The following is a 72089-nucleotide window of genomic DNA, read 5'->3' on the forward strand; positions in this document are numbered from 1 at the left end:
TGTTTCTAAGCTGAAAAGCAGAAAATTGCGCTTCATTTCAGATCTGTTTTCCACTCCGGACATGAGAGCAGATAGTCCGTCACACAGCAAGCGTTCTCCTTTCTAATGTGTTTTAACTGTATAATGGAAATTTTAACTTTATACCTCCACTATTACCCAGTCTCTAATGTAGTGTCGGTGTCCCCAAATCACAGAATGTACCGTTGCCGACATCATCACGTTCACGTTCTGGCGACCCGACCTCTGGACGTGATGACGTGACGCAAAGTAATCGGTTTAGTGTTTACATGGCAGGATTTTAATTTTGTTCGGTTTATAGAAAGGTTTATCCCACCCCTCTCAAACCGATTACAATTTCATTCGGTTTGGGCATTTTTATTCCGATTGAGGTGTTTATATGGAGCATTTTCATTCGGATTGGACTTTTAAACCGATTACAATGCTCCATGTAAACGCACCTAATGACTGCTACAGTGTGAAAACCATGTCCCATGATGTTTTTGCACAATTTTGGATACAAAAGGCCACCAAATGGGAATTAAATATTCAATGGAGGGATTTATAAAATATTTAAAAATAAATACGGTGGGTAACTCGAAGGAGGGTTTACGTTAGCTAGTTTTAGCCAGAGATACCTTGCTAAAGCACAAGATAACATTAACGTTCTGCTTGAGCATATGAAAATTGTAACTTAATGAGTGTATGACAACCAGAAAATGAACGTTTTTGTCTTCATTTATTTAAAAAAAATAAATAAATAAAAAATAAATACTTTGTGAATTACAGTAATTTCCTAAGAATAATTATATACTGTATGTACAGTGAGGAAGATGTTGGCAAAATTTCAACTGTAATAAGTCAGTCTGGTCACTAGTAACATTTTGTTGAATTAATGTAATTTTTTTTCTTAAAAATATTTGTGTAGTGTACATACTTAGGGAAATTATTGTCTAAGGCAAGTTATTGGCAATATATATTTAGGCAGTTTGAGTAAATTATTAATTTACTGTAAACATTAATTTGAATAAATTATTGGAATTTAATAATTCAATTTAAATAATTTAATAAATTATTACTTCGTTTTGTATTGTGAGATAAATTTGCAGACGGTCCCTAAAGCAGCCTACGCGAATATCAAACCTAAACCTATAGCGCTTGGTTTTCTATGGGAGAAAAATGATTGGTGAAACTTGTAGGTTGGCTCATATTCTGGGCTCATCTGATTAAATGTACATAATATACAGTAATATACTTTATTAATTATATGCTGAAGTTTACACCTTAAGTGTTTTCTTTATGGGAAATGTTTAACGTGCGCGTTCCTTAACTTGCATTCATATCCTCATCTGTTTGCATCATCAGTAAGATCTGAGTTTGGTGTTTTAATAGGCTTGTTGGAGATGAGCAAAATCTGTGCAGAACCGATCATCGCGAGATGCATGCCTGATTTCCTGATGCCAATCTGATTTCATGTGATTGTGTATTTAAATTATGCTTGAAGATTCCCAAACACTATAACTGTGCGATCTCTGTGTGAGATATGTGATTGTTGTCATATTTCTATAAAAATCTAAAATACATGTTTATATTAAAGTAGAAATAGATGATAAATATGCCTTTCGTATTAAATAGCAAGCAGTTTGAGTTTCTATTTATATTTATATAAAAGCAACAGAACTGAAATTCTATCACATTTATTAGCAGCACAGCACATGAGTGAGAATAACACGATATCCGCCTTTGATCTCGTTGGTATGTTCTACTTTGAGAAGGCAGAACTGTCCGTCTTGACTGCGCTTATTTCACTCCTCCCCTCACTGCAGATGCCTACATTTCAGGCGAGGCGCATCTCAAACAAGTCTAATAGCTGTTATTGTGTTAGTGCACTACTGAGCCTCGAAATGTGTTTTCTTTAACCGATTTCTGAGGGAAACAGCGTGAAACCTTGCACGTTCGTTCATATTCTACATCTGCTTAACTGTCCATATAGTTTGCATTTCTTTCAATAAAGTATATTCTGAGATCTGAGGTCTTATATCACTGTATTAGTTCACTGAGGCTAGTTAAGCGTCATTGGGGAATCCTGGAGTGTGACGTATGAGGGGAACCCCAGTATTACAGCACAGCGTCACACAAGCCATGATACAGGGTTACAGAAACTAAACAACCGAAAGCAATATATGTCTTCCTCAGATGTAATGTTAGTTCTGTACTTCAGCATTGGGTAAAAGAGCATTATAATCTAATTTGTGGTAAAGAAAGCTGCTTGCGTGTAGGCTACGGGAAACAGCAAAGATGTTGAATTAAACATACACACAATCAGCATTTCTACATGTCTATACTGGCCCCGATAATCAAAACTTCTAGCGCTTGCTCCATTTCTGCAAATCAGTTTTTGTAAATGAGTGACTTGAGCCACATATGGCCACCTGCTGGTGAGCGGCTGACAGCAGCTGGAGATCATGCATCGGTGCTCTACTGCTATTCCTGCGGTTCCCGGATGTGCAACACTGAATTTAACCACTGAATTAAATAAACAACTGTGTTAAATTTCAGGACCTAAAGAGGCAAGCCCTGAAAATACAAGGCATTAAAATGCAAGCACTGTTAATTGCAATGCATCTTTTTTTCGATTTGTGGAATTCAGCATGCTTTATGTTTCAAAAACTATTGTCATTATTCTGCTTCCATATACCTGCCTTTCATACATATCTGATCAAGATCATTTGTGACCCTGGACCACAAAACCAGTCATAAGTAGTAGGTATATTTGTAGCAATAACCAAAAATACATTGTATGGGTCAAAATTATTGATTTTCTTTTTTATGTCAAAAATCATTAGGATATCAAGTAAAGATCATGTCCAATGAAGATATTTAGTAAATTTCCTACTGTAAATATATCAAACCTTAATTTTTAATTAGTAATATACATTGCTAAGAACTTAATTTGGACAACTTTAAAGGCGATTTGATCAATATTTAAATTTTTTTTTTGCACCCTCAGATTCCAGATTTTCAAATAGGCCTAGTTGTATCTCAGCCAAATATTGTCCGATCCTAACAAACCATACATCAATGGAAAGCATTGAAACATCAGCTTTCAGAAAAATTGACCCTTGCAACAAAGGGCTATTGTTTTACATAAGATTCCCTACACGAAAACTTTAAGTCTGGAGCAAATTCTAACAGTCTTCATAGCTTTCTTAGTAGATACTGAAATCAAATTAATATTACCAATATATCCATGTCTCTTAAAAAAGCCTCAAAGACAGGTTTACAGTTTGAGAATTTGCATTTGTGAATGTAAAATTTGCTTAAGAAAATAAGTAAATTTATATAAAAAAAATATATATATATTTTCTTTTGTCTGAGTCAAAATACCCAAATATAATATTTCTCATTTATATAGAAAATTCTGGCAAAATCTTCAATTTAACAAAAGCACCAATATCATACCAAGTGTAGTGGCATGACCAAAATAAGTGTTCCACTGTTTCATCAGCATTCAAACAAAAAGAACATGTCAGCTCTAAACTTTTGTATAAATTTCTTGACAGAATACAACCTGTGGATCAGTTTAAAAGACACGTTTTCACTTTATTTCTGAGAAAGAATTTTTGCTGTAGTGACCGGACTTTTTTCCAGTTAAGATTATCAAATTATTTTTAAAAAACAAACAAAACAAAAACAAAGGGGTACATGTGGAGCAGAAATTAAATTCTCAAGAAATAATGATCTTATTTTATAGTTTTTGTCACAGTTACAGTGTTGTCAACACCGGAGATTTTGAGTTCACCGCTTTTTTCAGGCATCTGGCCATGGCTTTACGGTTTGTGTTATATCGCCACCTGTTGGTTTGGCGTGCTCTTGGCAGCGCTTAATAGCTTGTTTTTGCGTTTTCATGTGGAAGAGATTTTTTTTTTTTTTAAACGAAGGAGGGAGAACTCCGTTTATAAAAATACCTATGTACCTGTAGACTAGGCCTTTATTATACAGATCAGCCGTTTCTTACCTGCCTAGGTGCAGAGAGACTGAGCAAGGGGTGATCCATATTTCATTAAAGGGGAGGGGTTGGAGTGTATATTAAATTTATGCAGTGTGGAAATTGTGTTTTACATCGTATTTAATCTTGGTGCTCAAACATTAAAACTGTACTACGGCCTTATACTGCATGTGTTTGTTTAGAAGGATGTTTTATGTGCTTTTGTGTTGCCAAAATGGTACACCCCTCTCTTCGATCAATGGTATATTCCCCAGGTGTTGCGCAATTTGCGGTCGCTGGTTAGTCTGCGAGGAAGTATCCTGGACCTGGAAAGAGGTAACGTTATGTCTATATTCATGGAAACTCAAACAAGCTCCTAGAGCGGGGTTCCTCAAATCTTTCCCTGGAGGGCTAATCTGCTGATCAAACTCACCTACCTGTGATTTTCTAATGATCTTGAAGACACTAATTAGCATGCTCAGGTGTGTTTGATTAGGGTTAGAGCTAAACTGCAGGAAAGTGGATCTCGTGGGCCAGATTTGAGTAACGTTATCCCTGTCCTAGAGCATATTAAATAGGTCACTGTGAAATCAGAACAAAATTTGGTGGCAATACTGTTGTTGAATTAAAGGTTGTTCACGTTCAGTACAACGTATAAACTGTATGGCTTTAAACACGAACTTGTGCCGTATTTTACGCACGGTATAACATCTGAAGTGTCAGTTCATGTCCTGTTTTCATTTTTATATATGTACAGAGAGTCTTGTTAATGTTTATCTGAGTCTTATGCTGCCTTCAAGTGCTATCGAAAATTTGAATCATAACAACATTCACCGCGCGAGATAGCGTACGATTCTGGAATTTCGGTCAAAAAAGTTACTTATCAATTATCTCCGAGTTTCTCAGTAGTAAAGACGACTTGAGAGGCCGTTCATATCAAATTTCCGATTAGGAAACTCTTATTTATGATAATTCCACTCTGTTTTGACATTGATTCCGATTCCTTGCTACACAGAGTGAAATGCGCGCCAAAAACCTGCTGTGCATTTTGGGTAATGTAGTGCATTTTGGGTAATGTAGTTCATGATTTAAAGCATGTTAAATGGGTTAAGGAAGAAAAAAAATCATTTGTTTTATTATATTATTTTATTAATTACCAGAATTCATTAATCACATTAGTTCTGTATAAAATATGCTTTTGCTGAAATGCTGTACACATTTTATTAAGCGGAACAATTTAAGAAATTGGAAAGAAAACCCATCTTGTAATATGAGTTTGCAGGAAACATCCTGAAGAGAGATTGTGAAACGAACAGAGATGATTGTTGTAACACTGTCCCATTTTATTGTTGCGGTAAACACCCAGGGAAAGGCATTGCAGTCCGCTACATGAAAGTACACAAACAGTTAAATGATGCTAAAATAGATGTAGTATGCTGTCTTATCTGAGTGCCTGTAAAGTTTAGTTCACAAGGTTGTACAGTATCCATTTAGTCAGTGGTGCTCATGAGAGTCACTTTGTGGCATATGATTTTTTTGCGGGCATTGAATCCTAACTTAAGTTTCATATAATTAAACAGAATCCTGTATGGACAGAAGTCTTCTTTAGGCCGAGTTCACACTGCACGATTTTAGCCTGATTTTTCACTCGCCGACAGGTTTTGATAAATCGCCGACAAATGCCGGAAATCGGAGGCAAATCGGAGCTCGTTCACGGGAGTGACAATCATGCAGTGTGAATTATCAAAGACTCGATCTCAGGGAATCGCCGACACGTCGCCGATTCACAATCCTGCTGTGTGCAATGATTTCAGACTGAAAACTACATCGGTGATGACCTTCAGCCAATGAGAGACAATTACAGGGCAGAGGGAAGTTCGGTGAGGGGTTATAGACCATATCAGTATTTTAATATGTACAATTATATCATACAGAAACAAGCACAAACGCTTGACCAGCCGCAACATCAGTATAACAGTTACTGCAAAATTATTATTTACCACTCGTTAAAAGAACACAATCCCTGTTCCCTGCATCTCCGTCCTGCATAATCTGTTTTTCTTTTTGTAGCTGGAAATCAGCGCACAGACCATTTGCGGGCTATATTATTTTAATACTTCCAGTCTTGCTCGAGAACAACGGGCTGACGCACGCAGGTTCTCGCGTTATTTCCTTATCACTTCTCGCGTGTGTTTTGTTGTGAAACGTAGTTTGCGGATCAGACAGAGTTGTCGGCGATTCTTCCTATTGTGAAATCGTGCAATTTGAAAGCCCCTGTCGCCGATCCATCGTGCAATGTGAACACAGCAGCGACTGAATGCTACCCCTGATAGTCACGCAGTGTGAAAACAACAGCGATCCGACGAGTTTGAAAATCCTGCAGTGTGAACTCGGCATTAGCCATGCTACATGATACCTCACAATCTGAATTTTCCCATTTCGTATACAGGTGCTGGTCATATAATTAGAATATCATCCAAAAGTTTATTTATTTCACTAATTCCATTCAAAAAGTGAAACTTGTATATTATATTCATTCATTACACACAGACTGATATATTTCAAATGTTTATTTCTTTTAATTTTGATGATTAGAGCTTACAGCTCATGAAAGTCAAAAATCAGTATCTCAAAATATTAGAATATTTACATTTGAGTTTGAATAAATGACCATCCCTACAGTATAAATTCTGGGTATCTCTTGTTCTTTGAAACCACAATAATGGAGAAGACTGCTGACTTGGCAATGATCCAGAAGAGGAACTTTGACACCCTCCACAAAGAGGGTAAGTCACAGAGGGTCATTACTGAAAGGTGTGGCTGTTTACAGAGTGCTGTATCAAAGCATATTAAATGCAAAGTTGACTGGAAGGAAGAATTTGGGTAGGAAAAGGTGCACAAGCAACAGTGATGACCGCAAGCTTGAGAGTACAGTCAAGCAAAGCCGATTCAAACACTTGGGAGAGCTTCACAAGGAGAGAACTGAAGCTGGATTCAGTGCATCAAGAGTCACCGAGCTCAGACGTCTTCAGGAAAAGGGCTACCAAGCCACTTCTGAACCAGAGACAACATCAGAAGCATCTTAACTGGGCTGTGGAGAAAAAGAACTGGACTGTTTCTCAGTGGTCCAAAGTCCTCTTTTCAGATGAAAGTAAATTTTACATTTCATTTGGAAATCAAGGTCCCAGAGTCTGAAGGAAGAGTGGAGAGGCACAGAATCCATGTTGCTTGAAGTCCAGTGTGAAGTTTCCACAGTCAGTGATGATTTGGGCTGCCATGTCATCTGCTGGTGTTGGTTCACTGTGTTTTCTGAAGTCCACAGTCAACGCAGCCATCTACCAGGAAATTTTAGAGCACTTCATGCTTCCTTCTGTTGACAAGCTTTATGGAGATGCTGATTTAATTTTCCAGCAGGACTTGGCACCTGCCCACACTGCCAAAGGTACCAAAAGCTGGTTCAATGACCATAGTGTTACTGTTCTTAATTGGCCAGCAAACTCGCCTGACCTGAACCCCACAGAGAATCTATGGGGTATTGTCAAGAGGAAGATGAGAGACACCAGACCCAACAATGCAGATGAGCTGAAGGCCACTATCAGAGCAACCTGGGCTCTCATAACACCTGAGCAGTGCCACAGACTGATCGACTCCATGCCACGCTGCATCGCTGCAGTAATTCAGGCAAAAGGAGCCCCAACTAAGTATTGAGAGCTGTACATGCTCATACTTTTCATTTTCATACTTTTCAGTTGGCCAAGATTTCTAAAAATCCTTTCTTTGTATTGGTCTTTAGTAATATTCTAATATTTTGAGATACTGATTTTTGACTTTCATGAGCTGTAAGCTCTAATCATCAAAATTAAAAGAAATAAACATTTGAAATATATCAGTCTGTGTGTAATGAATGAATATAATATACAAGTTTCACTTTTTTAATGGAATTAGTGAAATAAATCAACTTTTTGATGATATTCTAATTATATGACCAGCACCTGTATTAATAGATCATGGTTTGGTATTCCAAGGCAAAATGAGTGTGTGAATCCAGTGTAGTAAGTTCATCTTATCACCAGAGGTCTCTGTCACCCACTCATTGAAATGAACTTAATATGCACACAACTCAACATTCACATAAGACTAATTTAATTTATTCAATAAATGAAAACTTAATAAAAAAAATATATATATATATATATATATATATATATATATATATATATATATATATATATATATATATATATATATATATATATATATATATATTTCAGCTATGCGCTGAATTATTCAGTTAATAAGTATACTAACATAGAGCATGCTTTTTAAATAGTACTTTGCAATTTTAAAGAGATCTAATTTTTTTCAGCTAGAGGTCTGAAATATAGATAGATAGATAGATAGATATATTATAGATAAATAATACTTTGAAAAATAAGAGAAGTTTTAAAATTGTAGGGTGAATTTAACTGATGATTTTCACACTTGGCTTGTATCCCCACTTTATGGTTCCCAGAATGTTCTTGTCCTCACCACCCATTCATAAAACTTATTGTAAAATATTTGTAATCCATTTCAAAATAAGGGCAATATTTTTGATATCTGGAGCTAAAAGAATAACACATCAGATTCTCTTTTGTCCTTATGACAGATATCTATACATTTTATTTATTTGTTTTTAATATTTTACAATTAATTATGTACTGGTGCATAGTTGTAGGTTGAGCAATATAATATAAGAATGTATTGCAACCCTGTCAGTCATCCTTTCTGTAGTTACTTCGTTCGGTCAGTAGGTGGCAACATGATGAGTGAGTCATTGAATCAGTCAACTGATTCAACCGATTCATTCAGCCGTTTTTGTTGGTTCATGAACCAAACAATAAAATAATGCTTCGTGTGGAGCAAAAACAGACTAAGTAGCCATTGATATTGTCTAAAATGTTAGTCAATAGTAATATCTTGTTTACTGTACTGTTGCAAAAAAGCAGTTTCACAATAGTGCTGTTTGTCCATCAACTGCAGCAGAGAAAGTGAAGGGAGATATAAACATTTATTTAGCAGGCTTCTGAAATACTTTGACAAATATAATATTGAATTCCTGCTTCCTGTTGAAATCCTTGAAGTAGTTTATATCGAAAGTTTAACATTGCTTTCCTAAGTCAGTTTTGGTTTTAGGCCAACTTTGATGAAAGGTTTTGATCCACTTCAAATGTTGACTACTGTATTTCCCGCATTTTATGAAAGGAAGAACGTGAAAAACACCAGGAGAGAAAAGCTGTGAATGTGTTAATGTGAATAAGTTTGAGAACAGATCAGTTTAATGCTGCTATCTAGAGACAGAATGGATTTATGAACTGAATGAAGTTTGTGTTTGTTGTTCTTTATTGTTCATAGAGAGGTAGGTTTGAACAAACACATTTCTGGATTTATTGTCATGCATAATTTATTCTGTAAGAGCACATGTAAATATCTGTCATAATATGTTGTGATGCAGTCTGTTCATTTTTTTTTTTGTAGTTTTTTGGCTTCTGACTTTCATAGTCACACAGAAACGGAGCTGGTCTAAAATGTTTAGCAACTTCTTTGTCCTGACAGTAATAAATGGATTCATACACTCAGGTTTCCTGTTTTATTTGCAGTTTCTTAACCCTTCAAACTTTGTTTTGGATTGACGAAAGCATCTTTGTTTGTTGTCTTTCAAATGATACCTTCTGTTAACTGTTGTAGTATTGTGTGGATCAGTGTATGTAGTGCAAAGTTTACAGGATATAGCATAATGAAGACAGTCATATTTTTATGAAATGTTTCATTCTGTACATTTAAAGATGTATATTATTTTCCTGTTTTGTGTATTTCAGTAGTATCATATTTAAAATGACTCTTTATGAGAAGAAAGAGGAGGATGAAGATATTCACACACACAAATCAGCATCTGCAGAACTCGGCTGTGTGTCTATGAAGAGTGACGCATCCGCGGGGATACGACCTAATCTCAGTGATGGAGCAGAGACCTCTGACTCTGAGTGAGTGCCATGCGATTTCAAACATTCAAGGAGACATTTAGACTTCAGTACTATGAAAAACATTGGTAAAGCATGTAATTTGAGTTAATATTGTGCTTTTTCCATATGAACCTTTTCAGCAAAGTTCTAAAAAAATGCTATTGCAACTCCCAGTGACAAACCAAAGAGAACAGTGGCAAAGAAATATCCATTGTTGGGACAGGCAGAAGTCTTGCCTGTGATGATTAGATATGTCATATGTCAGGTCTCAGGGCTCCAGACTGTGACTAAAACAGTCACATTTAATTTGCGAATTGTATTTTTGCTGCGTAAATTTACATGTTATGACTTAAAAATCTGCAGGAAATGCCTTTTTTCCTGCTAGTTTTGCGATCACATCTTTTGTTATGTTGACGTAATAAACCGAGACGATGTGCATGAAAGTTTTAGTGAAAAAAACAAACAAAAAGACTTTCAAACAGTCCTCATCTCTGCCGAACACCAGGGTTGACGGCACACCTGCTAATGAAAAAGCAGGCTCCCGTGGCAGCGTAAGAGAGATTGAAGATGACGGAGACGTGCGAAGTAAAGTGCAGAAAAGGTACAGCTGTTAGCTGTGTGGACATTAACAATATCGTTGATAATTCTCGTTTAGAATCAATACTTGTAGGACTTCTTGTTATCAAGCTCTATAGTGTATATATGCTGTGTTCTGTTAATGTGTAAAAATCATATTATTTGTAGCACACTGAGCAATAAGATTTGTGCTCTGTTACAAACTATCAGCTTTAAAATTCTGCCAAATTTGTCACTCCTTAATAGTGCTGTCAAACGATTAATCGTGATTTAATTGCATCCAAAATAAAAGTTTTTGTTTATACAATATGGATGTGTGTATGCTGGTGTGTGTATTATGTAAATACAAACGCATGCATGTGTATATATTTAAGAAAAATGTTATCTTCATATTAAAATCAGTGGGGCAAAAAAGTATTTAGTCAGCCACCAATTGTGCAAGTTCTCCCACTTAAAAAGATGAGAGAGGCCTGTAATTTTCATCATAGGTATACCTCAACTATGAGAGACAAATGAGAGAAAAAAAAATCCAGAAAATCACATTGTAGGATTTTTAAAGAATTTATTTGCAAATTATGGTGGAAAATAAGTATTTGGTCAATAACAAAATTTCATCTCAATACTTTGTTATATACCCTTTGTTGGCAATGACAGAGGTCAAACGTTTTCTGTAAGTCTTCACACACTGTTGCTGGTATTTTGGCCCATTCCTCCATGCAGATCTCCTCTAGAGCAGTAATGTTTTGGGGCTGTCGCTGGGCAACACGGACTTTCAACTCCTCCAAAGATTTTCGATGGGGTTGAGATCTGGAGACTGGCTAGGCCACTCCAGGACCTTGAAATGCTTCTTCTGAAGCCACTCCTTTGTTGCCCGGGCGGTGTGTTTGGGATCATTGTCATGCTGAAAGACCCAGCCACGTTTCATCTTCAATGCCCTTGCTGATGGAAGGAGGTTTTCACTCAAAATCTCACGATACATGGCCCCATTCATTCTTTCGTTTACACGGATCAGTCGTCCTGGTCCCTTTGCAGAAAAACAGCCCCAAAGCATGATGTTTCCACCCCCATGCTTCACAGTAGGTATGGTGTTCTTTGGATGCAACTCAGCATTCTTTCTCCTCCAAACACGACAAGTTGAGTTTTTACCAAAAAGTTCTATTTTGGTTTCATCTGACCATATGACATTCTCCCAATCCTCTTCTGCACATGTACTGGCTTATGCAGGGGGACACGTCTGGCACTGCAGGATTTGAGTCCCTGGCGGCGCAGTGTGTTACTGATGGTAGCCTTTGTTACTTTGGTCCCAGCTCTCTGCAGGTCATTCACTAGGTCCCCCGTGTGGTTCTGGGAGTTTTGCTCACAGTTCTTGTGATCATTTTGACCCCACGGGGTGAGATCTTGCGTGGAGCCCCAGATCGAGGGAGATTATCAGTGGTCTTGTATGTCTTCCATTTTCTAATAATTGCTCCCACAGTTGATTTCTTCACACCAAGCTGCTTACCTATTGCAGATTCAGTCTTCCCAGCCTGGTGCAGGTCTACAATTTTGTTTCTGGTGTCCTTTGACAGCTCTTTGGTCTTGGCCATGGTGGAGTTTGGAGTTGGACTGTTTGAGGTTGTGGACAGGTGTCTTTTATACTGATAACGAGTTCAAACAGATGCCATTAATACAGGTAACGAGTGGAGGACAGAGGAGCCTCTTAAAGAAGAAGTTACAGGTCTGTGAGAGCCAGAAATCTTGCTTGTTTGTAGGTGACCAAATACTTATTTTACCGAGGAATTTACCAATTAATTCTTTAAAAATCCTACAATGTGATTTTCTGGATTTTTTTTTTTTCTCATTTTGTCTCTCATAGTTGAGGTATACCTATGATGAAAATTACAGGCCTCTCTCATCTTTTTAAGTGGGAGAACTTGCACAATTGGTGGCTGACTAAATACTTTTTTGCCCCACTGTATATGTGACCCTGGACCCTGGTCTTAAGTGTCAGTTTTTCGAAATTGAGATTTGTACATCTTCTGAAAGCTGAATGAATACGCTTTCCGTTGATATATGGTTTGTTAGGATCGGACAATATTTGGCCGAGATATTACTATTTGAAAATCTGGAATCTGAGGGTGCAAAAAAATCTAAATATTGAAAAAATCGCCTTTAAAGTTGTCCAAATGAATTCTTAGCAATGCATATATTACTAATCAAAACAAAGTTTTTATATATTTACAGTAGTAAATTTACAAAATATCATCATGGAATATGATCTTTACTTAATATACTAATGATTTTTGGCATAAAATAAAAATCAATAATTTTGACCCATACAGTGTATTTTTGGCTATTGCTACAAATATACCCCAGTGACTTAGGACTGGTTTTGTGGTCCAGGGTCTCATATTTATAAATAATATAAATTATCTGAATATAAGTATATACATCATGGAAATATTTTCAAAATACATACTATATGTGAGTGTATTAATAAATACATAATAAATATACACAATGCACATTATGTAAACAAAAACTTTTATTTTTGGATGTGATTAATCGCAATTAATTGTTTGTCAGTTCCACTTGTCCCTGCAGAGTTTAGTTCCAACCCTGCTCCAACACACAAACCATGTAGTTTTCAATTGAGCCTGAAGGACTTGATTAGTTGGATCAGGTGTGTTTAATTATGGTCGGAGCTAAACTCTCCAGTAATTGAGTTTGACACCCCTGCTTTACCGCCTCTAGCGTTCAAGCGGCACGTGAACCCATCGTATCTTTTTCTTAACTACTATAGTACGAAATAAACATGAATGGACATCGAAAGGTATATTATAAGATAAAGTACAACTTACTAAAATATCTCATGTAATCGCTCATTCAGTGTTTCAATCCATTTGGCATCCATAAGCTCATTAATCAGCTTGAAAAATAACTATAAACAGGAGCATTTTGCTAAATATATGCACTATATTTCATTTTAATATTTTCACTTAACCTGTTGTCTACATGATAACAGAGAATGCAAGAAGATAAAAATAATATTCAACACCTCCTATATAACTGTTACTAACAAAGAAAAACAGACTGGATGTGTGCAAGACGTGTAACAACTTTTTGAGGAGGATGCTTTGAGGAGGAGCCCTAACGACACTCAATGGCCAAAACTATGCAATATTTACAGGCTGTAGAACTTGTATCAATAATCATCATAATAATTAATAATTTAATAATTGTTTCAATAAATTTGTATTAGAAATAGACTTTATTACCAATTTTTAATGCTTAAGTTACTTTTCACCCACCCTGTAGTTATGGTCTGTGATATTGGTACAGATTCTGTGTAATAAATTTTTTTGTGACTGTATATAGTTCTCAAGTTGGGAAAGACCTTTAGTTCCCAGGACATCTACAAGTTGGTTTAAAATGCTGATAATAGGGGAGTAATGCTGTAAAAGGAGGGGAGACATAAACATGACAGTATAACAGAAATGTTAAGGTGTTTAAAAAGAAAACATGTTTATTCTTTGGTCTGAAGCCCTGCAGTCTGATCAATTTCGATATTTTTATTTATTTTAAATCATCATCTGATAGTTTGCTGTGCTAGGAAGACTTAAATCATGCATGACCATCGCCAGAAACACTAATGCAAATTGAACAGTTTGAACCATGTCATAATGCGTTTCTGCTGGATCAGTTTGGTTGCTCCTGGTGGATTTTTGCTCTTTAAACTCTGTCCAGTATTTTGCATGTTCTGTGTGTTTCAGTAGTACTGCCCCTAAAATGGGTCTTTGTGAAAAGATTGAGGAGGAGGATGTCCACACACACAAAACAGCATCTCCAGAACCCAGCTGTGTGTCTATGAAGAGTGATGTGTCCATGGGGATACCACCTGATCTCAGTGATGGAGCAGAGACCTCTGACCCTCAGTGAGTACAATGTGATTTTACAGCTAAATTAAGATGTTTCAAGGAAACATTAAGATGAGGAATTTTGAATTTGAAATTTGTGAATTTTCATTTAGTAATTGGTAAAGCAAGTCTAATAAAGTTTTCTTTGTGTAGTGCATTTCCAAATATGCTTGAATGTGATATTATGTTTGGTAATACTTTATCAATTCTCTCTTTACACTAATTTACACAATATAAATATTTAATTATTTGTATACACTGCCATTCAAATGTTTGGGAGCAGTAAGATTTTTAATGGGGTTTTTTTTTTAAAGATGTCTCTTATGCTAGTCAAGGCTGCATTTATTTTATCAAAAAGTAGAGAAAAGAAAACAGTAATATTGTGAAATATTATTACATTTAAAACAATGGTGTTCTATTTCAGGAAACGTTAAAATATAATTTATTGCTGTGATCAAAGCTGAATTATCAGCACTCATTACTCCAGTCTTCAGTATCACATGATCCTTCAGAAACCACTCTAATATGCTGATTTATTATCAATGTGGAAAACAGTTTTTGCTGCTTAATTTTTTTTTTATTTTTTTTTTGGAACTTTAATATTTTGAATAAATGCTATTCTTTTTAACTTTTTATTCAAATAATCCTGAAAAAAGTATCACAGGTTCTAAAAACTATTAAGCAGCGCAACTATTTCCAACATTGATGATAACAAAGTATCAAATCAGCATATTAGAATGATTTCTGAAGGATCATGTGACACTGAATGGAGTAATGCAGCTTTGCTTGAAAGGAACAAATTATAATTTAAAGAGTGTTAAAATAGAAAACCGTAACAATTTCACTATATTACTGTTTTTTTTTTTTTGTTGTTTGTTTGTTTTTTCTCCCCTGCATTTTTAATCAAATAAATGCCTTGTGAGCATAAGAGACTTCCTTTAAAAAAAAAAAAGAAAACTTTAAAAATCTCACTGATCCCAAACTTTTAAATGGCAGTGTACATTACCACCAGTGGAGGAGGAAAGAATTATACCTGCTCCTGTCACATTGTACAGAGTTGCAGCGTGGACTTATTTTGGGTTCCACTATAAAGAATGCCAAAGGAGATCAACAAGAGTCATGTTGTTTGCAAAATAAGCCATGCCCAAATTAAATACTCATAGAATCTAAGAGCACACTTAACATCCCAGCATTGCCCAAACTAATGAATATAGAAATCTAAGCTGTGCTCTTTCCTCTAAATAATAAAATAAACACAACAACAAAAAAACAGCAGTTAAGAAAACATCTGATCATAGTCATATGTAAATAGTGGGTATTTTTTCAGCATGACTACACTATACAATGATGACCGATGTGCAGTGGCACCCCTGTCTGAATGACTGAGTAACTGAAAAACATGGCACAATGGGTCAAGACGACAGTCTACTCTAGCGCATGTTGATGTATAAAAAGCAAATGTAGCAAAAGATTTTCAAAAGTATGTGAAATATGTAAAGTTTGCAGCATTAACTACTTAAAATACGTCCAAGACTTTTACACACCGGTCTGTTATTTTGGGGACATTGGATTCTTCCTCGTAGAACCTTCGTTGATGCTTTCATTTCTGGCCGGTAGACATCTGTCACTCTGCAGACAAATGCCATTGATTCAAAGCACTGATGAGGTTAAGAAAAAAAAGCTGTTCAGCAAAACCAAGACCTTCTATACTTTATAACTTGGCCAGTTTACTGTAACAAAGTAAAATTCATTTTTTTTGTTTACTATGAATGAGAATCCTGCACCACGTGTCAGGGTGTCATTGTATCTTTTTTTTTTTCTCAGTTTACAACTGTTAATTATTCTGTTGTATTGAGCGTTGACTAATGCATGCTATATGCAAATGGAACAGTTTGTTATTCTGCTGGATCAGTTTTTTTTGTCCTGGTGGTTGGTAGATTTCTGTTCCACACTCTGTCCAGCATTATAACATTGTGTGTGTCACTGCTGGTCAATCTCAACAGCACTAGAGAAGGTGAGCACAACTGCAGGCTGGTAAAAGACACAGATTAAATGACAACATACTCTTGAATTATAAACTTTAATTTGCGTTAATCAACTGCAAATACGCTTCAAAACCGACTTATGCCAATGAAAACCACATTACCAACACTGACAGAACTGCATCAGATTTTCAGTGAGACATTTATGTGTGACAGTAGCGGTGATAAATGCAATATGCTTCTGTTCTGTTTGTTTCACTAGTACTGCCTGTAAAATCAATCTGTCTGAGCAGAGAAAGGAGTTTTCTGCTCGGAAACGTAAAGCAGCATCTCCAGAAGCCAGGTGTGTGTCTATGAAGAAATGCAGATCCATGCATCATCTCCCTGAAGTCAGTGGTGGAGCATTGACTTCTGACCCCGAGTAAGTATCGTTGTGTTTCTGATGGAAACATTTGTTCATTTTTCTGGATTTTAATCCCTTCTCAAGCTCTCCCTAGTTTGGCTGGAGGTGCATAAATTACATGCATGTCTGAAATAAAAAGGTTGGTGCTCTTGAGGCTCCAGATCATCAAATCACATAATTCGGTGGAAAATTAATAGAAATGATGATTCTGACTAAAGAAATTTGAAGTAAATGTGAAAACAGCAATGTTTTGTCTAAATATGCACATTTTTGGACTAAACGTCCTCATGGATGTTGTTCAGTGAACTTCTGTGAACTAGAGCAGACGTGATTGAATACGGATTTGTCTCATTATTCAAAATATCAATAATTACAGATAAATTAATTTGTACTCCTGACATAAATTATGAAAATACTGTCACTGAAACTGTTTTATCATACACAGCGGTCTCATATCGATGCTGGAGTCTTAAATCTTTATAATGATACACACTTTGTGAAGTTCAAATAAAAATGTCATGTACAGCATGCAATGAATTTATGTGCCTGTAATCTTAGGTCGCTGGTGGCATTATACTGTTTAGAGTCGCAGCCTCTGCCCTATTTCATCTCTCTGTTTCTGCAGATTGAAGAGAGATGATATGATTAGATCAGTGATGCGACGTCAGACCCTCATCAGGCAAAGAGTCAAAGACCAACACAAATCCAGCATGAAGAGGAGGTATGAGAGCTTATTTGAGGGAATCAAACCAGAAGGGAATCAAACCCTCCTGAACAGGATCTACACGCAGCTCTACATCATAGAGGGAGAGAGTGAAGGAGTGAACGAAGAACATGAGGTTTTACAGATGGAGAAAAGACCCAGAACACCAGACACTCCAATCTACTGCAATGACATCTTTAAACCTATACATGAACCAGGACCTGAGGAGCAAAGAAAACAGAAGAAAGACCAAATCAAGTCTGTTCTGACTAAAGGCATCGCTGGAATTGGAAAAACCGTCTCTGTGCAGAAGTTCATTCTGGACTGGACCGAGGGAAAAGCCAATCAGGATGTAGATTTTATGTTTGTGCTTCCATTTCGAGAACTGAACTTGATTAAAGATCATCAGTACAGTCTTCACAGACTTCTGCTGGACTTTCATCCTGAACTTCAAGATCTGGACTCAAAGATTTATGAGGAGTGTAAAGTTGTGTTCATCTTTGATGGTCTGGATGAAAGCAGAATCACACTGATGTTTACAGACAGACAGAAAGTCTGTGATGTGAATGAGTCTTCATCAGTGGGTGTGTTGATGTCAAACCTCATCAGAGGAGAGCTGCTTCCCTCTGCTCTCATCTGGATCACCTCCAGACCAGCAGCAGCCAATCAGATCCCCTCAGAATACATCAACCGTGTGACAGAAATTCAGGGATTCAATGAGCATCAGAAGGAGGAATATTTCAGGAAGAGAATCCGTGACGAGCATCAAGCCAGCAGAATCATCTCACACATTAGAAGATCAAGAAGCCTCCACATCATGTGTCACATCCCCGTCTTCTGCTGGATCTCAGCCACTGTGCTTCAGAACCTCCTGAAACAAGATAGCAGTGCAGAAATCCCTCAAACTCTGACTGAAATGTACATCCACTTCCTGCTGACTCAGATCAACATGAGGAATCAGAAGTATGATAGGAGAAAACCAAAGAAACTTCTGAAGTCTAACAGAGATGTGATTTTGAAACTTGCTGAGTTGGCTTTCAAACAGCTGATGAAGGGCAATGTGATGTTCTATGAGGAGGACCTAATTGAGAGCGGCATAGACGTCACTGACGCTGCGGTGTATTCTGGGATTTGCACCGAGATCTTCAGAGAGGAATCTGTGATTCATCAGAGAAAAGTCTACTGCTTCATTCATCTGAGCTTTCAGGAGTTTTTAGCTGCTTTCTTTGTATTTTACTCACATTTACTCAGGAATAAGGAATCACTGAGGTTGTTTCTGTATGAAGGATATAAGTGGAAAAAATCTCTGTATGATCTACTAAAAGCAGCAGTTGATAAATCCTTACAGAGTATTAATGGAAATCTGGATCTTTTCCTGCGGTTCCTGCTGGGCGTCTCACTGGAGTCCAATCAGAGACTCTTACAGGATTTACTGACAGAGACAGACACCAACATCTCAGAGACCATCAAGAGAGTCACACAATACATTAAAGACAAAATCAAGGGTGATGTACGTCTCTCAGCAAACAGATGCATCAATCTGTTTCTCTGTCTGCTGGAAATGAAGGATCAGACTCTGTTCAGAGAGATTCAGGAGTTTGTGAAATCAGGGAATCACTCAGTGAATCGACTCTCTCCCGGTCACTGCTCAACAATCGCCTACTTGCTTCAGATATCAGAGGAGGTGCTGGATGAGTTTGATCTGAAGAAATACAACACATCATGCGAGGGTAGAAGGAGACTGATACCAGCTGTGCTGAACTGCAGAAAAGCTCTGTGAGTATTAATTTGTATGATTTGTTGAGACATGGTAACGTTGAAATTCCTCCAAATCATGACACGGTTTTCTTTGACATGACCATATTTTAGATGGAAATCAAAATCTGTTTAATGTATACAAAACTGTCTTTCATAATTATTAGGCAAGTCAGTATTCTGATTATATTTTTTTTCCCAAGCACATTCTAACATTTCCAAACCACATCAACCAAGATGTAGCTGACTTTTTTCTTCAGTAGAACATTAAAGATTTTTTAGCACAGATCAATCGTTTTGCTTCACAAGACTTTAAAATATCATCAGGAGACACGTGTATTGATTTAGTCTTGCCTGATATGCTTTGTTTTTAAAGGGCATATTGCAGGTTAGAGACCCCAGTGAGTCGATGTATAGAAAAATAATGTAGGAACTAGATTGTCTTTAAAATATACTTTAAAATACGCTATTAAGGCTTCTGGAGTCGTTTTTGTGAGAGAATTTTACTTCTGCATCTGAAAACCGTCAAAACTGGAAGTGATGCATCAAAAGGGAGAGCGGTCCATTTAAACCATAGGAAAACAATGGATCGCGATGACAGTTCGGATGCTGTGGAAATTTTAAATGTGTATTTACACTCGTATGACGGACCACAGATAAAATTATGAGCCTGCTATGTGGCCAAGAGAGCAGGAACAGGCCAGGATTAGACAGAACAACGATCAGAGGAGACAAAATCCGAGAGCATCATGTCTTCCGCCGGCGGCCGAACACAGGCTGCCCGGGACCCGATGAAGGTGCTGTATGCACTGAAGAAATCGCACCAAGTCTCACTAGGTTCTTGCTTCAGCATCCCATGTGGAACTCATATCGCCAGGAAGATAATCCTCCGGTGTAAAGTGATCATTAAGTTAAAGGTGCTGTATGTAGGATTTTGACTCTACTAAAGCATAAAAATGCCATAATATGTTTGCAGATATTTCAGAAACATGCTAAGTTAACATACTTGTTTATCTGAAAAACAATGCTACAGTCAGTTATTCTCCTTTGAAAATGTGCATTCCGGCCCGGAATGGCTGTGTTTGTTATGGTTTGTAAAACCCGCCCACTGCCAGTTTACCCAATTGTATTTCAGCACCCCGGGTTGCCAGTTGGCGGAAAACACAACGCATTTCTGTTGGTGTCGTTAATCTGGCAACCTGCGTGTGCGTCAAGTCTGAGGAGGAGAGGCCGGGTGAAAAAAAACATCTCCAATATTTTGAATTTGGACTGCAATACCTAGTTCAAAGTCAATCCTACATACAGCACCTTTAACGTTACACACCACCGCGTTTTTTTTTTTAAGCAGATGCATTAGTGAAGTCCCGTCTCTTCAGCTGCACAAACGCACCCAGGCCCGAAATATACCATCCTATTTCTTGTTAGGAAACCTGTGGACTCGATGTCCTGACTGGCTGGAGTTAGTGCAGCCTCCTCAAACACAATAATTTACCATGACTATGATAAATTGAAATAAAAATAGCTGCCGAAAACACACTGACTCACAACCGCTCAAAGCAGAGCCCAGCAGACGACTCCCTTATGTGACGTAATATGACGCGATGTTGAAAAAAAAAACGTTTTTTGAGAACTGTCAAGGAAAGCGTCACTTTTTCTTTTAAATTTGTGCCCTCACGTCTTGTAAAACATTTTCAAATCCTACATTAATGGTTGCAGTAGCGTGTTTAGGCACCACGCAATTGTGTGGGGACCCCGCGGAACGCGATTTCTTCGGATGGGAATTCGAGAACCGGCATTTTTTTTGGAGCGGTGCTTAATTAGGTCAGTACCAGACTACTGATAAGTTTGACGACAAACAATACAGTTATCGATACGTGTGTTGTTTTATCTCCGTACTTCTGTGTTAATGGTGAATTAGAAGCTGTTCGCATAAACCGATCTCAAGCTGTCTGCAGTGAGAGGTTTGGCACGACATGCAGCTGCACCGTCTCAGTCTCTGTCCGGCGCGGGTAAAATAATTATAATGCTGAAGGTAAGGTACAATTCATATTTCTTTATTAAATAACTTATAATTTGAAAACTTTCTGTGAGGCATAATTTTACAAACAGCATGAGTTCTCCGCGAGCTCTCTGTCTTTCCCTCTCAAAATGCGCAAATGACTTCATATCACCACATCATGCACTATAAGCGAGCTGCACACTGCACGATTGACACAGGAATTGTCACAGTTTACATGCATCATCACTAAAGTTTATAATTTGCATTTCTTTAAGTTTAGCCAGTATTTAAACTATTCAGCACTTGTGCGCTCTCCAGTGTGCACTCTCAACAATTGCCCCATTGTAAAAAACAAAATACACAGCATGATCAAACATTTAATTACATATTTTTGAGACAAAAAAAAATAAATATCTAAAAATTCCCCCCTCACATGATGTTCAAATATGTTGTATTATGGTATGCTGAGGAAATCTCTCTCTCACACTCTCTCTCTCTCCCTTTGAAGGGCCTTTTTATTTGAAAAATGTGCTTTATGTGCCTTTTTCTGTTTGCTTGGAGGCATTTGTAAACTGCAGTAATAAAATAACTTGAAATTTTCAACATCATTTTACATTTATTTTTGCACCAAATTATAGAGTAGTATGGATAACTGTATTGATAAGTATCGTATCAGTATCGATAAAATGTAAACTATACCCTACCCCAGAATCGATCGCAAAATCCACCTAGGGGGGCCCCTCCGGGACCAAAACACTAAACATGCCCCTGAACGGTTCATATGGTATTCATCCAAGTTTATATATTCATTTGAAAAAAAAAAAAAACATTAACCTGCAATATTCACCTGACTCTCCATTGTTCTACTGAAGAAAAAAGTCACCTACATCTTGGATGAGAGCGAGTAAATTAATAGTAAATATTCATTTCACTATAAGCCTTATCATTATTAGCTTATTTAACATTAAGTACAAATGCATGAAGTGTAAACCAGGAAAGGAAAAAAAGATAATTGTCAGCATTGAACACCTTAACGCGATTGTGGAGGTCGCTTGCCGTCCTCTGAAGTTGGCTTGTCGACATACAATATTGAGGTTATCGTGACAGACCTAATGAGCCATGTGCAGAGATTTAGTAAAGTGCAATTGTTGAAGTATAATTTTCTTTTGGTGTAACACCCTCTATGGAAAATTACATTTGAGTTCTATAATGTACTTTTATTTTCCAAAATATCAAGGAAAATTAGATGCAATGGTAATTGACTAAATTTAATTTAATCAGTAATAATGTAATGTAGGCAGTAATGGGGGAAAAAAACAACAACAACAGTCTAAATAAGTAAATAAAAATCCAAGACGGGAATCCAGGAGAAAAAAAAAAAGAATAATGTTCATGTTTCAAGGCAGCAAAAGAAAGACAAAGTGTTAAACTGTGAAGATGAATTATCAGGACTTGAATGATACAGAAGAGGTTAAAATAATATTTTATGTGTTCTGCACATAACAGTGATTTTATTAGGAGCCACTAATTTTATCAGCCCATCTCTAATTCCAAATCACTTATTTTACACAACAGTGCAGAAAGATAAGTGATAAGAGGCGATGCAGATTAAGCAATTTTACTCTACAAATATTTTAGTTGAGCCCTATTTCATCCTGTGTTATAGACTAGCTGGCTGTAATCTCAGTGATCAGCACTGTAAGAGTTTGTCTTCATGTCTACAATCATCCAACTCTTCACTGAGAGATCTGGACCTGAGTAACAATGACCTGCGGGATTCAGGAGTGAGGCTTCTGTCTGTTGGACTGAAGAGTTCACACTGTCAACTCAACATACTGAGGCAAGAAAAACCGACAAAGATTCACTTGATTATGAAATTAAATATGCCCTCTGCTCTGGTTCTGATCTCCTGGGTGTTTGTAATATATCAGCAGGCCCCACTGTGTCTGAAGACTTAGGGTTTCTATTTATTCCAGCCTGTTTCAATAAACAGAAACTATTTTTTAATTACTACATTATATATTGTCTTTTCAATATATTACCTGCTATACATATTTAAGAGCATATAAATTATTAAATTAAGGATACCGCGTTTGTACAGCTACCTTTGAATAATTAGAGATGCAATGGGAAAGTATACTGAAGAGTTGCATGTTTTGGGTAGATATATAAACTCTGGTCTGTTTAGGTTGTCCATCTGTAATCTCACTGGTCAGTGCTGTGAAAGTTTGTCTTCATCTCTACAATCATCAAACTCACTGAGAGAGCTGGACCTAAGTAACAATGACCTGCAGGATTCAGGAGTGAAACTTCTGTCTGTTGGACTGAAGAGTTCACATTGTCAACTCCTACTGAGGTAAAAAAAAAAAAAAAAGGTTTCTCAAAGTTTCATGTGATTATGAAATTACTATTGTGTTCAATTTTTTTAATATACATATAGAGGATTTTAAATTATGAGTGCAGTGTAATTTTGAAATTTAGGTTAAGTAGCTACTTTTAGGATTTTTGTCTAATACTTCTCTTGATTTCTGACTGTAGGTAAAATGATGCATTCAGAGTCCTTTTTTTTTTTTTTTTTTTTTTTCAGTATGTGAGCTCTCTAGGATTTAAACCCACTACTTTGTTGTTAGTGGCACTTAACTCTCCTAATGCATTCAGGTCCGATTGGAAGAGGAATATAAAACTTTTTAAAAATAAATAAATAAATACAATCCATAGTTTTTAGTATAAAAATGAAATGCTGGATATGTGTTAAGACTGTCAAATTACACAGGTATTTATTTCAGTTATTTAAATAACTGTAAGATATAGCCATTTAAACTAAGTTGTTACACCATTTACATTCAGGTCTGTTTTCAGGTCTGTGGCTTAAAATTATTCTTTATAAATATTAGATTTGTCTCAGATTCATTTTGTAAAATACCTTTAGCCTCTTTCCTACACTCTACACCAGGAGTCCAAACTTGGTCCTGGAGGGCCGGTGCCCTGCAGAGTTTAGCTCCAACCCTAATTAAACACACCTAAAGCAGCTAATCAAGGTCTTACTAGGCATACTAGAAGCTTCCATGCTGGTGTGTTGAGGCAAGTTGAGCTAAACTCTGCAGGACAGTGGTCCTCCAGGACCGAGTTTGACAGCCCTGCAACTCACAAATTTTGTACCTCATACTGGAACTGCATCTCGTTTATAAACATGCTTGCACATGCGCACACACACACACACACAATAAATCTGAAATTAAAATAAAATAAAATTAATGATGGTTTGTAGGTCAAAAGTTTATAGACTAAATAGTCTAAATTTTAAAATGGAAAGGGGGTTTAAAAAAAGAAGTCCACAATTTACTCACAATTTGCTGCCAGCTATTGATGAACCATTGCGGCATGAAAAGGAGATTCAGGCTGTTTATCACCTTTTACCCTGAAAGTAAAACTTAATGCAAGTAAAATAAATATATTTTGTTTGAAAACATTTCAGAGTAATATTCATTTATTCATTTATTTTTGTTAGAAATTTGTAGAATGCATTTTGTAGAATGTGTAGTTTTCATAAATTTAGACATCATGCGTCATGTGCAGTCATGCGTTGTAAGTTCAAAGAAATTTAATTAAATCCATTGACGACAAACAATGTAGTTCATATGGGTAATTCTCATAGTATGTTCTTAGTATGTCCTTCGGATGAGACGTTAAACCGAGGTCCTGACTCTCTGTGGTCATTAAAAATCCCAGGATGTCTTTCGAAAAGAGTAGAGGTGTGACCTCGGCATCCTGGCCAAATTCGCCCATTGGCCTCTGACCATCATGGCCTCCTAACCATCCCCATATCTGCTGATTGGCATCATCACTCTGTCTCCTCTCCACCAGTAAGCTGGTGTGTGGTGGGCGTTCTGGTGCACTATGGCTGCCGTCGCATCATCCAGGTGGATGCTGCACACTGGTGGTGGATGAGGAGATACCCCCTGAAAATGTAAAGTGCTTTGAGTGCTTAGAAAAGCGCTATATAAATGTAAGGAATTATTATTATTATTATTATTATTATTAGTGATATATTCAAATAAAATTTCTCATAAATAGATAAAAATAGATATTTTCTTGTTTTTGTATTTTTGGCCATAGATCTTGTAAAATGTTATTTCAAAGAATTTATCTTTTTTTATTAATAGAAAGGCGCTTAGTGTAGTAATAGCGTGGTAAAACATGGTAACATTCAAAACATAAATGTTATTACTGGTACTGATCCGGTACAATATGGTTTTATTTGAAAAATATTAGGTTATGACTGTGTTTTATAAGCTTACGTTCTACCGGGTCCAAAACGGACCCAGGAATTCAAAAGGTGTATACAGGTTTTTTAAATGTATTTATTTTTTATGCATTACAAGGGTTAAGCTACAGAAACGTATAAATAACCTTTTATAACAAAACAACAACAACAAAAAAAGTATCACACTAATGTAAACGCATTTAAGTTGATTTTCAGTCAGAATTTAGAGTTCAACTCCTGATGGGGAAAAACGAATATTATTGATACTGAGATGGACCACTTGTATTACAATGAATGAGACAAATTGAATGCCTGATATGGCGGCTCTAGTAAATCATGTCCCGCTTTGCAAATGAAAGAGCCAGTCACCAATTGGCAAAGTGCTCAGCCTTTGTTTTACACTGTTTTTTCCAGGTTGGTCCAGCCAATGCGCAGTTTCAGGGAGAATCATTTATTCATATCAGATTTTATTGCTGCCTTGACATTTTTTGTTTAAATTTGAGTTTGCCAAGTAGCTTTTGAGATTTCAGTATTTCCCCATTCATTTAGGTAGGTCCTGTACTTCTTATGACTGAAAATTCCCAAGAGTGAGTGCATTGAAAGGGACTTTGATGTTAGTCATGTTTAATACCATGTACAAAACACAGGAAACAATGTTTTAACCCACCAGCTCCTCTTAACTATCTTTCATTCTGTGTTGTAGACTTGCTGGATGTAATCTCACTGGTCAGTGCTGTAGAAGTTTGTCTTCATCTCTTCAATCTTCAAACTCACTGAGAGAGCTGGACCTGAGTCACAATGACCTGCAGGATTCAGGAGTGAAACTTCTGTCTAATGGGCTGAAGAGTTCACACTGTCAACTCAACATACTGAGGTACGAAAAATAGATAAAGATTCACTTGATTATGAAATTAAAGATGTCATCTACACTGGACCTGATCTCCTGGGTGTTTGTAATATATCAGCAGACCCCACTGTGTTTGAAGACTTTGGGTTAGTATTGCCTCCAGTCTGTTGTTTTTAAAAATGATTCATTCACTAATTAAAATGTCAAAATTATGAGGTGCGCAGATGAATAGAAACTGTTACTGAGATCAGATCTGATACATTAACACTGTGACACTGAGCTAAAACCAGCTGAACTGAACCTGTAATCAGTGATCTGTGGAGAAAAGAAAGGTGCAACACTGAATTTGTGAATTATTTTATTAAAGCAGACTTACAGGAAGTCACACCAAATATAAATCACAGAATCAGTATATTTCTCTCCGTTGATTTTTCTGCAAGAAATAAGTTATATAATGAGCGACAAAAATGTTTTTCAATAGAAATCAAAATATATTCTCTATTTCAGAAATCACAATGTACTTTCTATATTTATTGATTTAAAAATACAAATTAAACTACATTGACCAATATTCCTGTCATTGATTAATTTGATTGTGTGTGTGTTTGTAGATTATCTGGCTGTATGGTGACAGAGGAAGGCTGTTGTTTTCTGGCTTCAGCTCTGAGTTCAAACCCCTCACACCTGAGAGAGCTAGATCTGAGCTACAATCACCCAGGACAATCATTAGTCAAGCTGCTCTCTGATCCAAACTACAGACTGGACAAACTCAAGTATGTTCAATACTAATAATCATCCTGTCATGGTGGTTTGTACATGTGTGCCCTCTAAAGTAATTGAAAACTAACTATGTAGATCCTTGCATGCAGAGCGCACATACAAACTCGAAGATCACAGTCTAAATGAGAAGAAATTGTTTGACCTTACAATACTGACTAAAGATTGGCTGAACAGCAAGAGACTTCTGTAGTTAGTAGATAAATATCAGCTATTGATTAAAACAATTGCAGAAATGAAAGACTATAGAAACAAATGATCAGTGAACGTAAAGCTAAATCTGTAACTGAAGGCTTGAGTGTCTTATTCAGTGAAACAGGAACTGCATAAACTGTTGTTTGTTGTATTTGTGCGTGTGTGTGTGTACCTGTTTTTCTATTCAGGTGGGGACTTAAACCTGAATACACAGACTCATGGGGACTTGTGTCACGGTGGGGACCTAAATTGAGGTCCCCACAGGTAAACAAGCTAATAAATCACACAGAATTAAGTTTTTTGAAAATCTAAAAATGCAGAAAGTTTCCTGTAAGGGGCAGGTTTAGATGTAGGGCAATAGAATACAGTCTGTACAGTAGAAAAACCATTACGCCTATGGAGAGTCCCCACAAGGATAGCAAACCAGGATAGTGTGTGTGTGTGTGTTTGTTTGTTTGTATTTGCTGTGTTCTGGAAAATAAGTGTGACATGTTTTGTGTTTATAGTGTGGATCGTGGAGGAGAGATCAGGATTACAGCAGGACTAAAGAAATGTAGGACACACACAAACACTTTTTCAGACCTTTTTAAGATCTGCACAAATAAAATGAATACCATATAAGCAGGGTAGGGCAATGTCTTTAGCCCTATTCGTACAGGACTCGTTTTTTAAAACTATGTTTTTGTTTTAATTCTAATCACCAGTGGCCTGTAGCACGAAACGAGATGAACAAACTCTGAGTTTCAGAGTAGGTTTAGAGTTGACAACCTAAAAATCCAACCTGATTTAGATCAGATTCAGCGGGCTCACAAAGCTCGATATAAATCTTCTGTCAACTCAGGGTTGATCCAGAGTTTGTGATTATCTCTGGAGCGTGTGCACATGAAAGTGAGACACGTGCAGCAAACAGCCAATCATAGGGAACATGGAGAGCATCAGTTTGATTCACTTCTCTTGAGAGTCAGCACAATTCACTTCTCTGTTAAAAATTAATAAATGTCGTTATTAAAAATATAATTAATTTTAAATGCATTTACAAGGCAGGAATAAACACTGCTGCTGCAGCAAATATTTTAGAAAGCAGCAGAAAGAAAATATGACTATGCAAAAAAAAAAAATCAGCCGAATTTAACAATTCATATACTTTCACAAAGGGCTCAAAAGAAAATACATATTTAGTCATTAATTGCCTTATATAACTTATATAATATATCTATCTATCTATCAATCAGGGGTGGCAAACTCCAGCCCTGGAGAGCCGCAGATTTCAGCTCCAACCCTAATAAAAACTCACCTGCCTGAAGCTTCCTAGTAACCCTTCATACCTTGATTAGCTTGTTCAGGTGTGTTTGATTAGGGTTGAAGCAAAACTCTGCAGGTCTGGTTTGGTGATTAGTGATTTTCATTTTTTTTATTACAAAATGCTGAAACTGGCACCTTTTTTGAGAGAAATAATTTTTTTAAACCCATCTCTGGTGTGTGATGCTCTCAAACTCCCATATGAGTTTATAAAGGTTTTTGTAGTTCTTGCACTGTTCTGAACATAGGGTTTTTTTTTTGTTTTTTTTTAATGTGCAACAATAGCTCACTCAATGTTCATTAATGGCAATTTTATGAACTGATTTTAAATCTGTTTTTCATGTTATGATTTAAAATGGATGGGAGTAAACCAAAAATAAAAACTTAATCTTTTCACCTCTGTAATCTTATACATCATTTATCAGTGATAAAACGTATTTTAAAAAGTTGGCAGTGACAATTAAATCTGGAGGATATAGGTATTCTTTATTCTTTTTGATAAACAGCAAAAGAGAACATGAATTACAGTATGCACAGCCTTTTCTGCATTTTTATATTGCAGTGTACAGTGTTTATTAAGTTCAATTGACAGGTGCTTTGTCAAAGCAATGGCACAAAACAACATTAGACATCTTTACTATGAGCAGTGTTAAAATATTTTTGATTCATTGTGAAACTTTTTGGACAGATTAGTCTTTGGCTGGGTAGGTAATTAATAGGAAACACTGTGTTAATGTTATAATCTCTCTTCTTATGTTCAGATGCATGTGATCTCATACTGGATTTAAACACAGCAAACACTCATCTGTCTCTGTCTGAGAGGAACAGAAAGGTGTCACATGTGGAAGAGAAGCAGCCGTATCCTGATCATCCAATGAGATTTGATGAGTGTCTTCAGGTTCTGTGTAGTGAGAGTCTGACTGGACGCTGTTATTGGGAGGCTGAAATGAGCGGAATGGTTTATATATCAGTGGCCTCTAAAGGAATCAGAAGGAATGGAAAGAGTAATGAGTGTGTGTTTGGATCCAATGAAAATTCCTGGACTCTGAAATGTTTTAATAACAGGTTTACTGTCAGTCATAACAAGACCACAATCATATATGACTCTTCATGCTCTAAGAGAGTAGGAGTTTATCTGGACTGGTCGGCTGGCCATCTGTCCTTCTACAGCGTATCTGACACACACACTCTCACACGCTTACACGCATTTAAAACCACATTCACTAAACCCCTCTATGCTGGATTTGGGGTAGAATCTGGTAGTTCTGTGTTTCTGTTACCTCTTTTTCCACCAGCATGAACCAGGTGCTAGTTCAGAGCCAGTGCTATTGCCAGTTCAGAGTTGCTTTGTGTCTACTATGAACCGGTTTGCCTTTCCATGAACTAGAGAGCCACCACAGAGCCAGATCTTACGTCACTGAATACAGCTAATTTTTCTCAGCAATGCTAGCGTAGTAGCACCAAACACACTAGGCTTGCTCAAGATGCATCGGCGCCGCACGACACCAAAGCACCGTGAGAGCGATTGGAGAGCAGACGACACTTTAAGCATTTGAATTGCTCTTGCAGTACTTCGACACCACACACCGAAGGGTCCGCGCATATCCCGAACAAACCTAATATCAACAATGGTGGATGTTGCGTTTCTGTTGATGTTTATGGTTTTGCGAATCTAAATCGGCATCCAAACACGGCGAATCCAACATGTTTGTGTTTAGCGCCATTTTTTAAATCGCAGCTTTCTGTTTGTCTTGTTAGTCATGGTAATCCCACCCCTGGCCCCTGACGCAAGTGGTTCTTACTTCTAGACAAGCCACGTTTTGGTGCTACTTATGAACCACTTTTTCTGGTTCTGAGCTGTTGCTTTGGGTGTTGAAAGACAAACTGATTTGAAACTAGGCTCTGGCTCTGAACCAGCACTCAAACTGCCTTGGTGGAAAAGGGGTATGTATATATATTAAACTGTTTCCATCAAAAAACACACAGCTGAGTAAAAGAAACATATCTCTTTAACTCACACAGCTGTAAACTCTTTCTCCCTTCTAATCTTAATTTCAGCGCGTATATAGAAACACATATACATTGACGTAAGTCTAAATGAAACACTACAGACTACTTATTGTGTTTTTATAAAGACATTTGAATGCGGTTCGAAATGACACTTTCTTTCTGAGTCTGAGCATCACCTGGAGGAAGATTTAGATTCTCACTCACAGGAAACGGCTCTTAGTAACAGCTTGGTCTGTTACTATGGTAACTGAGGGTCAGTGGCCTGTTGCATAAAATTAGCTGAACCAACTCTGAGTTTCAGAGTAGGTTTAGAGTTGACAAAATCAAAAACAAATCCAGACTGGTTGAGATCAGATTCAGCGGGCTCACAAAGCTCGATATAATCATTTTGTGTTAACTCTGAGCTTGATCCAAAGGTTGTGATTAACTCTGGAGCTCATGCATCTAAGAATGTAAGTGATACGTGATACAAACAGCCAATCATAGGGAACATGGAAAGTGTCAGTTTGGTTCACTTCTCATGAGAGAATTCACTTTTCTGCTGAATCTATGCCATTATTAAAAATATAATGAATTTAAATGTATTTACAAGGCAGGAATAAACACTGTTGCTGCAGCAGAAAGCAAATATCTATGTAAATGAATCAAGTAATTTAATTTATTTTCACAAAGCTCAAAAGAAATCATAAGTTTAGTGACTTTAAAAGCTTTTTTTATTTTATATATATATATATATGTATATGTGTTTTGTCTGTCTAGTGTCATGGCGGACGCCGGGTCTATCTATGTTTTGTGTAGTGTCATGACGGACGCCCAAAATCCACTATAATTTAAAAATAATACTGTTTTGTGTCACGAATGCAGCTTTAAGGATTTTTTTAGGCGAGAATGTGCTTGCTTGGACTTAAAATATGTGGTTTGTTAATAAAGATAAGGTCTATTTGAAAATTTGCTTCAACATTTCTTTAGTTCTGCACAAAAGGGGGCTTTCAAAGATACTCTGTTGTTGTTTCTAAATTATTTACATACACGTGCCGTTGAACTGTTGTATTAACGCAATATCACACTCGTAGACGTGAGATATGGCTGTATATCGCCACGGCTGTAAAAAGTATTAAAATGGCCCAAAAAAAAACGCAACCCATGGCTCTGTAATTTTTCCCGCGACTGTATTTTCAAAATAGCCCGCCACCCTGCCTGGCAACACTGAATGAATGAATGAATGAATGAGGCATTTATATAGCGCTTTTTATTGTGTATTGCAATACACCCAAAGCGCTTTACATCATGTGGGGGGGGGTCTCTCCTCAACCACCACCAGTGTGCAGCATCCACTTGGATGATGCGACGGCAGCCACAGGACAACGGCGCCAGTGCGCTCACCACACACCAGCTACAGGTGGAGAGAAGAGAGAGTGTCATAGAGCCAATCAAGTGGATGGGGATTATTGGGAGGCCATGATTGACAAGGGCCAGTGGCAGGAATTTGGCCAGGACACCAGGGTTACACCCCTACTCTTTTACGAGAAGTGCCATGGGATTTTTAATGACCACAGAGAGTCAGGACCTCGGTTTAACGTCTCACCCGAAAGACGGTGCTTTTTTACAGTATAGTGTCCCCGTCACTATACTGGGGCGTTAGGACCCACACAGACCACAGGGTGAGCACCCCCTGCTGGCCTCACTAACACCTCTACCAACAGCAACCTAGTTTTTCTCAGGAGGTCTCCCATCCAGATACTGACCAGGCTCAGCCCTGCTTAGCTTCCATGGGCAACCAGTCTTGGGCTGCAGGGTGATATGGCTGTTGGTTCGATGTACCCTAGGGCTGTAAGATTCCGAAATTTTTGTAATCGAGTCCGTCTCCGATTCCTGGTTCTGGAATCGATGGGATTCGATTCGCCTGTTGTTTTCGATTCTTTTTCGTTTTTTTTTTTTTTTTGGATTGAAGGAACCTATTCTCGCCATAACTGCAGGATATAAAGGTCGTAGAAAGTATCCTTCTCATTATGAAGCTTTATTTGCAAAAAAATAAAAAAATGAAGATACATTTCTATAGCTCTGATTGATTTTTAAATTGTAATTTTGTCTGCTTTGCCCGTGAAATTAGTCATAGCTCACTGCTCAGCAAGGATATGCATTTATGGCATGAATTGAACAAGTGTCTAAAATAAACGTGCACAGTTCAGCTGAATGATGAAGTTTACTTTTGACTGTATGCTTTGCACAAAATTAACAAACTGTACACAGAGGTGGGTAGAGTACCCCAAAACTACTCAAGTAAAAGTACTTGAAGAAATATTTACTCAAGTAAAAGTAAAAGTAATAGTCTGAATAGTTACTTGAGTAAGAGTAAAAAGTACCGGATAAAAACTACTCAAGTAGTTAGTTACTAGTTACTTTGGATCATATACTGCATATAGTATACTTTTATTTAGATATATAGATATTTAGATAAAATTTTATATACATACATGCATACATACACACATATATATATATATATATATATATATATATATATATATATATATATATATATATATATATATATATATATACACACACACACACACACACACACACACACACACACACACACACACATATATATATATATATAGACACACACAGCCGTTCAAAATACTTTTAAAGTTTTTTAAATGTAATTTATTTCAGTGATGCAAATCAGAATACTTGTCAGCCTGATTTATTATCAATGCTGTTCTTTTTAGCTTTCTATTCATAAAAGAATCCTGAACAAAATGTCACAGGTTCTAAAAATATTAAGCAGCAAAACTGTTCCCTGTTGAAAAACCAGCATATGCTGGTATGGTATGTTTTGAAGCATGGGATGCTGGTTTGAGCTGGTTTAAGCTGGTCATGTGCTGGTCCTAAGATGGTCCGAGCAGCTCAAGACCAGCACATCATCAGCATAAACCAGCATCCCAGATTCAAAACATACCTAACCAGCATATGCGGTTTTTTTGTTTTTGTTTTTTTCAACACGTAATAAATCAACATATTTGAATGATTTCTGAAGGATCATATGACTCTGAAAACTGGAGTAACAGCTGATAAAAATTCAGATTTGCATCACTGAATTAAATACAATTATTTTAAAGTATATTAATTATGTATAATTATGTATCTTTAACAGATCACTAGAGCTGTGTGAAGTCCCCTCCTGCTTCAAATGTTCCACCATCATCCCTGTACCCAAGAAATCAAAAATCACAGGACTTAATGACTACAGACCTGTTGCTTTAACGTCTGTGGTCATGAAGTCATTTGAGAGACTGGTGTTGGCCCACCTGAAGGACATTACAGGACCCTTGCTGGACCCCCTACAGTTTGCTTATTGAGCAAACAGATCTGTGGATGATGCAGTTAATATGGGACTGCACTACATCCTGCAACATCTGGACAAACCAGGGACTTATGCAAGGATCTTGTTTGTGGACTTCAGCTCCGCTTTCAACACCATCATCCTGGACACCCTTCAGAACAAACTGACACAGCTCTCTGTACCCACCTCCATCTGTCAGTGGATCACCAGCTTCCTGACAGACAGGCAACAGCTAGTGAGGCTGGGAAAACACACATCCAGCACCCGCACCATCAGCACTGGAGCTCCTCAGGGCTGCGTTCTCTCCCCACTACTCTTCTCCCTCTACACAAATGACTGCACCTCTAAAGACCCCTCTGTCAAACTCCTGAAGTTTGCAGATGACACTACAGTCATCGGCCTCATCCAGGACGGCCACGAGTCTGCTTACAGACAAGAGGTTGAGCAGCTGGCTGTCTGGTGCAGTCACAACAACCTGGAGCTGAACACGCTCAAAACTGTGGAGATGATCGTGGACTTCAGGAGAAACCCCCCTGCTCTCCCCCCACTCACCATCATGAACAGCACTGTGGCTGCAGTGGAGTCATTCAGGTTCCTGGGCACCACCATCTCTCAGGACCTGAAGTGGGACAATCACATTGACTCCATCGTGAAAAAGGCCCAGCAGAGGTTGTACTTCCTTCGTCAGCTGAAAAAGTTCAACCTGCCACAGGAGCTGCTGAAACAGTGTTACTCAGCTGTTATTGAGTCGGTTCTGTGCTCCTCCATAACTGTCTGGTTTGGGTCAGCCAGCAAATCAGATCTAAGAAGACTTCAACGGACTGTTAGGACAGCAGAAAAGATCATTGGTGTGCACCTGCCCAGCCTTCAGGACTTGTACAACTCCAGAGTGAAGAAACGGGCAGGTAACATCATCAAAGACCCCTCTCACCCCGGACACAACTTGTTTGCACTTCTCCCTTCAGCCAGACGCTACAGATCTCTGTGCACTAGAACATCTAGGCATAAAAACAGTTTTTTCCCCATGCCATCTCCAGCCTAAACAGCTAACACAATAATGAATGTAATTCATTCTCCATCTTTAATTATTGCCTCTTTCTCAAGTATTATGTAAATACACATACATATCTGTTTATTTATACAGCTGTATATAGAGTAAATAATGCACAAATCTGTACATAAATCTACTGTTCCAGATTCATACTTAATAATAATAATAATAATAATAATATGATTATTATCCATTGTTAAGTCTTACTATTTAAATGTTTTTTCTGTTCTCATGTCAGATGTGTTTGTATGTATGTATGTACCAGGATCACCTTAAAACCACAACAAATTCCTCGTGTGTTTGCGCACACCTGGCGAATAAAGCTAATTCTGATTCTGATTCTATAATAAATGTATATATGTATATAACCTCTGACAAGGAGAAGAGTGAAAACTCCTCACATGACCGCTACAGAACATCTGAACATAACGAAAAAAATGCATATTGACGGATCTTCTTCCGTCTGTTCTGCAAAATGTAAACAAATGTAGCCTTTATTTCTGAAAGCGTTAATACTGTGAAAATATCAATATTAATTGTCTCCAGGCAAGGCATTCCTCCTGGAACTAACGCGGGTTATCGGGTGTTTATTTCATACTCTATGACAGCTTATTTAATGAATAAATTATACATTGTATTTAATGTGTAAGGTACATGTACAACAAACTGGCAATGTCATAGTGGTATCGTGTACTGTAATCGAATCTATACCTGTGGAACCGACAGCACACGCGGTGTTCATCTAATAAAGATCTTCATAGCTAGCAAACCATAGCCTTTGCTTTCAGCTGACTGTTGATCCAAAGCCACGTCTTCAACGCTCTTCTACAACTCTGAGTGAGAACCGCTTCAGACGACACAGCGCGTGCGGCAGGGAACTGAACGAATCATTCAAACTGATTCGCGAACCGATTCACTGGTCTGCCAACTGGTTTGACCAAGCCTTCGAACAGAATTGACTCAAAAGAATGAATCATTCGCGAACGGGCATCGCTCATTGCCCAGAAAAAAAAGTAGACAGCGCGCTTGGAATAAATTGAAGGATTTTTAACTTGTACTGCATTAAGATAAAGTAACGAGAGGAGCGTCGCCCACAGTAACGAAGTAAAAGTACCGTTTTTTCACTAAAAATGTACTTGAGTAAGAGTAAAAGTACCCATTTTTAAATATACTCTAAAAGTATTAGTTACCCAAAAAATTTACTCAAGTAAATGTAACGAATTAAATGTAACTCGTTACTACCCACCTCTGACTGTACATTGAAACAAAATAACCAGAACATTAACAGTAACACTGATGAGAGCTCCAATAAGAATGTGCTTGCTTGGACTTAAAATATGCGGTTTGTTAAAAAAGATAAAGTCTATTTGAAAATTTGCTTCAACGTTTTCGGAGACAGGATCTCAAGCGGTTCAGCGGCAGTTCAGCGCTCATTACACCCACTGAGAGCGCCCCACCACGGCCAGATCTTCTGGAATTTACCGCTGGCTCTGATGTCTCTATAGTGGTTAAACACGAGATCTAAATTCATGTTGGGTAAATCTGACGGCCAGTCTTTGGTCTCATTAAACTATTATTTGTTCCAGAGCCAACAGTTTTGGCAAAAGTTTATCATGTTTATGCAAATTCAATGCTGTATCGGTGCCTTTGCTACGGTTGACTGAATTGCATAACTTTTATGATGGCTGTTGTTGTTTATTAAGTATGATTATTCAATTAGTGTTTTATATAAATAATAATAGTATTTAGTGTTTAGCCTACTGAGACATGGTGAGTGTGTTCGTGATGGTGATTTTAGTTACATTGTTCCGCCATTAGATGGTGTCAACAGACTGTTTTGAAAAATAAGCGGAATATATTTTTACTTACAAAAACAGCTTGACACAGCTAACAAATGCACCGAGGAGCGCTGTCATCAGAAATCAATGATATTGACGTTACGACAAAGATAACGCTTTCATCAGTGGACATTCAAACTTGTAAGTGACGTTAGGAGAATGAGATGCCTGTATCAGATGCAGGTAATCACAGTCGCTCAGTCCATCTCTCTCTCATAATGCTTATTTTACATAATACAGCAAGCTTTTACTACAGTAATACAAAGCTTTCAATGAAGCAACTCAAAGTTCCTTCGTTACTAGCTCTAAAGTGATATTTTGTAATTAGTAACGGAGACTGGGGATCAGCTGTTAAGCTGTCAACTTTAGATTTAAATCTGTGGCGGAAGAAAGTAGTTCTGCACAAAAGGGGGCTTTTAAAGATTATCTGTTGTTGTTTCTAAATTATTTACACACTCGTGCCGTTGAACTGTTGTATCAAAGCAATATCACACTCGTGGACGTGAGATGTGGCTGTATATCGCCACGGCTGTAAAAAGTATAAAAATAGCCCCAAAAAAAACGCAACCCACGGCTCTGTAACTTTTCCCACGACTGTATTTTCAAAATAGCCCACCACCCTGCCTGGCAACACTGGTTCGATGTAGCCTACCCTAGGGCTGTAAGATAATGAAATTTTTGGAATCGAGTCCGACTCCGATTCCTGGTTCTGGAATCGATGGGATTCAATTCGCCTGTTGTTTTCGATTCTTGTTTTTTTTTTTTTTTTTTAGATTGGAGGAATCATGACTGCAGGATATAAAGGTCGTAGAAAGTATCCTTCTAATTATGAAGCTTTATTTGTAAAAAAAAAAAAAAAAGCTCTATAGCTCTGATTGATTTTTAAATTGTAATTTTGTCTGCTTTGCCCGTGAAATTAGTTATAGCTCACTGCTCAGCAAGGACATGCATTTATCGGATGAATTGAACAAGACATGAAGTGTCTAAAATAAATGTGCACAGTTCAGCTGAATGATGAAGTTTACATTGACTGTATGCTTTGAACAAATTTAACAAACTGTACATTGAAACAAAATAACCAGAACATTAACAGTAACACTGATAAGAGCTCCAATAAGAGTACTTCCAGTACTTCTTACTTTCAGTTTATTCTCGTGAATTTAAATGTGTTCAGCCTTTGTAGGATGCAGCTTTCCATTTGAGAGGCACCCATAGATAAGCTTTGTTGAACTGAAAAAAAGCTCTGAATGAGGAGTCGATTCCTCTTGATGGGATCGATTCCAACCTTTGAATCGACTCTCGATTCCCAACGCCTCGGAATCGAGGAATCGATTCTTTTGGAATCGATTCCCAGCTCTACTGTACCCTCATCACACAATGATAGAAAACCTTCCGCGCTGCGATGACAGGAAGAAGTTGGGGTCAAATATTATCAAACGATTAATTTGCATTAAATATGTGTGTATATATATATATATACATATATATTAACGCGTTAATATTTTAAGATTAATCGCATGCGTTAACGTTGACACCCTAGTAAAATATAAACCTGTTGAACCGTTTCATGTCAAAACTGAAACTTTCAAAAGACTCCATTTTGAGAAAGGAACACGAACAACATCAGGAGAGAAAAGCTGTTTGTGAATAATGTGAATCAGTTTAAAAACAAGTTTTATACTGCTGTCTAGAGAAAGAATGGATTTATGAACTGAATGAAGTGTTTGACGTTCATTGTTGAGACAGCGGTAGGTTTGAAGCAACGCATTTCTGGATTCATTATCACGCATTTAATAGCAAATGTAAACATCTGTCATTCGTAGTTAGTTTTTATTTCTGTTTACAGCCTTGCACACCAAATACCAGCGGATAAAACACAGTATGTCTTTTGACGTCAAAATGGAAATTAAGCTTTGCTGAAATGTGTTTGTTTATTTCTCAGGTAACGTCCTGACAGCCATATATGGATTCATACACCTTTAGCAGTTTCTTAAACCGTTGAACTGTAAGTTGGACTGAAAAAAGAAAATAATTATAATATTGCTTGTCTTTGCACAGTAGAGGATACTTTCTACTATTTTAGCACTGTGTGGATAAATGTTTACCAAAGAATTCACAGCCATGAAACTGATATTATTGCATCCAAGACGTTTATTTATATTAAACGTTGGCTTCATTCTGTATGTCTAAAGGTTTAAGTTGTTGTACACTTCTGTTCTGTGACTGCATCTAAAATCTCATACTTTTCATACTATATAGTGGGTAAAAAACAGTATGTGAAAAAATGGGGAAAAGTATCTGGATGACCTACTACTTCCAGCTAGATTCTGGAGTGTGCATCCAATGGACACATTACTATCCCATAAAGCCACAGGCTCATACTGTATAGAAAATTTTTGTTTCACGTTTGTGAAGTAATTTCATATTTAAAAGAATTACCTGTGTGTTTTAACAGCACTTCCTGTAAAATGAGTCTCTCTGAGCAGAGAAAGGAGGGGGCAGCATCTCCAGAACCCAGCTGCGTGTCAATGAAGAGTGAGGAGTCCATGAACCGTCCCCCTAGACTTAGCGATGGAGTAGTGACCTCTGACCTTGAGTGAGTATTATGTGATTTCACTGCTAGAGACATTTTAAGGAGATTTTAAGATATTGCATTTTGAAGTTAAATTGCCAGTTTTATTGTTCAGTGCTTTTTAAAATATATAATCTTTCAAAGCCATTTTTATCTTCAAATAGGAATGTAACATACTTTAGATTGAGAACAAATGAGAACAGGTCAAAATAAGAAAACTCAAAACTCTGCCATCTAGTGGCCATTAATTCCACTTCCTCTTGTTCTGACTGTAGTCATGACTGCATTGATAGGGGCCCAGAGTAAAATCATATTACCAACACTTACAAAACTGATTCAGATTTTCAACAAGTCATATTTATTTTTGACGACTGTGGTCCTAAATGTAGTATATTTCTGTTCTGTGTGTTTCAGTAGTTCTGACTGTAATATGAGTCTCTATGAGTGGACAAAGGAGGGGTTACCGTTCAGAAACATAAAGCAGCATCTCCGGAACCCAGCTGTGTGTCTATGAAGAGATACAGATTCATGAATGACCCTCCTGAACTCAGTGATGGAGTGACCTCTGACTCTGAGTGAGTATCAGCGTGTAGCAGTCTGTACTTCATTCAGTTGCATCATTTGTTCTTAAAGGGATAGTTCAAACAAAAATGAAAATTCTGTCATTAATTACTCGCCCTCATGTCGTTCCAAACCCGTACGACCTTCGTTCATCTTCGGAACACAAATTAAGATATTTTTGATGCATTTTGAGAGCTCTCTGACCCTCCCATAGATAGCAATGATGCGGCTGACACAGAACAGCATACGCTATATATAATATATAAATAGGGGCAATGTAAAAAAAAAAAAAAAATTACAGGTCAAAGGTTTGGATACATTACTATTTTATATTTTTGCAATAAGTCACTTATGGTCATCAAGCATGCGTTTATTTGCTCAAATTTTTTATATACTTTAAATAAATTTTATGCCATTCTGATTTATTATCAATGTTGGAAACCTGTGATATATTTTTCAGAATTCTTTGATTTAATACAAATTTTAAAAAGCACAGCATTTAAAATATAACTTTTGTAACAATATATGTTGAAAAGCTTGAGGTCAGTATTTTATTTTTTAAAGCAATTAGTTTTCATTCAGCAAAGCTTTTCTAAATTGATAGAAACAGTGATACAGTGATATTGTTAGAAAACATCTCTATTTTGAATAAATGCTGTTCTTTTTATTTTTTATTTATCAATGAACCCCCAAAAATATCACAGGTTCCAAAAATAAATAAATAAATAATAATAATAATAAATAAATAAAAATAAGCAGCACAACTGTTTCCAATATTGATAATAAATCAGCATATTAGAATGATTTCTGAAGGATCATGCACTGAAGACTGGAGTAATGATGCTGAAAATTCAGCTTTGCATCACAGAAATAAATTATATTCTTAAGTATATTAAAATAGATAAACATTCTTTTAAGTTGTAATAATATTTCATAATATTACAGTTTTTTTCTGTATTTTTGATCCAATAAATGCAGGCTTGATGAGCATAAGACACTTTCATAATGCTGCATAATGGGTAACATAAAAAAGTCCTTTCATGTCTCCATTTCATCAGCCTACACTTCACATAATAGGCCTGTAGGTGGCACTTGGGCTTCATTAACTATGATAGTTTCATGAAAGAGTAAACAGTGCATCATACATAAATGTAAGTAAATTTAATACTGGTTACCATTATTGCGACTTTTTGCGGTTTTGTGCAGTGCTTTTGTAGTCATTTAGCATCCATTTTCTCAGTGATGTAATTTGATTTATAAAATGAGACAAACCGCAGATCCAGATCGCGCCACAAATAAGCTTGTCTGTCCCATGTAATCTTCAATCGATTTATGAATAAGAACAGAAAATGACTGCTCCACTTCACATTATTGTCCACTGCAATTTGAACTTGAGCCAGATCATGATTGGTTGGTGTAGCCTATTATAGCATGACAAACGGGCATTGATGAATTATGTAACAGGCCTATTCTAAAATATAATATAAGAATTTGCAATTAAATCAACACACTAGCTTTGATTATTGATTAAAAAAAGTTTAAAATATTGTTTGGTTTATTTGTTTTCCATCTGTCGACCCACTCACTATTTGAAAGCTTATAGGTTTCCGAACAGACTGTGGAATATCAGTCATTCAAGCAAAACGCACGCAACCCTCAGATTGACAGATATGTAAAAAATAAACAGGAATTTTCCCACTTTTGAGCAATTAGTTGCCGTTTTGTACACATTGTCATGTTAATTATAATTCAAATGCATTTTGTTTTATTGACTACAATATCATTGCTATTTGTCTGAGAGGGGCACTTTTGAATAATTTTGAAAAAGGGCAGGGGCTTGAGCCCCCAAAGCCCCCTCTTCTGCACGTGCCTGATATTTATTGATCTAATCAGCATGCTGATCCTTCATGTTAGAGAGCAGCAAGGGGCAATTTTATTAAAACATTTCTCTCTAAAAATATAGAGAAGTGAACATAATATATGTCTAAAGGATTGAGGTCTGTCAGATAATCCACAAGCTCATTAATGTAATTCAGTCAGCCTGCCATTATATTCCAATCATTATTCCTGGTTAGAGATTCAGCATCTGTATGGTAATCATATCAGCAGCTACAGATGTTCTGAATATGAAATAAGTTTGTTAAACTGACACCAAGTATGGGATAAAATTAGATATTTGAGTTTGGCCATTTAGACAAGAAAAGAGTAACTATAATAACTGAAATTTGTAATATGCACTGTGCAATACTCTGCAGGGTTTTTTAATACTGTTTAAACATACACTGTAATTGTATTTTTTCCCTGTTGTGTCAACAGTATATTTTAATATTAATATATAATAATTAGTTAATAACACTTTTAATAATAATTTTGAACTTGAATGTTTAGAGCCAATTCCATTTTTTCATTATTCATCAACTTTACATTCTCATAATCACTCAAATGTGTATTAATAAACTTTCTCTAATAGTTTACTGACTTTGTTGAATTGATTTTTTTTTTCATTTTCATTTCACTGTTTCTGCAGAGTGAAAAGAGTCAAAGAACAGCACAAAAACAGCATGAAGAACAAGTATGAGAGGTTATTTGAGGGAATCATACGACAAGGGAATCAAACCCTCCTGAACAAGATCTACACACAGCTCTACATCATAGAGGGAGAGAGTGAAGGTGTGAATGAAGAACATGAGGTTTTACAGATGGAGAAAACAACCAGAACACAAGACACTCCAATCTACTGCAATGACATCTTTAAACCCTTACAACAACCAGAATGTGAGGAAAAAGACAAAATCAAGTCTGTTCTGACTAAAGGCATCGCTGGAATTGGAAAAACCGTCTCTGTGCAGAAGTTCATTCTGGACTGGACCGAGGGAAAAGCCAATCAGGATGTAGATTTCATGTTTGTGCTTCCATTTCGAGAGCTGAACTTGATTAAAGATCATCAGTACAGTCTTCACAGACTTCTGCTGGACTTTCATCCTGAACTTCAAGATCTGGACTCAAAGATTTATGAGGAGTGTAAAGTTGTGTTCATCTTTGATGGTCTGGATGAAAGCAGAATCACACTGATGTTTACAGACAGACAGAAAGTTTGTGATGTGAATGAATCTTCATCAGTGGGTGTGTTGATGTCAAACCTCATCAGAGGAGACCTGCTTCCCTCTGCTCTCATCTGGATCACCTCCAGACCTGCAGCAGCCAATCAGATCCCCTCAGAATACATCAACCGTGTGACAGAAATTCAGGGATTCAATGAGCCTCAGAAGGAGGAATATTTCAGGAAGAGAATCAGTGATGAGCATCAAGCCAGCAGAATCATCTCACACATTAGAAAATCAAGAAGCCTCCACATCATGTGTCACATCCCCGTCTTCTGCTGGATCTCAGCCACTGTGCTTCAGAACCTCCTGAAACAAGATAGCAGTGCAGAAATCCCTCAAACTCTGACTGAAATGTACATCCACTTCCTGCTGACTCAGATCAACATGAGGAATCAGAAGTATGATGAGAAAAACCCAGACAAACCCCTGAAGTCCAGCAGAGATGTGATTGTGAAACTTGCTAAACTGGCTTTCAATCAGCTGATGAAGGGCAATGTGATGTTCTATGAGGAGGACCTGATTGAGAGCGGCATAGGCGTCACTGATGCTGCGGTGTATTCTGGGATTTGCACCGAGATCTTTAAGGAAGAATCTGTGATTCATCAGAGGAAAGTCTACTGCTTCGTTCATCTGAGCTTTCAGGAGTTTCTGGCTGCTTTCTATGAGTTTTATTCCCACATAGCCAAGAAGATGAAATTACAGAAGTCATTTGCGGATTATCAATATCAGTTGTACAGTCAGGAATTCTCTTTATATGAGCCAATAAAAACAGCAGTTAATAACTCTTTGCAGTGTAAAAATGGACACCTGGATCTTTTCCTGCGGTTCCTGCTGGGCATCTCACTGGAGTCCAATCAGAGACTCTTACAGGATCTACTGACACACACAGTGAACAGCTCAGAAACCATCAACAGAATCACACAGTACATTAAAGCCACAATCAAGGGTGATGAACGTCTCTCAGCTGACAGATGCATCAATCTGTTTCTCTGTCTGCTGGAAATGAAGGATCAGACTCTGTTCAGAGAGATTCAGGAGTTTGTGAAATCAGGGAATCACTCAGTGAATCGACTCTCTCCCGGTCACTGCTCAACAATCGCCTACTTGCTTCAGATATCAGAGGAGGTGCTGGATGAGTTTGATCTGAAGAAATACAACACATCAGATGAGGGTAGAAGGAGACTGATACCAGCTGTTGTGAACTGCAGAAAAGCTCTGTGAGTATTAATTTAAGGTAGAAGATTGTAATTGTAACATTGTAATTTCTACAAATCATGACACTGTTTTCTTTGACATGACAGTGATTTAAAGGGAAATCAAAAGTTGTTTGAAGTTTACAAAACTCTTTTAATGTTAGAAGTGTTAGTTCCTTACAAACAACATGTGTTACCAGTCTGACTTAGAAGGAGGATCATGAACATGTGCAGGTTTAGAAATGTATTATAAAACGAATTTATGTACCAGAGTTCAGTTACAGCCATAGGCATAATGGGGGACGTCCCACCATTTTGTGAAAGAAATAAAAAATAAATAAATAAATAAATAAATAAAAACAGACTCAGCATGGGGAAGTCTTATAATGCAGAAACGCAAGTAAAAGCATTTCTAATCCATTGTTCTTCATAAATTTGCGCCAGTCAGACAGGCCTGGTCTATAAACCTCATGCTCATACCAGGATTTATAAACAATAAACAGCGTATATGTGCAGTGCGGTGCACACTCCAGACTGTATGCACTCTTTTACTTTGAGATTGAAGAAATGAAGTAAACTTTCCATCTACAAATTTAGATTAAATATACCACTCTAAAGAATGGATTTAAGCACACAAAATACCAGAGGTGTAAAATACTTGAGCAATTTTATATGATAACTGTACTTAAGTATTATTTTTAGGGGATTAGTACTTTATTCAAGTACAATTTAAACTGACGACTTGTTCTTTTACTTGATCACATTTTTGAAGAAAAACAGTACTTTTTACTTCTTAGAATTTCAACTTGAAGAGTACTCATAACATTTTTACATTTTTATTTTATCTTCCGCATATTAAATATGGTAAACAGAAGCTCTAGTGCGCACACTTGACGTGCGAGGACAATGATCTTTGTTTTTGCACATCAATCACTCATGTTTCAGCTTCAGTTATAACTTTCATCAGGGAAATTTCTGGCCATCAAATCTGAGGAAGTATATTGAGCTAGTTTATTCCGTTTTGATGTAGCCATTAGTCATCTGTATAATATTGGCTGAATGCACAAGATTGAGTGCAAATCAGTGATGACAATTTAAATACAATTCATGTTTTGGTGAGGTTTTTTTTTTTTTTCTTGTTACAAATCTCCAAAAAATTGTATGGTAAATTGTATGCTCTTACAAGGGAATGAATACATTTTTTAAAAATCTAAATAATTGCATTATTTGCTTATTAATCTAATTAGTCATAAATAATTATATATTAATATTTGCTGAAAAAAAAAAAAATCTAATCCCTCATATAAATAATTCAAATTTTAATCATTATTACAGATGGGTATTGAATAGACAACACAAAAAAATGGCTTTTCCATTCAAAAGTTAATAACTTTCTTGAAAAAATGAACACATACAAAGATTTTTAGTGCATGTAATGCGGTGTACAAGACTGCAATGTATATGGTGGTCTTGACAACTTCACACATTGGCTGCTGCTATCTGCTGTCATAAGAATATTTATTGCCGTCATGATTATGATTATAACGATTATCATATTTATTTTTGTAATAAGTTTAGCTATTTTTAATTTAATTGTATTTTTTGTAATAATTTTGATATTACACCCTCTGGGGTCTCAGACTGCACTGGTGCATCTGTCAGTTTTTCTTGATGATCGCGAAAATAACTAAAAATACTCATTTTGATTGTACAGATAAGAATAAGGCATCGTTTGAAACTGCAAAGGGTAGGGCTGCACGATGAATCGACTGCGATTGTCATGCACATCTTGTCAGTAAAGCCGGTTCTGTAATCGGTAGTAAATCTCCCATCACCTGCTTTCAGATGGAGCAGAATTTACTAAACAAAGCAGTAGTTCACTGACAAGCTACGCAAAAAAATCGCGGACGACATAATCGTGTGATTATGAAATCGAAGAAATCGTTTGCGATAATGACAGCTGTTTCCGTAGCTTCTTAGTGGCTACTTTTACACAGAATAAGGCACGCAACATATTTCATAGTATTCTAAGCAGTGATAAAGTCTGTTTATTAGCTTTGCATTGTTATATACTTTATTATAATGAAAATAACAAGACAAACTCAGATAAACCATATATTGTCGTAGTCGTGTGTTGATAAGTCACGTTGAATCAATGAAAGCAGTTAAAGCTTATGTTTATTCAGGTACTGCTATAGGCATTTCCTGGGTTTCTCTGCTGGGCGTATTTGTTATTTCAGCGATATTTTCTGGGATTTTATTGATAACGATAATTCAATGATATTTTGCTGAGTGTGTTACTGTGCTGGTACATTAAGGACTGCCGTGGACAGCTGACTCCTTAAGATTTAGATTTTCTTCATATTCTGTGTGAATTTCTAGGGGTACCAATTAGAGGTCGACCGATTCATCGGTTTTGCCGATTAATCGGCACCGATAGTTAATTGCCGCTACTATCGGTTATCGGCAAAACTCCATGCCGATAGTTTTCCGGTTTGCAACCATTGCTGGAGTGGCTGAGAAGGGTCCGCTGGCATTATACAGTATGAGTGAGGCCTCTAGAGGCGGAAATCACTGACAGCACGTGTTGTTTATTTAGACACGTGACACTGCGCGCTGCACAGAGCGGGAAACTCCAGACACGCATTTAAATACAGCCGACAGAAAATCCTGTCGCGGAACAGAGCGCCATTCACATAGTTTCCTATTAAATTACATTATATTTGTCCGAAATCATTGTGAATGTACATAATGACTTCACCCTAGGCTATAAATTATGTATTGTGCATTTTTCAGCAAAACGTTTGTCTTTCTGTGGCTCTAATAAAGTCTGTATGCTTCATATAGAGAGCTGTAATGGATTGCGCTTTCTCTTTCCGCTTGCTCTGTTTTTTTTAAACACCGAACTTCAAACTCATTTATGCCACATTGTTCATTCTTGAAGCAAACTTATGTCCGTTTGGGGATTAAATAAATAGTTTTAGACCGCCACTTGATTTGAACGCGTCTGGTGTGTGTGTGTGTGTGTGTGTGTGTGATACCTCTGAGTTCTCCTAGACGGAGCGCTGCGATTTTGCCCGGTGTGTGACTAACATTTTTTATTTTTTATTATTAGATAATTATCAAGTGTTATAAAATAGAAGCATATAAAGTGTGTGAGTACACACACAATATCCATATGCATGTAATTTTAATGCTATGGCTTTGTGTAGATATTTAAAGATGGCCATCTTTATGATTGTTGAAATTAAATGGTAATACTTAACAATAAGAGTCCATTCGTAGCATTAATGAAAACTAGAAGTATTGTTCCTTGTTAGAGTGTTCATTTCAACATTCACTATTAGCAACTAATAGGCTACATTTTATACAATTTTAAAGTTTCTTCTTTTCAGGGTTTCCGCTGGTCCTTAAAAAGTCTTAAAAAGTCTTAAATTTACTTGATCAAATTTAAGGTCATAAAAAGTCTTAAATTGTACAAGAAAGTCTTAATGATGATTTCAAGAGGTCTTAAATTTGGGTACAGACCAGAATCACGATGCAGCTTAATGTGACGATTAAACTTCAAAAAGCTATAAATATAAGTGCAGCACATTTCAAAGTCCGGTGCTGCTTTGTGTTCTGCTGTTACCGCGGAAACCGTTCGAAAGCGCCTCCTGCTGGCAGAGAATGAATCTGCATGTTCAATTAGGCTGTTGTTGTGAGTAGTGTATTCTTGCAATACCGGAGGCTGTAGTTTCAGAACCGGATTTCTAGGACCCTATAGTTTGTTTGTTTTTTTTAATTATTTTATTTATTTATTTATTGTATGTATGTATTATGTCAGGTCTTCCAGACAGTTCTATCAAACCTTTACAATTAATCCAGAACGTGCAGCAAGATTAATTTTTAATGAGCCAAAAATAATGTAAGAAAGAATGAAGAACATCACACCTCTGCACTTGCATATCATTGCTCTTTTGTTGATTTTGATTGCTTCCATTGTCCTCATTTGTAAGTCGCTTTGGATAAAAGCATCTGCTAAATGACCAAATATTAGTGGATCATATTATTTTCAACCTGATCTCACAGAATTCCGTGTAATTTTCACGGACTTAATTAACCCCGAATCTGTGGTGGCATCACGGAATCGCCGAAAATTCCGTGATGGGCTCACAGAAGGCATCAGCCGTGGTCCATGCACGGATTCACTGGTTCAACACCAGCGCTGCATCGGACCACGTAAAAAGAGTGACTCCGATGCAGTTATACTTTCACTGGAGTACCTGACCCCACCCCTACCCTAAATCTACCCAGTTCTGAACAATAATGATGACGATAAATTTCCCAGTATCGCGTCGGCATATTGATGCTAAGGGTTTCCGTGCGTGGAGCACGGCTGATGCCTGTCACTGACTTACATTGGTATCACTTCTGTGAGCCCATCACGGAATTTTTTCTGTGAGCCCATCACAGAATTTTTTCTGTGAGCCCATCACGGAATTTTCGGCGATTCCGTGATGCCACCACAGATTCGGAGGTTAATTAAGTCCGTGAACATTACACGGAATTCTGTGAGATCATGTTGATTATTTTATAGCACTTGCTATTCAATACTGTATATTATTATTTTTTAAGGAATTATGTAGTTGTTTAATTGTATGCACTTAATTAATTATTGTCCTAACCCTAAACATACCCGTTGGTAACCCTCTTGAAAAATTTAACCTAATTTATTTCAATATATTCTATATATTCTGGTTTTAAATTCAGTTTTCTTGGAAAGAAAGGCTTGTGTCTGTGAGAGACTTCAGTTCATTAGCCGCAGCACTTCACGTCTGATGTGTGACAAACTTAAAGTGCAGTAAATGGTAAAACACTTGTGGTACAAATTGGTGTGATTATTAGTACTTTAATAAATGTAAAATAATTTGAATACAAATACTAATTTACAACATCCAGCATCACAATGAACTGTTTTGCACAGCTAAAAAGGCTAAATGGAGATTGCTGACTCCCCCTCAAACGGTTCACGCTAGCTCTTACATTAAAAATAAGATGGAAAGATAAAAAATGAATAGTTTCCATGGATCTAGTCTTTGCATCTGTTTGTTTCATGTTTGAATCAGGTCTCCTCTGTTGGAGTAGATAGCGCTGTCCCGAAAAATAGGGTCCTAGAACTGCAGCCTCCAGTATTGCAGGAACATTAGGTTTTTTGTTCAGACCAATGTGAAAATCGACCCATGTTTTTACCCTGCAAACACGCAGAGCTGTAAATGTGAACTGGTGGGTCAATAAGAAGATAATTCATTATAAAAATCTAAACAGTAAAATGTGTTTGTATGTTATTTAATTAATATAATAATTTATTGATGATAATTGTTTAAATTAATATAATAATTAATATTTTTGACTAATCTATTTTCTTAAAAAATGGTTTAAAGGCTGAAATGTGAAGTGTATCATTTTAGAAAAACTTGAAAACTTGTATCTGAACTATAAATCATGCTTTTTATAGTCATTTTACAGTTTAATAGTTTACCATAGACATTGCCCTACCCCGCTCATATGGTATTAATTTTATTTGTGCAGGTCTTAAAAAGGTCTTAAAAAGTCTTAAATTTGAGCTTAAAAATCCTGCAGAAACCCTGTATTTTAACATTAGCAAACTATGAAATAACTTTAATGATCAATATAGTAAATAATATTAATATTTTTATTCATTTACAATGTATGGTTCAGTACTGTTACTGCTTTTTTTTAAATAGTAAAGCACTAGCTTTCTTTCAGTATCCATTTTGAAAACTATCGGTTGATTAATCGGTATCGGCCAGTGTGGTCCATCCTAGCTATCGGTATCAGTAAAATCCATTATCGGTCGACCTCTAGTACCAATAATTGTGTCCAACATGTATTTGAGAAAACATTTATTTCATAATGATATTTCCCCATTTTAAATTCTTATTATCCAATGAAAGGTTCGATTTTGTGAATTTTGTAAATAAAAGATCAAAAGGATTAACAGTGCAGATTAATTTTCACAGCCTTCTTTGATCATATTTACCAAGGGTGCCAATAATTCTGACCACTACTATATATATATATTAGTCTGGCGAGTAAACAAAAAATATAATATTTAATGTTAATAATAATGGAAAATGGCACAGCTTTTTAGATATTTAAAAGTACACTCTTAACATCAGTCAGTCAAGCATTGTAAATATATTATGATAATCAAGTATTATTTAATGATAGAACTTTAGTTATTAGAATTAAAACATGGTAACAATTAATAATATATGAATACATATTAGTCATTTTAACTGAACTTAGGACTGGTGGTGGTGCTTTTTTGGCCATTCAGTGTTTCTGTAAAAAAAATGTGGAAAAAACTATCAATAATACTGATAAGATAATAATTATACTATGAATTCTACTAAGAACAATATAAAACGCACTAAGGATTAACGAGCTGCTGGATTCATGAATATTAATCACGTTGTCTGCATTGGCTCGAGCTGATTTGCTGAAATCAAAACAGGGACGATAATAGATGAGCACCAGCCAATGAGATGGTTGTTTGCGCATTAGCTCCACTTACAACCGGAGAACCTTGCAGTTCTTAAAAGCTGAAGATTTCCAAAAGAAACTCTGTTATTCCCACAGGAGCAACGGTTGCAATTCTATGTGTGTATGTCATTTCACTGTTGTGTAGCTGTATGATAACGTCATAGTGTCAGACTAATTTAAATATGTTGCACAATTGTCAGTCAATATTTAGTTTCCCTTCTGATAAAATATACAATATTAGTCATGTGATCAATATACGATCAATACCATATTCAGAACATAGACATATTATTTCAATTAACCAAACATGTCCTCTTAATTGAACCATATTTCATCCTGTGTTACAGATTTGCTTGCTGTAATCTCACTCGTCTATGCTGTAAAAGTTTGTCTTCATCTCTACAATCATCAAACTCACTGAGAGAGCTGGACCTGAGTAACAATGACCTGCAGGATTCAGGAGTGAAGCTTCTGTCTGATGGACTGAAGAGTTTACACTGTCAACTCAACATTCTGAGGTTTGGAATTTTCTGTAGATGTAATTTTGTCCAGACAATAAATTGGCATACAAGAGTTTGCTAGATACTTTTCATACAGTATTATTTTGCAGTAGATAATATGAGACGAAGTGGGAAAATATTCAGGAATCACATGTTTTGGGAAGATACATCAGCATATATGTGTTTTGCTCTGTTTAGATTGACCAGCTGTAATCTCACTGGTCAGTCCTGTGAAAGTTTGTCTTCATCTCTACGATCATCAAACTCACTGAGAGAGCTGGACCTGAGTAACAATGACCTGCAGGATTCAGGAGTGAAGCTTCTGTCTGATGGACTGAAGAGTTCACGCTGTCAACTCAACATACTGAGGTAAGAAAAACAAATGTTCAATTGCTTATAAAATTAAAGATGTCCTCTGCTCTGGTCCTGATCTCCTGGTGTTTAATATATCAGCAGACCACAGTGTGTCTGAAGACTTTGGGGTTGTATTTGCTTCAGCCTGTTGTCTTTGAAAATTATTTATTCACTGATTAAAATGTCAACATTTTTAGGAGTGGAGATGAGCAGAATCTGTTACTAGATCAATTCTGTTCCATCAACACAGAACCCAGAGTATCTCCAGCAGAACTGATCCGGTAATCAGTGATCTTTGGGGGAAAAAAGTGACGCATTAAATCAATGAATCATTTGATTTAAAGCAGAGTTACAGGAATCTGTACACTCCTGTGTGTGGAGCAGTTTAAGGTGATCTCCAGTCCCAGATGATGTGATGTTGAGTGTTTGTATGTGTTTGTAGATTATCTGGCTGTATGGTGACAGAGGAAGGCTGTTGTTTTCTGGCTTCAGCTCTTAGTTCAAACCTCTCACACCTGAGAGAGCTGGATCTGAGCTACAATCACCCAGGAAAATCATTAGTCAAGCTGCTCTCTGATCCAAACTACAAACTGGACAAACTCAAGTATGTTCAGCACTAACAATCATCCTGTCATGTGTGTTTGTACATGTGTGCACTATAAAATCACTGAAAACTCCTATGTACATAGATCCCTGCATACAGCACATACACATACATACTGCACAGAGAAATAGGGACGTGTCTTGAACTCTGTGACTGAAGATGATCTTGACTCAGCTCAACAGCTGCTTGTGACTCATAACAGCAGCATCTCGAAAACACATTTAAATATGTGATCCCAAAACATCAATATGAAGTTTGTCGCTGCTCTAGAGTAAATTCTCATTACTGTCAGAGTCATAAAGCAAAAACTGATCCAGTATACATAATCAGAGATCAAAGTCCAAGGGTGTACTCCCATTTGGCCCAGTTGCCTTATACTGTGTGCAATTGCACCCGCCAGCCTGCACTCACATGGCACTTATGTTCCAGGCCAGAGCATGCTTACGTCATTGCGATGCAACTTTGGCTTTGAGAAAACAGCAAGAAAAGCACTTTTGTTTATAGACTGTCTAAAAGATTAGATTTTTGAGATGCAGTGATTTTCATTTAATTGTGCTCATTTATCAGAACATTGTTACGGAGGCAGATGATATTGATGGAGGAATTGGCAGCTTTACTCACTATAATTACTGTCAATCATATTAATAAGTTGACAATTACATAAGTAAGGTGAGAACCATACCCGCCATAAACCTAAATATGTTTAAATAAGGCTGGGTGATAAAATGATAATGCTAATTATCATGATATAATTCTCCTTGATAAAACGATTACAAGAGTTCGATAAATGTTCGATAATAATGTTTATGCACCAAAAGCAGAACGAAACTGCGCTACTCATTTGAACCATGTATTGATGTATTTCTGCAGTTGAAAAAAGATACCTTCTGATGTTCATTCGTGTTTATTTTATGCTATAACTAGTAAAGAGGAAGAGATGATCGGGTCACGTGCCGCTTGAACTGAGACACTATAGCAACCTGTCACGACACATTAAAGAGCCACATAAGACCCTTCACCTTGCAAAGGGTCAATTAATCACATTAGTCAAAAACACCAGACTTTGGGGGTCAAACATGCTTGGGCATGTTCAGATCACCTGTTGAGATGCCCTAAATGATAAGAAATGATGTTTCACCTCAGTGCAGCTGAACAGAAAGAGATTTCTGCAGTTAGTAGATTAATATCAGTTATTGATTTAAAACTCAAACTAAAGAATACACAGATGATCAGTGAATGTAAAGGTGAGTCTGTAGCTCAAGGTTTGAGGATTTTTTTAGTGTTGAGTGAAATAATGAAGTTCAGGGGTCTGACCTGCTGTATGACTGTGTCCTATGGTGTGACATAGCAAAAATGTAGGGGAAAAAAAACTTAATGTACAAATAACATGAGAAAAATGTATCTTCATTCTTAGAGTTACAAATAGCATGAGAGAGGATTATCTATTATGTTAGAGGTTTTTTTTTTTTTTTTGTTACATTTTTCGATCACAGGGGTAGGGGTGGGCGATATGGAAAAAATATCATATCACATTTTTTTTTAGAAATATCACGATTCATGATTTTATCACGATTCTTTGTCATGGTGGTTTTACTATTTTGCAAGTTGTCTGAGCATTACAGCCAAACTAATTTCCCTATTACAAAGACAAAGCCTTTCAAAAAAAAAAAAAAGAACGGCAGATATTTTGGCCAAAGTGGGCAAAGATGGAAAAAAATTGGTCATTATTTTATCATTCTTATTAAAAAATAAGAACAAAGATACACATTACAAATACACATAATATACAAATAAAACAAACAGTGCTTTATTTTCAGGTACAATAGGTATATTTAGCAGGAGCATTCAAGAATTTGAATGAACAAATATAAAAACAAAAAACTATATAGACTGATTCCTAAAGCAACTGTAGTAAAGTTTTTCAGTCAACAGTAGTGAGTTTCTCTTTGCGTTTTGTTGTTTTATTAACGTTAAAGGAATAGTTCACCCATCTGTCTGTCAATTCTGTTATAGTGTTTTATATTTATACCATCATTTATTTAAAAGTTGTTTTAAACCTGAGTGAGTTTCTTTCTTCTGCTGAACATAAATGCTATTTTGAAGAACGTGGAAAACCAAACAGTTGCTGGTCCACAGTGACTTCTATGTTTTTTTGTTACTATCAGATTCAATGTGGACCAGCTGTTTGGTTCCCCACATTCTTCAAAATATCATCTTTTGTGTTCGGCACCAGAAAGAAATTAATACAGGTTTGGGACAACATGCGAGTGAGTAAATAATGACAGAAATGTAATTTTAGGGTGAACTGTCCCTTTAATGACAGTCAACAGCACGTTTAGTTCTGTCCCTTTAAGACCTGCACGCATCTAATATACAGGCACGTATTCGTTTTTCTCTCAACTGTTTACTTTCATTTTAGACATAATCAACTGAGTCTATATGTAAACTTTGTGTGTTTTGACAGTATTAGCGCAAAAGATAACTTGGTTAAGTAATCAGGCAATGTTTAACAGGCTTTTTAGTGCACGCGCTTCGGGAATGAAACATTTAACCGGCAAGGCTTGTATGTAAATAATGTAATTTTGCGATGCAAATAAGTGCAGTGTCCTGTCAGAGTAATTCTACCGCTGTATGTCGTGTTGTACAGAGGCGCCAGAATGTGCGCTGTAGCACAATACTACGTTATTTCTTCAAAAGCAGATCGTGGAGAAATTTTTATTGTCCACGATCAAAAATCGTCATATCGCACACCCCTAACCATAGTAGGGTTGTTCCGATTCCGATACTAGTATCGGAAATTCCACCGATACCACAAAAAATTCTGGCATCGGTATCGGCGAGTACTTGAACCCATGTACCGATCCGATACCATTTTTAAACAAGACCTATAGTTATGCGCGCTAGCTTTGCTTAACGCTGCAAATCGGAAATCAATTCTTCTTCGCTGCTCAGAATGCAAAGACAGGAAGTTGTGCTGTGTTGCCACACAAGCAACCACTATTTAGAGCAGAGAAGAAGAAATACAAACGTGCTAGCACATTGCCAGTAAGTTAAATCACTCGCACGCGACTAAATCTTCACCCTGGGCGACTAAATGATGTCTAATATTAGCCACTGGCTAATAAATGATCAGATTTTACTGGTAGGCTATGTATAAGTTTAGCACAGATATATTGTCACCGCTGAACACTCTGAGCGCTTCAGAGTTTCTCTCTCCGTCAAGCGATCTATTTTCAGATCATCTGAATGGATGCGCAGCACAGCTGTATTTGACGCATACCGTAAGCTCTAGTGTGAAGCGACGACTCGCCGTCGCTTTGCTTTTTCCTCACACGCAGAGAGAGAGAGGAGCAAGGGAGTCTTACATGTAGCCTGTCAATTCTGCATGGTATGTAAACGTTATTCTTTGTTGTATTTTCTGTCAAAATAACGGAGTTCCTTTGAATTCTTCAGCTTAACTGCCGGGTTCTCCGGTAGTAGGCGGAGCTAATGCGCAAACGACAATCTCATTGGCTGGCGTTCACCTATTATCGTCCCTGTTTTGATTTCAGCAAATCCGTTCGAGCCAATGCAGACAACGTGATTAATATTCATGAATCCAGCAGCTCGTTAATCCTTAGTGCGTTTTATATTGTTCTTAGTAGAATTCATAGTATGATTATTATTTTATCAGTATTATTGAGTTTTTCCCCATTTTTACAGAAACACTGAATGACCAAAAAAGCACCACCACCGGTCTTAAATTCAGTTAAAATTACTCGCCAGACTATCTATCTATCTATCTATCTATCTATCTATCTATCTATCTATATATGGTGAAGCACACCCTAAAATAATTGTATCAATTCATACAGGGCTAGTAGTACATACAACTGTATAACCAGATACACACCCGGGTATCGGATCAGTACTCGGTATCGGCCGATACCCTGAGCCTAGGTATCGGAATCGGTATCGGGAAGGGAAAAAGGGTATCGGAACATCTCTAAACCATAGGACACATTGATACGTCAACTACCCTTGTACACCTTTTCTTATAGTGTGGATCACGGAGGAGAGATCAGGATTACAACAGGACCACAGAAATGTAGGTCACACACAAACACACCTTGATTGTTGTTTTGTTGTGTTATAAATGTTATAATTACTCATTTTGTGTTCAGATGCATGTGATCTCACACTGGATTTAAACACAGCAAACACTCGTCTCATTCTGTCTGAGAGGAACAGAAAGGCAACATATGTGAGAGAGAAGCAGCCGTATCCTGATCATCCAGAGAGATTTGATGAATGTCTTCAAGTTCTGTGTAGAGAGAGTCTGTCTGGACGCTGTTACTGGGAGGCTGAATGGAGTGGGAACGTTTGTGTATCAGTGACGTATACAGGAATCCACAGGAAAGAATGGAGGAATGACTGTAGGTTTGGATACAATGAAAAGTCCTGGAGTCTAAACTGTTCTACTGACAGTTTCTTTGTCATACACAATAATAAGCGCACAGACATATCTGTCCCTTCACGTCGCTCTAACAGAGTAGGAGTGAATCTGGACTGGTCGGCTGGCACTCTGTCCTTCTACAGCGTCTCTGACACACACACACACACACTCACACACTTACACACATTCAATAGCACATTCACTGAACTCCTCTATGCTGGATTTGGATTTGATTATGGATCCTCAGTGTCTCTGTGTGCAATTGAACAGCTTCCTGTGAGAAACAACCAAGACACACAGTAAAGAAACACACTTACATTATATCTCATTACTCTCTCACAGTTGTAAACTCTGTCTCTCTTCTAATCTGAATTTCAGTATGTATATAGAAACACACACACATTGACTACGGTCTAAATGAGACACACTACAGACTTGTGTTTTTCTAAAGACATTTGAATGTGGCTCAACAGTTTTGTCTTTCTGATTCTCTGAGCGCCACCTGGAGGAAGATTTAGTTTCTTGCTCACAGGAAACAGTTCTTAGCAACTGCTTGCTCTGTTAGTATTGTAACTGAGGGTTGGTCATAGCTCATCTTCTAAACACACTTCATTACGAGTGTTAAAGGCTGTGGAGCTCATATTAAGGTTGACATCTCTTCCTGATCACTCATTCTCAACTGTCTGTTTTTCAATCACAGTCAAACTGATTGTTCAATAGAGTTGAAGATGTGGTTTAAACTCATGTCATATTCTCAAATTATTTTAACCTGTTGCTTCCTAATACTTAGTCATTTAATAGAAATGCATCACTAACCATATAATTAACTGTCATTCATTTGTAATTTTCAATCAATTAAATTTTATTTTCTAACATTTTTTTCATGTGTGTTTATCATTCAGTATGGGTCTGCTAGAAAACACTGAGATAAGAATAATGTACGGTGGCTGAGAGAGCTCAGCGCTGCAACTTCAGAAAGCACATGCAAATAGAAAAAGCACCAGCAAATCAAGAAAACATCTTCATCAGTTTGACAGCAGGTGCTGCAAATGCTCTAACACAACCAAATAAAGAATTTTAATTGCAGCGTGTTTCTTTATTTGGTTGTGTTGTGAGCATTTACAGCAGCGTGTTGTCAAATTGATGAAGTTATTTTCTTAATTTGCAGGTGTTTTTCTATTTGCAGTACGTTGAACTCTCTTGGCCATCGTAGTAATGTAATAAATATTTATTATAGATTATAAGATTTAGAAATGTTGCTTTTTTATTTAATTTTGATTTTATTTTTAAAAAAAAACAAGAATTGATTGGATGGTTTGTTATTTCTAGGTCAGCTGAGTGTGTGAATCAAGTGCAGTACGTTCATCTCACCACCAGCGGTCTCTTATTGAAATTGACAAAAATATTGGCATAATTTAATATTTATTCATTACGTGATAGTTGAAGTATTGCTATTATTGAAGTTCAATATCTCTGTTAATCTATTCAAATTATTCAAATATGATCACAAAATATGTTAAAATATGAATGTTTTGACGAGATTTATAAAGTCCTGAGCTAAATAGGCTGTATATTTGAATTTATGTAAACTGTGATGTAAGAGTTTACCTAGAATTTTAGGTTTGACTGAATCATGGATCTCAGTAGAAACACAGCGACTCCTTCAGCTCTCTCTACTGACTTCATTTTCTCCTACAACCCTTGTCCATTTTTGTGGGATGGAGGAACAGGTTCACTCATTTCCAGCACCTGGCAATTCACTCCTCTCTCTTCTCTCTGCACTTACATTTGAATATCATGCCGTTACTGTTATTAATCCTGCCAAAATGAATCTTGTCACCTTTCTGTCCTCCACGTCAATACATGCTGCTGTCTTCTTTCCCTAAGGATGAAACACGACTAGTAATCTTTGATGACTTCAACATTCACCTTTTCAAACCATAAGTGGCTGATTTACGAGCTCTTCTGGCCTTGTTCAACCTCTCAAGAAAACAAACACCTGTGACACACAAACCTAGATCTCATCCTCACAGGTAACTGAGGCTCGAACCTGAGGCTCGGCTTGAGCGCCGAGTTCAACCCCCATTGTGGTACTACCTAGAGGGAGAAAAACAGGAATAGAGGAGATGGGGAGGTGGAGGGATGCCGGAAGAATTGACGCTGTGACGGTGCAGTGGGAGCTTCTTATTTAGGCTTGTAATGATGATTGACAGGACTTATCAGGCTCCTCCCAAACCTACGTTTGGAACTTAATTAGAATTCTGTCACTTCTTTCTCCAGTTCTCTGTCACTTTCCCTTTATGCTCAACTGTGACTCCTCTGATCTCCTTTTACTGTAAACATTCACTCTGTCTCCTCTAGAGATGTAATGGTATGAAAATTTCTTATCACGATTATAGTGACCTAAATTATTACGGTTATCAGTATTATCACGGTTTTGTTAAAATGTGCTGGAAATGTTCAAAGAGCACTGACACAAATCGTTTCACCAAGTTTTGGATTTAAAATCAACAAACAATAAATAAAATTACTTTTTGTATGCATAAACACTAAAACAATAATATTACCAATGATGTCTGTATTTTAAATGACAACATGACTGACAACATTTTATCAAATAGCATGGACAAAATGTTCAAATAAAGCTTTGGAAAAGTTTCATAAAATTGTAAACCTCACATTTCAGCCTTTAAATAAAGAAAATGGTTAAGTAAAAATAGTAATTGATTAATAAATGATGTGGGTTTTTAAAAAAAAAATTTTTTATCTGCTTCATAAATAATTCTAGATACCTTATCCAAATTATTTCAATGTCATGCAAAGTCTTTTTTATTTTTTATTTTTATTTTTTTGGCCAGACAAAAGCTGCACACAGGCTGAATGTAAATGTAACTCTCTGTAAATGTACTCTCTGACACTAGATGGTGCTTTTGGAAAAGCAGAATTACAGCCGTTTCCCAGTAACCTCCATGGACAAAGCAGCATTGCGATACCTAATAAATAACATTTTATTAGGTATTACATGGAGTGAAATGAAAACAAAATGCCATCGAATCTTTGCTGAAGACAGTCAGAACCTTCAGAGGTACAATCATGTAATCTATGCATATATTCATTTGTATGATTCCCTTGACCTAAGCATGGCCACCCCACTCACAACTGCAGTTTTTGTCTCTTCTTTTCTTGACAAGAAATGCGTTTATGCGTTTACAAGGAACCACCGTATCTCTTTTTACGACCACATCAAATGGGAGACTTCTCAGACTTCAACTTCGCCTCAGCGCCAGGCGCAAGTCAAGCGAGTGCGGAAAAGGTACCCAGGTGAAAAAGAAATATATTTAAATTGTGCTTTTTCAGACACACTTAATATATTTATATTATACTATACTAAGTGCATATTAAATGTATTATTTTGAAACCACTTTAAGTATATTTAGTGCAATTTAAGTGTATTTCTTAAAATACATTTAAAATGTACTTTTAATACTTCATGAACTACAGGTAGAGTATATTTGAAGCATTATTTTAATGTGCTTCAAGTACATTTCAATTGTATTTCAGCTCATTAGAAATGCATTAGCATTACACTACTAGTATATTATATTTATTAGTATTATATTTTTCAGTATATATACACACACACGTACACTTTCATATGTAGAAAGCTTTAATGTATTACATATTATGTACATTACAAATATTTATACAGTATTCATAAGTACATTATTCAAATTCATACATTCATAAGTACATTAAAAAAAGTACAGCAGCATATATACTTTGGTGAAAAACAAAAAACATACTATTAAATGTATTAAAAATGTACTTGAAATACAAGTATGTTTATAGTATATTTGTATTACTACAAACATACTCAAGTACATTTTAAAACATCATACAAAAACATTATAATAAAAAAAAGACAAATGCTATGGAAAAGTTATCGTATCCATTTGTAGAACATTTCAGTTATACCTGTATTACTGAAAAGTTAAGAATTTTACATCAATGAATAAATAAAAATTACAATGCAATTTTCTGAAGAAAAAAAAAAAAAATCCAGAAAAACTAAGTGCAGAAGTGAATAGATGCGTGTGCAAAGACTGAAGATGATAAAGTTCAAGCAACAGAATAGGGAGGGATGGAGGTGGACGAGGGGATGTGGTAGGAATGGTGAGAGGCAAAGGTACGGGATGATGGCAGGATTTATAAAATGTGTAAGTAAAATGAACTCCGTTCTGTCTAGACATGCAAAAATAGTATTATTTTAAAACTGTTTACACTAATACTTGTGTGTTTCTGTTTTTCCTAAGTTGTATATTTATTTGAATTTGTATTGATGTGTTTTGTTTGAGGACAGGTGATTTTTGGTATGACAATGATAAATCAAATGAAATGGTACATTTGTGTTTTACATTTTAACATTTTAGTGATCATCTGATTCATTTCAAATTGGAATGTTTCTGTTTAAAAAAATAAAAAATAAAACAATGGCAGGTAAAACTGTTCTGTTCTTTGTCAAATTTTAAAATCAGTACAGGGATGGTTTGGTATTTCAAGCTCAAATAAGTGTGTGAATCCAGTGCAGTACGTTCGTCTCACCACCAGATGTCTCTCTAACCCTTTATTAACTTTTTCTTTCTATTTTTGAAGTGGACACAAATATGAGACGCAATTCAGTATTCTTATTGTTGTGATTTTGAGAACCAATCTATTCAGTTTATAAATATATAAGTCCTTTGTAAATTAAAGTAGACCTATTTCTACAAATAAAGGCTTTATGTTTGAAACTGAAAGCCTGTCTCTGTCTCTATCACCTGTTTATTGAAATGGATTTAGTGCTTCATTGTGTGTTAACACTGCAGTCCTGAGCAGCGATGTGAATCTAGAGAACCCTTAAAAATACTTGCAGGAGAAGCTATACATACACTGTGGCAGTTCAAACATTGCTATGGTATCACTGCTGTAATGGCGTTTAAATCTTCGACATGAGCCAATGTTTCTTGTTCACTTTCATGCACCGATTTGTTCACTAAAATCTCTCACTTTAAACTTTAAAGTGCTTTCAAAAAGTGAGTAAAATTCTTTGTGCATAGTTCTTCTGCACGTGCACATCATCACCAGTAGATGTCAGTCATGTATTAAATGTGAATTTGAGACGCTGCCGAATAGAATTTGACATGCATTTAAATTGACTGTAAATTAACACTGAAGATTAAGAATGTGCAGATGTTCTGTCAAATGCATGAGATGAACATATAAACAAACTAATCACTTGTTCTAGTAAAAAATCATGAATGGTTGTTTCTCCTTTGCTATAGCCTATTACTAACATTTGAGTAGATGTTATTTCAGTACTTGTATTGTACTGATTTCAAACCAAATATTTTTTATACATTCCCCTAGTTTAAACTTTCACTGGAAATGTCTGAGTTCAGTTAGACAGTTTCGCGCATGATTACAATATAATATAATATATAGTAATATAATATAATATAATATTCTCTCTCTCACACACACACACACATGTCTGGTTTGCTATCCTTGTGGGGACTCTCCATAGGCGTAATGCTTTTTCTACTGTACAGACTGTATATTCAATTGTCCTACACCAACCCTACACCTAAACCTGCCCCTTACAGGAAACTACAGGCATTTTTAGATTTTCAAAAAACTTAATTCTGTGTGATTTATTAGCTTGTTTACCCGTGGGGACCTCAATTTAGGTCCCCACCGTGACATGAGTCCCCCTGAGTCTGTGTATTCAGGTTTAAGTCCCCACCTGAATAGAAAAACAGGCACACACACATACACACACACACACACACACACACACACACACACAGACAGACACACACACGAGTATGTACATAATACACAAGGAATATATATTAATATATTGAACTTAGTGCATAGCTTATATTTATTAACTGTAACATCGCTGGCATGCATGCATTAAACACAGAACCTGGACTATTAAGCTTTTCATCTGTAAAGACTTTTGTTGTTGAAATTTGATGCACCTGCTTCTTCTCTCTCTCTCTCTGTCTCGACAGGTGGCGCTGTGTGTTTAGTAATAATAGAGTTAAAGGGGCGGAGCAGAAGGGCTGTCACACACACACACACACACACACGGGCGCGCACCGCAGGCCGTCAGAGCGCGCTGACTCTCCGAACACACACACGCTCGCTGAAGAGCCCAGCCTCATCATCCTCCTCCTCCTCATCTTCCCATCAGCGCGTGCACGAGCGCTCAGCATCATCACTGACAGCAGCGCGAGGGATTCTCACACAATGAAAGAAACGCGCTCAGCTTCGTCTGAAGGTAAGAGCTGGAGTTTAGATCAGCACCAGACTGCTTTACAAACTAGCGCTGCTGGAATTAACCAGCGATACAGCAGAGATTCTGCATGTGTGTTTCATGAGGGGAGACTAACGGAACAGCAGCAAAGGCGGCTTTATTTCCTCTCTAGACACTATAGATTGTATAACACAGGTGTTCTGATCTAGAGCTGATCTATAGCAGCATGTTTTTGACAGGACATTAGTGTAGCACGCTCCTTCTGTTCTGCTAAATTTAGGAAAAGAGTCACAGGAGATGCCAGTTTTCACTTTCTAAACAGTTACAGGTGTGAAATCATCGAAACTGCTTTCAGAAATGTTGCAATCAATATTTGACTATGACGGTCTTTTTTTTATGTTGCTATATAGTTAGTTGTTATTGTTGGTTAAATGACAATTATTGTAAATTTTTATTTATTCATTTATTTTTAAATTGAAAGGTCAGTATTAAGTATTTAATGTTGCATGTAACTATATCCATATTAAACACTTTAGTCATGAGCAGATGGTTTTGATGCATGTATCACTGAGTTGATGATTTTTGGTTAATTGAGATTATAATTTTTGATTAATAGACCTATATTTTTTGTTTAATCTTTACTTTTTGTTCACAAAGTACCTTACATGAGTTTGATTGACAGATATTACAGGCACGATGTGATATAGATGTCTGTGTCAAATATTTTATTGTGTAATTTTGTATATTTGTAAATTTTTCTGCTTTGGATATAAAATTCTGCTAAATACATAAACGTCGAGCCACAAGTACACTCGGTCAGAAATGAAATCAGCAAATTGAAATAAAATTATAAAACAAATAAAACAAAAGGATATCAATTTAATAACATTTATTTGACATCAAAGCAAACATGGAATAATTTCTTCAGTGTGTTTAAGTTGTGATCTGTATTGAGTCTCACTTCACTCACTATCTGTTTGTGATTTGTTGTATTTGTGTAGACATACAGACCCGTAGAGTTAATTTGAACTGCTGGTAAAATGATGGCAATTGCTGGGCGAGTCCATATTAAACATTTCATTCTGTTATTGGAAACTGCCCTGAGGTGTTGCAGTATCATATACTTTTAATTATTTAATAAATTGGCTTAAACATGCTTCTTTCTTCTTGTCAAAGTGTTTGATTGACACCTTTAAATGAGGAGAGATGTGGCCGTTTGGCATTGAACTGCAGTAGATGCATATGATGGTTGTCAATCATTATTTAAATGTGTGTTAATTTCACATGTCGTGATCGATATTGATTTGAAGAAGATGGAGTCTCTCGCATTTCTGTCTCTTAAATCAAGCTGCTTTCTTCCCTCGCAAGCAATCAAGACAATAGTAATTGTGTGTAGCAGTGCTGATCTGATTCATTATGCTGAAATCTATTAATTGATTTGTTCAGGTGATAAGCTCTGATTTACCTGGTTAGTTCATGTCTGTCAGGTGCTGTGATGAATTATTGATGCTGTAGACTCCAGTTCAGTGGCTGTTCAGATGATAGTGCTGCTGATTGACAGATTTGTGACCTTTGTGGCCGTCAGGTTGCGCAGGTCAGTTTAAGTCTCATTTGCTGGAATTTCTGTCAGAAAATGTTTCAAATCATTCAAACGAAAAGCCATCCTTAAATATTTGCTAAAAAATGTTTTTCAGATATTATGCTGTGCCACTAATTGCCACTTAATGAAGTTAAAGCTTGTTCATCTAACGCTGTCAATCGCTCCTAAAAGTCTAATTACACACATGCGTTTGAAGAAACGTTTGCTTATATCTGCAGCCTAATGTTTTCAAGAGCAAATTTACATTTTCCACAATGAGCTTACATATTTAGAGGTTTGTAAAATCACACAGATGGTTAAAATTGCTGCCAGACCTTCAGCTCTGTGGTGACTAGACGGGCAGAAGAATGAGACAAACTAAGTGGAGATCTGTCTTGGAAAAGGCATTAATTGAGCGCTGTCGTCATGTTGACTCTGGTTTTTAGGTCTTTAGGCTTCAGTAAGTGTTGGAGAGCTTCAGATCCAGCCCAGATTTTACGAAGAATGCAGAACAGATCTTCTGCAGAGAACGAGCGACTTTACACTCATCTGAAGCACTCGTCTGTTTGAACGGAGTTCAGAAGAGACGAGTGAATCTAACGAAACCTGTTTGAGGCATATTTCGCAACAAAATCGCAAAAATGCATTAAATAAAGCCTAATTTTAGGACATTATGTTTTTTTTTGTTGTTGTTGCATTGTGACATTTTCATTGTAATTAATGTGTGTGTGTGTTTGTGTGTTTGTGTGTTTGTGTGTATGTGTATGTATATGTATGTGTATATGTATATGTATATGTATATGTATATGTATATGTATGTATATATGTGTGTTTGTGTGACCCTGGACCACAAAACTAGTCTTAAGTCGCACTGGTATATTTGTAACAATAGCCATCAATACATTGTATGGGTCAAAATTATCTTTATTTTTTTTTTTTATTATTATTTATTTTATGCCAAAAATCATTAGGATATTAAGTAAATATCATGTTCCATGAAGATATTTTGTAAATCTCCTACCGTAAATATATCAAAATGTAATTTCTGATTAGTAATATGCATTGCTAAGGACTTAATTTGGACAACTTTGACTCAAAAATAATAATAATTAGGCCCAATTCTTAAGATTTATGTATTTCAATTGCATATAAAATTTCCATCCATTTTGATTACCTATTTTTAACTTAAACAAACTAATACATTTTATGTGATGCAAATTTGCCAACCTTATGTAAATGAAACAAGTTAGTAATAAGAAGTAATAGTAATAGTAACAATGAATCAAATTTGTTTTAAATGCATAAGAAACATGTATATGTATTATTAGGTAATAAACCCAATGTACTTAAAATGCATCAGATTTACATAATTTTTATCATAAACCCAACGTATTTCATATATTTAATCCTACCCCACCCAATAACACTGTGCTACAACAAAATCTAACTACAACACACACAAAAAAGAACAGCAAGACCACCCTGTTACATTATATCAATTTATTAATGCTTCAAAGCATTTGGCTATATATGAGCTAGCAAGACATACTACAGTGTTGTTCATACACTTGCGTGCAACAACAAGAAACAAAAAGTGCCTTCATATTTACATGCACATTAAGGTTAAACACTATTTTCAAACATTTTTGCCACAATCAAACCATACTGCAGAAATAAATGCAAAAAAACAACAAAAACAAACTTTAACAGAAAAAATAACAATTTTAACTATTCTTAACAGAGTGCAGAAATAAGATCAGTTTCCTCAAGAACTGTGCAAATTTGAGGTAGACAGATACATGAGGTAAATCAATGATAACAGTACTGCTTACGTTGCACTAACATTAAAAAAATAAATTAAAATAAAATAAAATAAAATTCTGTGCCATGCAATAATTTAGAACAGTAGGATAATGGTCAGAAAAAATGCCATAAGGCTCTGCACCACAACACTTTCCATGCATATTTAATTATATGTTAGGAGTACATGAGTACAAAAGGAACACTTTTAACACTTAAATGGACTCAAGTACAAAAATTTGACATCTCAAAAATGATATCTCAATTATCAAGAGTTCTTTGGTGACAGCTTGGTTGTATCCAGGATTTTCTTCAAACGTGCACTTGAGCTCCATTACGTAGCTTCAGTTAAGCACATAAATCAGTCCAAAAAGCATCAAACACCCAAGAGTGACACTGCAGAACATCCACACCAGCAGCCGTAGGTTGGTCTAACACCAGCACCCTCTGAACGAAAGATGTACTGTTGTCTGTGCAATTCCAGACTCAGCCTCTGCATTTTCACAGTCCTGGAGGATAAACAAAGAGAATGAGTAGTGTTCCAATGCCAGTCACAGTGTCATATTCAGACATTTAAGGGCACAATGTTTACAAACTCATTCAAATTGCCTGGTCCAAAAAAAAAAAAAAAAAAGTCACCATTTGGATTTAAATAAGCAAATGCTGAAGAGTCTAGAATTGGATGATTATTGCAGTGATTTTTATGTTTCCGGCTTGCAGTGCGTAGCTTTTCATTTCTTAAACAACCATGTTGGAGGACGTACTAATGTACACATTCCAGCATGACAACAAAATTCATCAGAATTTTTGAAATAGTCAGTCCTTAAATATCAAGTATTTACTCATTTAAATCCATTCAGCGACCTTTTTTGGCCTGGCAGTATAAAATAAGAATTAAATGTATAGCCAGTTATTTTGAACTATACTACCTTAAGAAGAAGAGAATTCTGATGGAACTGGACACAGCCAAACTTAAAAACAAGAGCACTTATGTTGTTCCAGGACGGTCAAGTGGCTTGATATCACTTGCACTGCATAACAATTTTTAAAAAAATATTAAACATTGAGTACATTTTACAAGAAAACACCATTTCAGTATTTTACTTCAAATTGTCAATTTCTTTTAAATGTATTAATCGATCTTTCTTTGTAATTGGACCTGACTTGTTTCAGAGCCAGCTGTATTTAAACCCTATTCGTAATTTTTAACTGATTAAATCTAATAGTTTTTCAGTTAACAGATTTATATTAAGAAATCGAAGTACATACATTTAAAAAAAAAAAAAAAACGATTATTTAAATAAAATCAAATAGATGCAAATAATTAATAAAAAAATTGTGCCAAGAATAATTTTTTTGAGTGTAATGGAACACTCCACTTTTTTTGAAAATAGGCTAATTTCCCAACTCCCCTAGAGTTAAACAGTTGAGTTTTACCGTTTTTGAATCCATTCAGCCGATTTCCGGGTCTCCGTAATATCATTGGTATCATACCCATGGTACGGCAGCAAAGTTCCTTGATTATTACGCCGGAATGAGAGTATGTTCCTAGCCATATCGGCCTAGAAAATCGCAACTTTTCATTTTCCGTCGGTCTTAGTACACAGTGTGACTACAGAAGAGTCGAGCATTAAATAGGAAAATTATCGAAATTCTTTGGACATTTTTGAGCGAGATGCTAATGGTCTAATCCGATTCAATGATCTATGCTAAGCTAAGTTAAAAGTGCTACTGCGAGACCCGGAGATCGGCTGAATGGATTCGAAAACGGTAAAACTCAACTGTTTATCTCTAGGGGAGTTGGGAAATGAACCTATTTTCAAAAAAAGTGGAGTGTTCCTTATAAAGGTGATTTTCTCAATATTTAGAGTTTTTGCACCCTCATATTCCAGATTTTCACATAGGCTAGTTGTACAGTATCTCGGCCAAATATTGTCCTGTCCTAACAAACCATACATGAATGGAAAGCTTATTTATTCAGCTTTCAGATAATGTATAAATCTCAATTTCAGAAACTTGACCCTTATGACTGGTTTTGTGGTCCAAGGTCATATATAATTTTTATTTATAATTTATAACGTACATTTTGGTGGTATTTGTTGTAATATTTGTATGATTTTTAAATTTGGTGGTAATTGTGGGAGTCATACCATTTTTAATTACATTATAAATTCTTTTATTTGTCTTTTGTTTTAATCTTTTTCACTAATGGCTTCTTTCATAAAGGTTTCATGTGTTTCTACGCACTATTATTCTTCTGTTTTAATAACAGTTGATGCTGCTGCTCTGGAAATCATTTATGGCTACAGAACTGATTTATTGTCTTTGAGGGGTCGTTAAAAACAGGTTCATGCTGACTTGACATTGAAAACCATGTTAAGTGTCCCTGTGTCCTCTGAGCAGCGCTCTGTAAAATCATCTGATTAATGACTTATTCCATGATGGACGTTTCTCATTTCTTTAACAGGTGGCGTGTGATTTAGAGGAGAAAAGCGCACGACTGTCCTATATGATGTGCATCGGTCAGAGACGCCGTGTGGTGAGTAGTTTTGAAATTCAGCAGGACATTTCATCCTATATCAGTGCTTTAGTGATTTAATGTTGAAGATTATTATGATTAGAAATCAAACGGAGGCAGCAGTTGAATTTTTTTTTTTCTGTGCAGATGTTGTCCACCCTGTTTAAGTTGTATTAAACCCGGGACATTCCTTGAATATGTTGTGGATGTGATTCGTCACTGGTGGTTTGTGCTCTCGAGGCCTTTATGAAGATGATGGATGTGGTTCTTTGAGGATGGTGTTGTGGCTGAGATCTCACGCTGGGATCCCTGCTGTGTGACGGTCTCAGAGGAGCTTGTTCCTTTGCCTCTTACATCCAGACAACTTAACTGGCGTATGTCAGGATATATAGATGGAGATTAAAGGGAAAACCCAAGTTGTATGTGCATGGAAAAGCGTGAGATCTGCAATGTCAGCGCATTGGATTCGGAAAATTAGTTTGTCACTACAACATTATGAATTATAATACAATTTGAATGCATGTTTATCACAGTGTGAGTAATTTTGTATTGTTGTAGTGGAGTCTCAATGTAGTTATTTTTGTTGGAAATCTAATGAATAAGTAGTTCATGTATTAAATAACCACATAAGACCCTAATTTGCATAATTCAGTGGCTGATATGCTTTGCAAGTGTTTATTCTAATTGGGAAAAGGCTCATTGGAAATATTTGCATGTGATGACATTTCTGCAAAATGATATTGTGTTGCTTCTTGAACGTTTTGAGACCCAGAAGTCAAATGAGCAGTGCTAAAAGCATGTTCAGTTTTATCTGAAACAGATGAACAGTATCTGCTGAAATAACCATGCAATTTCATTTTGCTTCTACAAGTCTTTGTGCTCTTTTCTTTTCTTTGTGCTGTGACATTAAATGCTCGAAATTGCAATTGCAATGCTGTACCAGGTTAGCTTACAAGCACGTTTACTATGTCAGAAAAGCCAAACATCTAGAGCAGGTTATGTAATGCAAAAATCTAAATATATTAGTTTACAAATCATGCACTATGATGAAAGTGTTTTGAGGTCATAGTATTAAGCATGCAAATAAGTCTTTATTAATAAATATTCTGCCACTTTGTGAAAAAGAATAAAAGCTATTGGTGTTTTACTGCCACTAGAATTTATCAGCTGGAAAGTATAGTGAATTGTAAGTGTAGGTATATTTTAGCAGTTATGCAAAATGTAGACAGCAGCACATTTTTTCCAGTAAGCAAATGTTGCTCAATTCTCAGGTGACTGTTTGAGCCTTTATGAGATTTGAACCCAGGATCCTTGAGTTACCAGGCCAAGGTTATGAATCACTGTGCTAAAAACACTTCATTCATATGCTAATTATGATACTATCGTAAATTAATTAGGTGTTAATGGTAAAATTTTATCAATATTGATATCCAGTTTCTATGTCTTCTCTATTATGAGGGTTCTTACATCATCTAGGTTTTGGGGTGATTTGAAACATCCAAAACCAAACCTATTTTTACTTGAATCTGAACATTTCCTGCAATCATCATCTCAGTGGTCTTGTTGAGAACTGGGTTTGACTATCTAATGTCTTTATTAATATTCAGTGGCCGTTTCACGTTGTTTCAGTTTTTAAAGAGCTTGTACGTTGATTGAGGTTTAACAGTAAATCTCCTGTTTAACCTCCAGTAACCCCGTTCATCTCCTGAGATGGCCAGTATTTTTTGATATGCTAAAATCACACCTGCATGCAAGCTGTTCTTTTACATTCAGAAAATACGAATCACCCTGAAGTGGATGTTTCTTTCAGATTAGACGGGACCAATCCAGCTCCTGGAAATCTTTCCTGCTGAGTTTCAGGCCTCCAAAAAATCCGCCTGTAATTTTCAAGCAAACCTGCGGAGCTTGATTATCTGGTTCTGCTGTTTCATTGGAATTGAAGCTGAACGATGAAAGAACATTATGCTGCTTTAAAGTCAATGCAGAATTATTGTATTTACAAAGTGATCAGCACCACAAAGTAAAACAGTCATTTATATATTAGATAATACATTATTATGGTCATTGATGGTTCATTTTGCATCAGAACTGTGCTAAAATAAGCTATTTTACAAGGGAACAAAAAGTTATATTTGCATGTAGTCTAGTGGCCCTTCTGAAAAATAGCTTAAAAACTAACCTAAAGTGATCGTCTGGTCTCCCAGACTGGCCAAACTGGTCTGTTTTGCTGGATTTAGATGGGGTTAGACCAGCTAAACATCAGCTTGACAAGCATAAACCTCCTTAGACTGGTTTATCATTATCATTTTTTCCCCTAAGTAGTCATCTTTGAGAACTAGGAGTGTTTTTTTTTCTATCTGAAAACAAAGTTGGTAAGGCCACATTGTCTCAAAGAGTTTATACGTGGGTTTCCATCCGTTCTAGGTCAGTATCTCAGATGCTTGTCTATTATAGTATATGTAATCAGTGTGAATAAAGGAACATATTTGCACCCTGTTCACTTTAAGGAGCTGCGGGCTAAAGGTTAATTGCTTTTGCTAATGTTATTGAAGCACCCTTCTAGAACTGGGTCATGTGCTCTCCTTACAAGATGGCCTTTGTGTGGAAGGAGCCGTTTCTAACTTTATTCTTCAGAAGATTGAATAGAAAGCACCTCGCTCAAGGTACTGTTTCCTGTATTCGTTGTTGTTAAAGTAGTAGTTCGTGCAGAAGTACAAAATTCTGTCATTTATTCACCATTATGTTGTTCCAAACCTGTTTGAATTTCTTTTTTCTTTGGAAACAAAATGACTCCGTCTGAGGCTTTCAAACTTAAAAGGATAAATTTAGTCCATACTACTTTTACGTGACAAAACAAAGTACACTACTTTTATGATGCTTTTGAACTTCTTTGAATATCTTCTACAGAAGAACAAAAGTCCTGCAGGTTTGGAGTGACATGAGGGTGAACAAATGATGACAGAATCATTTTTGATTCATCTGTCCCCCTTATTTCAAGGCAGACTTTGCACTATTTTTACTCCAGCATTGTGCTGATCCCATAGAACAGACCAGCGTCTTGAACTCATTCAGAGGTTGCTGACAGCGT

The 72089-nt window shown here is 36.5% G+C and overlaps 3 protein-coding genes across 7 annotated transcripts in view; all 3 read left to right on the top strand.

The window, feature by feature from the left end:
* The first annotated feature begins 4282 nt into the window (after positions 1 to 4282).
* Positions 4283 to 31894, top strand: LOC131523561 (NLR family CARD domain-containing protein 3-like). 5 transcript variants are annotated; one of them, XR_009266808.1, is made up of 11 exons: positions 4283 to 4321; positions 9844 to 10008; positions 14316 to 14477; positions 16704 to 16862; positions 17470 to 19323; positions 22968 to 23141; positions 23490 to 23657; positions 26269 to 26439; positions 27074 to 27185; positions 27891 to 27937; positions 29445 to 29536. XR_009266808.1 is itself a non-coding variant. In XM_058750039.1 (11 exons), exons 2-11 carry the CDS (start codon positions 9860 to 9862, stop codon positions 29981 to 29983), a joined length of 3585 nt encoding a protein of 1194 aa, XP_058606022.1. In that variant the 5' UTR covers positions 4283 to 4321; positions 9844 to 9859; the 3' UTR covers positions 29984 to 31894. The 5 variants fall into 5 exon arrangements, 4 of the variants coding, with proteins under 4 accessions (XP_058606022.1, XP_058606024.1, XP_058606025.1 ...); XM_058750039.1 differs by having other exon boundaries at positions 27024 to 27185; positions 29445 to 31894; XM_058750041.1 differs by having other exon boundaries at positions 14319 to 14477; positions 27024 to 27185; positions 29445 to 31894.
* A 6428-nt stretch (positions 31895 to 38322) lies between these two features.
* On the top strand, positions 38323 to 57678 carry LOC131523739 (NACHT, LRR and PYD domains-containing protein 3-like). Its single transcript, XM_058750383.1, has 10 exons — positions 38323 to 38679; positions 38874 to 38936; positions 39387 to 39527; positions 39918 to 40078; positions 42592 to 44385; positions 51258 to 51428; positions 51609 to 51779; positions 52207 to 52368; positions 56409 to 56455; positions 56532 to 57678. Exons 4-10 carry the CDS (start codon positions 40014 to 40016, stop codon positions 57104 to 57106), a joined length of 2985 nt encoding a protein of 994 aa, XP_058606366.1. The 5' UTR covers positions 38323 to 38679; positions 38874 to 38936; positions 39387 to 39527; positions 39918 to 40013; the 3' UTR covers positions 57107 to 57678.
* Positions 57679 to 62935: 5257 nt separating this feature from the next.
* The window catches only part of LOC131523453 (kelch-like protein 29), a 143231-nt gene continuing 134077 nt past the window's right edge, over positions 62936 to 72089 (top strand). Inside the window, exons 1-2 of the mRNA XM_058749847.1 lie at positions 62936 to 63128; positions 68951 to 69022. The gene's annotated coding sequence lies outside the window, so the exon portion shown is untranslated. The remainder of the gene's footprint in view (positions 63129 to 68950; positions 69023 to 72089) is intronic.

Source organism: Onychostoma macrolepis, chromosome 17 (genome assembly GCF_012432095.1).
Source record: "Onychostoma macrolepis isolate SWU-2019 chromosome 17, ASM1243209v1, whole genome shotgun sequence".
Lineage (NCBI taxonomy): Eukaryota > Metazoa > Chordata > Actinopteri > Cypriniformes > Cyprinidae > Onychostoma > Onychostoma macrolepis.

Coding starts and splice junctions, on each gene's coding strand:
- LOC131523561 (XM_058750039.1), top strand. CDS start 9,860: ATGACTCTTTATGAGAAGAAAGAGGAGGATGAAGATATTCACACACAC. Junction 19,324..22,967: donor CTGAACTGCAGAAAAGCTCT/GTGAGTATTAAT, acceptor CCTGTGTTATAG/ACTAGCTGGCTGTAATCTCA. Junction 23,658..26,268: donor CATTGTCAACTCCTACTGAG/GTAAAAAAAAAA, acceptor TCTGTGTTGTAG/ACTTGCTGGATGTAATCTCA.
- LOC131523739 (XM_058750383.1), top strand. CDS start 40,014: ATGAAGAGATACAGATTCATGAATGACCCTCCTGAACTCAGTGATGGA. Junction 52,369..56,408: donor TACAAACTGGACAAACTCAA/GTATGTTCAGCA, acceptor CTTTTCTTATAG/TGTGGATCACGGAGGAGAGA. Junction 56,456..56,531: donor TACAACAGGACCACAGAAAT/GTAGGTCACACA, acceptor TTTTGTGTTCAG/ATGCATGTGATCTCACACTG.